Source organism: Miscanthus floridulus, chromosome 3 (genome assembly GCF_019320115.1).
Source record: "Miscanthus floridulus cultivar M001 chromosome 3, ASM1932011v1, whole genome shotgun sequence".
Classification (NCBI taxonomy): domain Eukaryota; kingdom Viridiplantae; phylum Streptophyta; class Magnoliopsida; order Poales; family Poaceae; genus Miscanthus; species Miscanthus floridulus.
In genome coordinates this window covers 20,931,159-21,003,247 of record NC_089582.1, presented here as the reverse complement: position 1 = coordinate 21,003,247, position 72,089 = coordinate 20,931,159, and the positions used below count along the sequence as shown (strand labels likewise).

General features: G+C 44.3%; 2 protein-coding genes and 1 pseudogene across 2 annotated transcripts; 2 read left to right on the top strand and 1 right to left on the bottom strand.

Annotated features, from left to right (window-relative positions):
• Window positions 1-18,927: 18,927 nt before the first annotated feature.
• Window positions 18,928-19,767, bottom strand: LOC136543313 (uncharacterized). Its single transcript, XM_066535795.1, has one exon. It carries the CDS (start codon window positions 19,765-19,767, stop codon window positions 18,928-18,930), a length of 840 nt encoding a protein of 279 aa, XP_066391892.1.
• An 18,749-nt stretch (window positions 19,768-38,516) lies between these two features.
• On the top strand, window positions 38,517-52,406 carry LOC136543312 (uncharacterized; annotated as a pseudogene).
• Window positions 52,407-65,626: 13,220 nt separating this feature from the next.
• Window positions 65,627-66,079, top strand: LOC136543311 (uncharacterized). Its single transcript, XM_066535793.1, has one exon. It carries the CDS (start codon window positions 65,627-65,629, stop codon window positions 66,077-66,079), a length of 453 nt encoding a protein of 150 aa, XP_066391890.1.
• Window positions 66,080-72,089: the final 6,010 nt, after the last annotated feature.

The window sequence follows — 72,089 nt, the reverse complement described above, 5'->3', positions numbered from 1 at the left end:
GCTAGCCTCCGGCATTTCGGCGACACTCGCAGCACCGTGCAAGGAGCGCGCCGGAGCAGCGCTAGCCTCCGGACGCTCCGCACCGCTCACAGCTCACATTGACTTGACTTTGCACAATATTCATCGCATATTTTTTTACCACTACAATTTTCTAGAATATATTCCTAATACCCTTCAAGCTTATGAGATTTTGAAAGTATTTTTCAATACAATTTTACACATAGCACTTATATGTTTTTAAACTAAATAATGGAAAAGCTATTTGTGTTTGTAATTTTAAAGTTTTAGTAATTCTTATTCCAAACGATTGCTTTTATGACTGTAGATGGCAAAAATGGTGATGCTCGCTTTTGTTTATTCCTGGTGATGTTTTGTGTGCTACTCCCAAAAGTATAAAATGTGGTCAAGGAGAATTTACATTTAAGGCAACTGCTACTTATTTCATTAGGCGTCGGTATCCAAGAGTGATGTATAACAGCCTAGTGACATAGTACTCCCTTGGTTTGAAAATAAATTTTTTTTAAGTTTGACCAAATATATATAAATACTAATGTTTATGATGAGTAATAATTATTATATTTATAACATAATATTAATATTGATAATATTTTCTATAAATCTAATCAAAATTAAAAAAAAAAATCAATTTATCAAAAAACGAGATATGCAGTTATTTTCAGACACCGAGTATATAGCAATGGAGAAGTCATAACTGCATCGGTGTGTTGTAGAATACTATGCATTGCTCCAGCAGTGTAGACTTAGAACTGATGCTAACAAATAACCTTTCTCTATCATGTAGCTATCTGTTTCCTCTAGTAGACGTTTTTTAGTACAATGATTGTTGCGAATTGAGACTAGCAATAATACAAGTTGGAAGAAGGCAGTGTCTAACCTACTCTTGAATATTCTCCATGTACCCAGCTTGGTTGCATCGATCAGTTGCACACCACAAGAACAGATGAGAAGTGCCCAAAGATTTGGACCGAATGCTTAATTATGACTTGATACAAGTAATTAAGCTACCCCATGAGACTAATTATGACCTTTTTCAGAGAAGGTAGTATAAATTAACTTTGATTCCTGTCATTGTTGTACCATGTTTAAGTTCGAGGAAATAACAAGGTGGGAAGTGGCGTGTCTTGGGGTTTTTTTTTTACACCGATGCATGTGTGTTTGTCTCTTAAGGGTGGTCATTTTCCAAATAAGCCTAAGATATAATGCGTTGAAGTCAAATACATGTAAGTACAATGCTTGTCTCAAGAAGTGTGGTTATGATGATGTACACGTTTTTGCTAACTAGGGACATGTACATTATATTAGTTTTAACTATACATGATACAAGTTTGGTTTATCCGTTCCTAAATATATGATGCTTAGAATGGGCTAATTAGTTTAAAAATAAACAAATTGCTTGTCATAAACATCATATATATATAACTAATATGTTTGATTATACAATAATAATTTACTCTTGGTTGTTCGTGTTGTCATGCAAAATGCTTGCATTGTCATGTACGTACAGGCCCGCTATAAATCATAGTTTCGTATTCTTTCCGTATCTAAATAAATTAATTAATCTCTAAAGTTGTCTTAGATCAAATTTTTAAATTTTAACCGAATTTATAGAAAAAATGTCAAGTTTTATGAAACCAAATTAGTATAATTAGATACACCATAAAATGTATTCTTATAATGTGCATACTTGTGTCATAAATATTTATGCTCTTTTTTGTAATTCTGTTAAAATAAAAAGTTTCACCTAATAAGACACATCTAAGAACTAATTTATTCAGAGACGGAAGGAGTACTCTAGACTAATTATGGACTTCTCGTGAAATCAAATACTCCCTCTGTCACAAATTAAATCAACTTCTAGAGTGGGTTTTTGCTTACATGGACCCACTCATTCATGGTCTTCCACCTGCACGTCAAAAAACCATCGTATTCCACCGCACCTATTCCTTTTTTTCTTCTCTTCTCTTCTCTTATCTTCTATCTTCTCTCCTCTCACTCCCCTTCTCCCTCCTACTTTTCATTTTCCTATTCTTCCTTCTCTGACGAAGAGTAGAGCAACTCACACGCCGTCTGTCGCAAGCTCCCCTCAGCCTCCCTTGACCTCCATTATATCTTCTTTCAACCATCAATGACGCACCACTGGTGCCTAACATTTGCAGATCGCGTCAATGCACCAATGCTTGCATCAAAGCTCAAATGTCGCTTTCAACATCCACTACCGGAAACAGCATATTTGCCTGAGTGCTAAAATTTTACCGAGTGCATTCTATCGGCCACTCGGCAAACAAGCTCTTTATCGAGTGCTGCAAAAAACACACTCGGCAAAATAATGGCACTTGACAAACAAACTTTTTGCCGAATGATGAACAAAAAAAAACACTCAGCAAACTAAAAAAAACACTCGGCAAACCGAAGACACTCGGCAAAAAACCGTCACGTGGACATCCATCAGTTAGTGTGCCGGCCGTTAGAAGTTAGCCGAGTGTCCGTTAGTGGCACTCGGCAAAGAAATAAGTTTGCCGAGTGTTTTTTGTGCACTCGGCAAATAAATAAGTTTTTTTTTCTCATCTGACCTTGAAACTTTTCTACTCTCTACATACAACATGTGGTACTCCATGTTAAGATTTGGTATATTTCTGGATCTGTTTGCTATATTTAATTAATTTATTGTATTTCAAGGAATTTTTTGGTATAAGTCCAATTTGAACTGCAAGTAATTCAAATAATAGAATAAAATGAGTAGAAAAATGATATTCAAGTTATTGAGTCCAGTGTGAGGCCTTACCCGGGAAATGAAAAGAAATTTCGAACATCTTGTTCAGGAAACACGACCATGAACGTGTGGCCGAATGGTTTTTAAATTCTAAAAAAGCAAATGAAGTCTGAAAATCATGAGATTTGTCAAGATGTGATGATATCATACGTGCAGGTGAAAGCTCTAGTTTGGTTTTGGTGAATTAACGAAACCTTAAGTGCTAGCCTAGTTTATCAAGTGATCATGAGATAGGTAGCACACTTCAAGAAGAGAAGCTAATGGAGATCATAGCATGACAATGGTGATGGCATGGCGATGATCAAGGGCTTAAACTTGAAAAGAAGAAAGAGAAAAACAAAATGCTCAAGGCAAAGGTATAACTTGTAGGAGCTATTTTGTTTTGGTGATCAAGACACTTAGAGAGTGTGATCACATTTAGGTTTGATAGTCGTACTATTAAGAGGGGTGAAACTCGTATCGGAATACGGTTATCAAAATGCCACTAGATGCTCTAACTCATTGCATATGCATTTAGGATCTAGTGAAATGCTAACACCCTTGAAAATGTTTGTGAAAATATGCTAACACATGTGCACAAGGTGATACACTTGGTGGTTGACACATTGGAGCAAGGGTGGAGAAGTTAGAAGTGAAAACAGAGAAGATGTCAGCATCGGTCAAGTGACCGGACGCTGGATCCAAAAGCACCGGACGCTGACTGCCTGCGTCCGGTCGCGTTGACTGGCGGTACAGAGGCTAGGGTTTACCACCGGACGCTGGGCTGTGTCCGGTCGAGGTGGACCGGACGCGTCCGGTCTAGGAAAACCAGGTTTTGACCCTTACTGTACTCGACCGGACGCTGAGGCTCCAACGTCCAGTCAGTTTTGCCGGAGCGTCCGGTCAACTTAGTAGCCGTTGGAATCTGACGAACAATGTTTGAAGCTGATGACGCGTGGCGTTCATCAGTGGACCGGACGCTGAGTCCAGGGTCCGGTCAGTAAGACCGGAGCGTCCGGTCAGAGCGCAGTGTGCCTAGAGAAGAGGTACAACGGCTCTATTTCGTGGGGGCTTCTATTTAAGCCCCATGGCCGGTTGTAGCTCACATTTTTTGGCCATTTTCATTGACATAGCAACCTTGTGAGCTAAGCCAAAGTCCTCCCACTCATCTACATCATTGATTCATCATCATAGTGAGATTGGGAGTGATCCAAGTGCATTGCTTGAGTGATTGCATCTAGAGGCACTTGGTGTTCGTGTTTCGCTGTGGATTTCGCTTGTTACTCTTGGTGGTTGCCGCCACCTAGATGGCTTGGAGCAGCGAGGATCGTCGAGCAAAGGGGGGTGATTGTCTCCGGCTCCGATCATGGTGATTGTGAGGGGTTCTTGACCTTTCTCCAGCGAAGAGCCAAAAGGTACTTTAGTGAATTGCTCGTGGCTTGTGTGATCCTCATCTTGTGTTGGTTGTGCGGCACCCTATTGAGGGTTTGGCGTGTGAAGCCAATTAGCACGTGAACCTCCAAGTGAGTGAATCGCCACAACGAGGACTAGCTTGCCGGCAAGCAAGTGAACCTCGGTAAAAATCATTGTGTTCATCATTGATTCCAAGGTGATTGGTCTTCATTGTTATTCATCTTTGTGATTGATTGGTTCTTCATCTACACGGCGGTATAACTATCTTAATCACTCTCATTACTTTACCGCAAACTAGTTGACAAGCTCTTTAGTGTAGCTAGTTGTGAGAGCTTGCTTGCTTGGTTGGTGTGGCTCTTTAGTTAGACTTTGAGAGCACACTAACATAGGGTAGTGTCATAGCTATTGCGTGAATAGACACTATCTAAACTAGAATTGTGGTAGGTGGCTTGCATCGTGAGTAGGCTAGCGCAACACTTGCTTTACCTCATAATTGTCTAACCTTTCGTTAAGTGTTGTTGTAGAAATTTTTATTAGGCTATTCACCCCCCCTCTAGCCATTAGGACCTTTCAAGTGGTATCAGAGCCGAGGTCACCGTGATTTGAGGCTTAACAACCTTCGGTGTAAAAATGGCTCAAATCAACAACACCAAGAAGCCACCCCAATTTGATGGCACAAATTACCCCTATTGGAAGGCTAAGATGACAATATATATCAAGTCAATCAATAGGAAGATTTGGAAGTTGGTAGAAACAAAAATTGAGATTGAAGATGAAGAGACTCCCACCGCCGCCGAAGAATTGCTACTCCAAAACAATGACATTACTCTTAGTGCCATCCATGATGCTTTGGATGAGAGAACATTTGAGCAAATCAAGAACATTGAGAGAGCTCATGAGGCATGGAAGAAATTGGAAGAATCATTTGAGGGCACCAAGGCAATCAAAGGTGCAAAGGCATACATTCTCAAGGATAAATTTGCTAGTTTCAAGATGAAGGAAGATGAAAGTGTGCCGGACATGTTCCATCGGATGGAAGTGATTGTAAATGATCTCAAGGCACTTGGTGAGAAGATAGAGGACAAGGAGTTCTCAAATAAGTTCTTGAGATGCTTACCCTCAAGATTTGGTACATTGGTCACTATTCTAGTGAGGTCCGGTTTGGATACAATGACACCAAATCAAGTCTTGGGAGATATCATGACCGATGATGCCTATAGATATGATGATGAGAAGGAAGAAAAGAGAGAGAAGAAAGAAGAGAAGAAAGATGACAAGAAGAAGAGCGTGGCATTCAAGGCCACATCATCCAAGGGCAAAGCTAAGCAAGAAACATCAAGTGAAGAAGATGAATCATGGGATGATGATGATGATGAGAAGATGGCTCTATTTGTCAAGAGATTTGACAAGTTCATGGTGAAGAAGGGCTATCGTGCAAGAAGAAAGAAATCTTCATTCAAGAACAAAGAAGAGTCAAGAAGGTGCTTCAAGTGTGGAAGCAAAGATCATCTTGTTGCTCAATGCCCATACAATAGTGAAAATGATGATGACAATAAGAAGAACAAGAAGAAGGACAAGAAGGAAAAGAGAGAGAAGAAGGACAAGATGGCCTTCAAGAAGAAGAAGGGTGGTTCATATGTAGTCACTTGTGATAGTGATGCTTCCTCAAGTGATGATGATGATGATAGTGATGATCACAAGACCACCAAGAAGAAGGTTCTTGCAAGCATTGCCATCAATGAGAAGCATTCTCTCTTCGAATCTTCATCATGCTTCATGGCTAAGGCCACCAAGGTACAATCTTGCGATGATGAAAGTGATGAAGAACATGATGATGATAATGAACATAAAAATGAAAATGATAGTGATAGTGATGATGATGAACCCACTAAGGATGAATTATTTGACATGCTAGAAGATGCTAGAGAACACTTTGATATCAAGAGAAGGGAATGCAAAAGCTTACGTAAGGAACTAAAAGCCCTTAAGCAAGCCTTTGATGAGCTCAATGCATCTCATGGGAGGCTAGAGGAAGCCAATGAGAAGCTTGGCAAAGCTCACAAAAAAGCTTGAAAAGGCTCATTCCTCTTTGCTTGATGAGCAAAATAAAAAGCATGTTGAAACATGCAATGTAGGTTTAACTTGTGACATAATTGATGAACCACTATCTATGCCTATTATTGTCGCTCCTACTAACCCTTCTTGTAGCACTTCCACTTCTACCTCATCTAGTAGTGATGGTCTCACTTGTGATGCCTCACTAGTGGTTGAGAATGAGAACCTCAAGAAGGAGGTCACTAAGCTCACTCACAACCTAGCTAAGGCTTATGGTGGTGAGGACCGCTTACTTATGTGCTTGGGTAGCCAAAGAACATCTCTCTACAAAGAGGGATTGGGCTATACCCCCAAGAAAGGCTAAGCGGCCTTTGCTCCTCACAAGACAAGTTTTGTGAAGAACAATGGTCGGTTTTGCACTAGTTGCAAGCAAGTGGGCCACAAAGAGCAAGAATGCAAAAATAAGAACAAAAATGCTAATGTATCCTTTATTAAGCTTCATTCATGCTATATGCTTACTAAGGGTACAAATGGTGTAAAGGCTAAGTTCATTGGTAAACCATGGATGGGCTCAAAGAAGAAAGCTATTTGGGTACCAAAGAGCCTAGTGACTAACCTTCAAGGACCCAAGCAAGTTTGGGTACCTAAAAAGAATTGATCTTCTTTTGTAGGTCAATTACAAAGCCGGAGGAAGGCATTGGGTTCTTGATAGTGGGTGTACTCAACACATGACCGGTGATGCAAGAATGTTCAACTCAATCAACACCAATGGCAATGATGGTTATGATAGTATCACATTTGGTGATAATGGCAAAGGCAAGGTCAATGGGCTTGGTAAGATTGCAATATCCAATGACATGAGCATATCCAATGTGTTGCTAGTAGAGAGCTTAAACTTCAATTTGCTATCCATAGCTCAATTGTGTGATCTTGGATTCAAATGCATATTTGGAGTAGATGATGTAGAAATCATAAGTGTAGATGGCTCTAACTTGATCTTCAAAGGCTTTAGATATGAGAATCTCTACTTGGTTGATTTCAATGTTAGTGAAGCTAAATTATCTACATGCTTGTTCACTAAGTCTAGCATGAGTTGGTTATGGCATAGAAGGCTTGGTCATGTTGAAATGAAACAATTGAATAGATTGATTAAGTATGACTTAGTTAAAGGCTTGAAAGATGTTGTATTTGAAAAGGATAAGCTTTGTAGCTCTTGTCAAGCCGGCAAACAAGTTGGAAACACCCATCCTAAGAAAAGCATGATGAGCACTAGTAAAGCATTTGAGTTATTACACATAGACTTGTTTGGGCCAACACAATATACTAGTATCGGTGGAAATAAATATGGCTTTGTGATAGTGGATGACTACACTAGATACACATGGGTATTCTTTCTAGTGGACAAAAGTGATGTATTTGCAACATTCAAATCATTTGTCAAAGGCATTCACAATGAGTTTGAAACAACCATCAAGAGAGTTAGAAGTGACAATGGTAGTGAGTTTAAGAACACTAGAATTGATGAGTTATGTGATGAATTTGGAATTAGACATCAATTCTCGGCCAAGTACACTCCACAATCAAATGGCCTTGTTGAGAGGAAGAATAGAACACTCATTGATATGGCAAGGTATATGCTTAGTGAGTACGATGTGAGTCAATCCTTTTGGGCCGAAGCTATCAACACGGCTTGCTATTGTAGCAACCACCTCTATTGTCACCGATTGAAAGAGAAGACACCATACGAGCTCTTGAATGGTAGAAAGCCCAACATTGCATATTTTCAGGTCTTTGGTTGCAAATGCTATATCTTGAAGAAAGGCACAAGATTGGGTAAGTTTGACAAGAAATGTGATGAAGGATTCCTACTTGGTTACTCCACTATAAGCAAAGCATATAGAGTTTGGAATTTGGATAGTGGTACTCTTGAGGAAGTTCATGATGTTGAATTTGATGAAACCAAGGGTTCACAAGAAGAGGATGAAAACTTGGAAGATGTTAGAGGCATTCAACTTTCAAATGCCATGAAGAACATGGATGTTGGTGAATTGAGGCCAAGGCAAGTGAATGATGATGAAGATGATCAAGTGTAAGTGCTTTCCAACTCAAATGTGCAAGATGATACAAATCAAGCTAGTGCAAGTAACACTCATGACATTAATCAAGATCAAGTGGCTAGTACATCATCTCAACCCAATAATCAAGCAAGTGCAAGCAATCAAGTTCCAATCCTCCAACCAACAAGTATTGCAAGAGATTATCCTTTGGATACAATCATTGGTGATATTTCAAGAGGTGTACAAACAAGATCAAGATTGGCATCATTTTGTGAACACTTCTCATTTGTGTCATCCATTGAACCAAAGAAGATAGATGAAGCTTTAAAGGATGTTGATTGGGTCAATGCTATGCATGAAGAGCTAAACAACTTCACAAGAAATCAAGTATGGGAAATGGTAGAAAGACCAAAGGGACACAATGTGATTGGAACCAAATGGGTCTTTAGAAACAAGCAAGCTCAAGATGGGATAGTAGTAAGGAACAAAGCAAGATTAGTAGCACAAGGCTATACACAAGTTGAAGGTCTTGATTTTGGAGAAACATATGCCCCCGTTGCTAGATTGGAAGCAATAAGAATCTTGCTAGCCTATGCTTGTGCTCACAACATCAAGCTCTATCAAATGGATGTCAAGAGTGCATTTCTCAACGGATATATCAATGAAGAAGTATATGTTGAGCAACCTCCCGGTTTTGAAAATGACAAGAAACCCAACCATGTGTACAAGTTGAAGAAGACATTATATGGCTTGAAGCAAGCACCTAGAGCATGGTATGAGAGATTGAGGGACTTCCTCCTCTCTAAAGGGTTCACAATGGGTAAGGTTGACACCACTCTTTTCATCAGGAAAATTGGAAAAGATCTATTTGTATTGCAAATCTATGTTGATGACATCATATTTAGATCAACTAATCAAGAATTTTGTGATGAGTTTGGAAAGATGATGGCTAATGAGTTTGAAATGTCCATGATTGGAGAATTGAGTTACTTCCTTGGTCTTCAAATCAAATAATTGAAGAATGGTACATTTGTGAGTCAAGGCAAGTACATCAAGGACATGATCAAGAAGTTTGGAATGATTGATAGCAAAGTCATTAGCACACCAATGGGAACCAATAGCAACTTGGATAGTGATGCAAGTGGAAATATGGTAGATCAAAAGTTGTATCGGTCTATGATTGGAAGCCTACTCTATGTGACCGCATCAAGGCCAGATGTCATGTTTAGTGTATGCATGTGTGCAAGATTTCAAGCCTCACTAAGGGAAAGTCATTTGAAGGCCACAAAGAGAATTTTGAGGTACTTGAAGCATACACCAAATGTTGGTTTGTGGTATCCCAAAGGAGCAAAGTTTGAGCTAGTTGGTTACTCCGACTCGGATTATGCGGGATGCAAGGTTGAAAGGAAGAGCACCTCGGGCACATGTCAATTGTTGGGAAGATCACTTGTTTTATGGTCATCAAAGAAGCAAAATAGTGTTGCATTATCAACCACCGAAGCCGAATATATATCCGCCGGTAGTTGTTGTGCATAAATACTTTGGATGAAGGCCACTTTGAGTGATTTTGGAATCAAGTTCAAGAAAGTGCCATTGCTATGTGACAATGAGAGTGCAATCAAGTTGACAAACAATCTGGTTCAACATGCAAGAACAAAGCACATTGATGTCCGCCACCATTTCATAAGAGATCAACAAAAAGGGGACATTTGCATTGAGAGTGTAGGCACCGAAGATCAACTTGCCGATATATTCACCAAGCCATTAGATGAGAAAAGGTTTTGCAAGCTAAGGAATGAGTTGAACATATTGGATTTCTCAAATATGTGTTGATGCACCCCACTCATATGACATGCCTCTCCTTCGAGCAATCCAAGGTAAAAGTTAATTGGCATGACATACATCCTTGCTAAGGACATGTTTAGTGCATCTAGTCATATTTTCAATCTTATTAGGACCTTGCAAGTGGTTCTATTTTATTAGGCTCATTCATGAAAATCAAATAAATTTTGATGTCAATATGGTATCACTATTGCTTCTATGCTTGACTTGATCTAGTGATGGCATATGACATAGTTATGGGCTTGTAAACCTAGTGTTTAATCTAGAAAATGAACTATAAGTGTTTAACTCAACATGGTACAAGATAACCCTTATTTGGAGGTGTGACGAAGCTGGTCCTTGGATCAAACCGAGTTAAATATCTTTGGGAAATAATCTAGAATTAAACCAAATTTGGGAAAATGACCCTCACCCCATTGATTGACTTTATAATCTCGACCCTACAAGTAATTCTATCTACATTTAGAACCTTTGTGGTCATTGATGACAAAGGGGGAGAGAAACAAAGATAAGGGGGAAAGAGAAACAAGAGGGAGAGAAACAAACATAAAGAAAGATATCTTTATATACGACATAGGGTTAGAGATATAACAAAGGAAAGGGGTCAACTAAAATTTTGAGCACACAAGTAGGGGGAGCAAGCTCATGAACTTGTATGGTGCATTTGTATGTGCATCTCATATGTTTGCTTGCATAGCACAAGTATTAAATTTACACATCCATGCTTGTGTGATGAATGTTAGTTGTAAGATTGAATGGTGAAATGAAATCACTAGATAACTTTCATTTCCAAGTAAGTCTTTACAAGTGATATCTTTTCAAAGTATGTTTCCAAGTGATATAGAACTAACCATGGTGCTAAGGATGGTATATTGGTACACTCCGATTGGTATCACGCTTCAAAGGTCCATCTTTTATACCTTAGCATCATTTGGTAGACATTGACTCCTACATTTCCTATCTAAGCATATGTGCAAGCTACAATCCAAATTCTTAGCACATATGTAGGGAGAGCAATTGCTACCACTTAGGGTTCATGAAACTTGTTCATATCCTTTTACACATGGTAAATATGCTTGGGCAAGCAACATGGATTCAATTGAATTTAAATTCATATCTTTGTATAAGGGTTGTCATCAATTACCAAAAAGGGGGAGATTGAAAGCTCTAGTTTGGTTTTGGTGAATTGACGAAACCCTAAGTGATAACCTAGTTTATCAAGTGATCATGAGATAGGTAGCACACTTCAAGAAGAGAAGCTAATGGAGATCATAGCATGACAATGGTGATGGCATGGCGATGATCAAGGGCTTAAACTTGAAAAGAAGAAAGAGAAAAACAAAAAGCTCAAGACAAAGGTATAACTTGTAGGAGCTGTTTTGTTTTGGTGATCAAGACACTTAGAGAGTGTGATCACATTTAGGTTTGATAGCCGTACTATTAAGGGGGGTGAAACTCGTATCAGAATACGGTTATCAAAATGCCACTAGATGCTCTAACTCATTGCGTATGCATTTAGGATCTAGTGGAATGCTAACACCATTGAAAATGTTTGTGAAAATATGCTAACACATGTGCACAAGGTGATACACTTGGTGGTTGGCACATTGGAGCAAGGGTGGAGAAGTTAGAAGTGAAAACAGAGGAGATGCCAGCGTCGGTCAAGTGACCGGACGCTGGATCCAAAAGCACCGGACGCTGACTGCCTGCGTCCGGTCGCGTTGACTGGCGGTACAGAGGCTAGGGTTTACCACCGGACGTTGGGCTGTGTCCGGTCGAGGTGGACCGGACGCGTCTGGTCGAGGAAAACTAGGTTTCGACCCTTACTGTACTCGATCAGACGCTGAGGCTCTAGCGTCCGATCAGTTTTGCCGGAGCATTCGGTCAACTTAGTAGCCGTTGGAATCTGACGAACAACGTTTGAAGCTGATGACGCGTGGCGTACATCAGTGGACCGGACGCTGAGTCTAGGGTCCGGTCAGTAAGACCGGAGCGTCCGGTCAGAGCGCAGTGTCCCTAGAGAAGGGGTACAACAACTCTATTTCGCGGGGGCTTCTATTTAAGCCCCATAGCCGGTTGTAGCTCACATTTTTTTGGCCATTTTCATTGACATAGCAACCTTGTGAGCTAAGCCAAAGTCCTCCCACTCATCTACATCATTGATTCATCATCATAGTGAAATTGGGAGTGATCTAAGTGCATTGCTTGAGTGATTGCATCTAGAGGCACTTGGTGTTCGTGTTTCGCTGCGGATTTCGCTTGTTACTCTTGGTGGTTGCCGCCACCTAGACGGCTTGGAGCAGCGAGGATCGTCGAGCGGAGGGTGGTGATTGTCTTCGGCTCCGATCGTGGTGATTGTGAGGGGTTCTTGACCTTTCCCCGGCAGAGAGCCAAAAGGTACTCTAGTGAATTGCTCGTGGCTTGTGTGATCCTCATCTTGTGTTGGTTGTGCGGCACCCTATTGAGGGTTTGGCGTGTGAAGCCAATTAGCGCGTGAACCTCCAAGTGAGTGAATCGCCACAACGAGGACTAGCTTGCCGGCAAGCAAGTGAACCTCGGTAAAAATCATTGTGTTCATCATTGATTCCAAGGTGATTGGTCTTCATTGTTATTCATCTTTGTGATTGATTGGTTCTTCATCTATATGGCGGTATAACTATCTTAATCACTCTCATTACTTTACCGCAAACTAGTTGACAAGCTCTTTAGTGTAGCTAGTTGTGAGAGCTTGCTTGCTTGGTTGATGTGGCTCTTTAGTTAGACTTTGAGAGCACACTAACATAGGGTAGTGTCATAGCTATTGCGTGAATAGACACTATCTAAACTAGAATTGTGGTAGGTGGCTTGCATCGTGAGTAGGCTAGCGCAACACTTGCTTTGCCTCATAATTGTCTAACCTTTCGTTGAGTGTTGTTATAGAAATTTTTATTAGGCTATTCACCCCCCCCCCCCCTCTAGCCATTAGGACCTTTCAGCAGGCTGTGGTAAAAAATTGAGAAGGTTTCGCACAATCTGTCATGTACGATGTTTATAAACCGAAGTATCTAAGAAGAAGAATCGTAGCGTTGAGAATGATTCGGTAAGATTTGGAGTCAAAGTGACGGTCGAAATGGGGTTTGACTTCAAACTTTTTGTATATGCAATAGAGAACATAGATTGATTCATGTGTAATTTTGGTAATTTTTTGATCCATTTGATAATTTTAATTTATTAAGTGCAATTATAGAATTTTAATTGATATAAATTGAATTTGAGTTATAACTGCATAAAATAATAAGTTTTTTTCTCTTCTAACCTTGAAACTCTTCTACTCCCTACATACAAAACGTGGTACTCCATGTTAAGATTTGGTATATTTCTGGATCTGTTTGCTATATTTAATTAATTTATTGTATTTCAAGGATTTTTTTTGTATAAGTCAAATTTGAACCGCAAGTGATTCAAATAATAGAATAAAATGAGCAAAAAAATGATATTCATGTCATTGAATCCAGTGTGAGGCCTTACCCGAGAAATGAAAAGAAATTTCGAACATCTTGTTCAGGAAACACGACCACAAACATGTGGCCGAATGGTTTTTAAATTTTAAAAAAACAAACGAAGTCTAAAAATCATGAGATTTGTCAAGATGTGATGATATCATACATGGAGGTTGTGGTAAAAAATTGAGAAGGTTTCGCACAATCTGTCATGTATGATGTTTACAAACCGAAGCATCTTAGAAGAAGAATCGTAGCGTTGAGAAGGATTTGGTAAGATTTGGAGTCAAAGTGCCGGTCAAATTGGGGTTTGGCTTCAAAGCTTTTTATATAGGCAATAGAGAACATAGATTGTTTCATGTGAAATTTTGGTAATTTTTTTGGATCCGTTTGATAATTTTAATTTATTAAGTGCAATAACAGAATTTTAATTGATATAAATTAAATTTGAGCTATAACTGCATGAAATAATGGAATAATATTCATAGAAAAATCAAATATATATTGTTGAGTGAATTTGACAAGGTATTTTTAAAGTACATCGAAACAAATTTAGAAAAACACGTTATGAAAAAGAATGCTGAGTGTCAAATCTAGGACGCTCGGCAACCCCCCCCCCCCCCCCCCCCCCGGCCTGACACACGCACGGTGACAAATTGAAAAAAAAAATGGGTTTGCCGAGTGCCCGATAAAAAACACTCGGCAAAGAGACATTTGACGGCATTATAGATGTCGTGTGCTGTTTGTCGAGTGTTACACTCGGCAAATTCTTTGTCGGGTGTTTTTTGGGCTTTGTCGTGTGCCTGTGGCACATGGTAAAGCTGTTGTTTCCGGTAGTGATCCTCCCTGACTTAGCTCGTATCCATTCCTACACGCGGTTGCAACGCTCGTGTTCAGTGTAGCCACTCACTTCCTCTAGCTTCCCCTATGCCTGCCACAACTACATCCACCCCAATACCGTCTCCTCCAACACTTCGTTTACCGCCAAGTCCCCTGTGTTGGCCTTAATGTCGTTAGTCACAACGTGGAAGCTAGTGTGTCTAGCGAAATAGGCGCCCAACTCGGTGCTCCACCACCATATGTGTGGCGGCCCATGTACTCTGTTTGGAGCTTGCTATCGACGTGGGCCTAGGGGAGGGAGGAAGGATGGAGGCTATGCTAGAGTAGAGGAGTGAGGAGGCAGCGATGCTGCCCAAGTGAAGGCAGCTACAACGCCAATGTAAAGAGGGATGGCATGGGTGGGGGGAGAGAGAGAGAGCGCTCTGACGAGTGGGCCCCACTATCACTTGTCAAGTCAGCAAAACCACTGTTAAAACTAGAATGGCAAATGTGAATGGTTTTCACAGTACAATGGCCAAAGATTTCTGGTTTTCGAGTTGGATGGTCGAAATCAGATTCAAGCCACAGTTTGATGATCAAAAATAGATTTGTCCTTCTATTGTATTATATGGACTATACAACACCATACATCTCGCCTATCTAGATATATATTATATGGAGGCGCTACTTCATTTTGTCCTACAAAAGTGCTTGTGTGTGTACGGGCAAGTGTACATGCCCATAATAGTCCAGCATAAGCAAGCTATGGATTTGGTGGAAATGATAGATCCAGTTGGCGGGGACTTACAAAAGTCATACATTTGCGCAGAGATTTAAAATAATTAACTGCACAATTATTGACTTAAAAACGCTATGTGCCGTGACGCAGAAGCGGGAGGTCTCTTCTCTTTTCTAAAAAAAAATATTGACTTAAAATATATATGATCCAACTAGTCTAGCGTATACGTGGCCCGGCCGTTGCATCCCATTAGTTAGCCAGTCATCTCAACCAAAACTGGATAACAATGCAGTCTGGATTTCATCATTGATATTTTAATTTCGCCCATTAGATATTAACATTTTGTAAGGATAATGTATAGTAATGATGGGTTTAGTCAGGTAGTACATACTCAGGTTGTACTGGAGGAGCCAGCATCGTATAGGGCTCGATCGTTAGATTGTGTGCTTGCAGTTAGCAGCAGTTCTTGACTTCGCTACCTCTGGTATACCGTCGTCGTGGTCGCCGGCAGCGGCGGCAGCGGCGATCGGCGCTTGCTTGAAGTGGCTGTCCTGCCCATGTCCAACTGAACATGCTATAAATTAGTAGTGGGCTGCTCGACTTCCAGCTTAGTTTCAACTTGTTTCAGTTTATTCTCTCTCACATAACACTATTAAATCATCCAAAATAATCCAAAATCTATCGTGCAACGAATCAGCCGAACACACTGAAATTGACTATGAGACGGAGATCGATGGACGGAGAGCGACTATGAGACGATCGGTGATTGCTTTTTCTTTTCCTTGTCGCCGGTTTAGGGTGACGCATACAGACATGTGCATAAGTGTAAGCGCGACGGTTTCCAGATAACATAACAGACATCAAATAAAACAAGGTACGACTCGTACATTCTGAGTTGACTGAATAATGAAAGGACGGAATCAGCTTGGTCACCAGTTTTTTTTTATTGCCTCAACCTTCTAATCCAAGCTGTTGTATCTGGACTCACGTACTCATTCACACGCACCCCTACTACGCAAGCTAGACTTACAACCTATATCTAGGGCTAAGAGAACACGGCTAAAAGATACGACGGTGGTGGCACATCCATATGAGGCAACGAAGATTATACAGCATGTTCGTTTGGTCGTAAACAATCGTAAATTTCCAATCAGAATAGTATTTTTCTCTCACACCAAACCAGCCAACAATAATAATCCACGATCATATACGATTCTATCAGCACCAGCCGAACAGGCTGATAAAGGGAAATACTGTTCCTGATGAGACACCGGTGCCATGCTGGACATCGATGCCGAGCGGGTGGCCTGCACACCCGCAGTGCACACCAACTGAGCTAGCACTCAGTTCGAGCTTGGTCACCAGATTGATTGATACATTAGCAGCCACTTGTCGGCACAGTGGTTGGTCTAAATTAAGTAACTGAAATAACTAACACTACTGACACAGTGACACGTGCCAGCTCCCAGCAGCAATCTATGAAACCAATACTGACACGTGCCAGTATCATCTTTGTGCATGTATCTAGAAGATGTCTCTTTTTTTTTATGAAAACAATAGACATGTCAATTTCTTGAGACGTACACCTGAATTTGGGTGTGCACTAACACGGCTGTTCACAATTACAGTTATTTATTCTTTTTGTGGTAGGCAGTGGCGCAGCTTAGTTAGTGCCATATAAGATTGATAATGAAAGTCTTAACTTCACCACTTTAAATCATATAATAAAATACTAATCTGTCCCTCTCATTATATTTTATATCATATCGGTCCCTCCTCGTTTCATGTCCAACACTATTACAAAATTGATTGCCAGCAATGGGAGCTTTTTTTATAGGCAAGACGGTCGTCTTTATCCAGTGGCCTCCAAACCGAGCCGTCTATAGAGATACATTTCCAGAATCGGTTGATGTTCCTAGGCGACTCTACAAATGCCCTATTTTTAGAGGCGACACTATTTCCAGCTACCTCTACAAAATGGATTTTTAGGGCGCGGCTCTATTTCCAACCGCCTTTACATCTAAAAATATGACCTGCATATTATAATTTGAATTTTTCAATGGAGAAACAATAAAAACAAAAGTTCTAGATCTCGAAAAGTTATGCAACATTGTAGTTGACAATTTTTCCATTTGAAATCATCTATGCATGAAAAATTATGTTTGAATTTCTCATATTTGAAATTCAAAAATTTCAAATGATCTCTGATCGATAAACGACCAAAACAAAAGTTGTAGACCTCCAAAAGGTATGCAACATTATAGTTAACAACTTTTCTATTTGAAATCATCTACATATGAAAAATCAATGTTTGGATTTCTCGCACTTGAAATTCAAATATTTTAAACGACCTTAGATGGAGAAAAGACAAAAACTAAAGTTGTAGATCTTAAAAAAGTTCTATAATAACTTTTTCATTTTGAATTCATTTAGGGTTCCAAATACTCATTTGAAAATCGAAAGAAGATAAAATGAGGAGGACGGATATCCCAAATGGACATAAGTACGTGTTATGGGTGGAGTGGTTACGGGACGGACGCACGAGGCCTGAGTTAGCGGTTGGCCTATAGAGACATCCTAGCGGCCTCTATAAAGCTTTTTGTAGTGGAAGCTTTACAACTGATGGTAGATGATTTATTCATTGGCACAAATATATCTATGCTAACTCAGTAATCTAGAGCTAAGCATTTTTTGTGGACTTGAACCAACAAAAAAAACCGATTGATTTCTGACCTGAATTATGTGCCTATGAGCAAACTTAGGCCTATTTTTTGGATTGCTTGCTCTTTTTTAGTTCAAAAATAATTGAATAGTATTTTAGGTGAGAATTTTTTTTGACGTGGATATAGATCCTTTCATCTAAAGTCCAGCCACTTAAGTTTACATATAAAAGTCTCCAAAAAAATTGTCTAAAGTTAGATCTAAACTTTAGGTAACCCCAAAAGCACATTATACCATTAGACGACAAAAATTAGCTAAAAGTGATCCAAAATTTTATTGAATTATTAGGGGGTGTTTGGTTCCCATGGACTAAAGCATTTTGGACTAAAATCTACACTTTAGTTAGACTAAACAGCCAAACACTTGGACTAAAAGTGGATTAAAATCCTTTAGTCCTTTAGTATACAAAATTGGACTAAAATGGACTAAAAGGTGTTGTGGACACCCATGCATCCCATTTATTACCCTCTCTCTCCACTTTAGTCTATTTTAGTTCAAGGAACCAAACACCACTTTAGTCTACTTTTAGTTCATGGACTAAAGTGGACTAAAACTTATAGTCCATGGACTAGAGAACCAAACAGGGCCTTAGTTCTAAATTTTAGCCCATGATCTAAAGTTTACTGGCTAAAATTTAGTTGTCTAAAGTTTAGTCTCTAACTTTAATTTAGACCATGGAATCCAAATAGATTCTTAGTTTTTTAAAACATAGTATAAATGCATGATCATCCTTATATTAATGTATAGATCTTAAGGTTAACGCAGACTTTGAGTAAATTCGGTCTGTCCGCATGGGGCTAGCCCAGCTAAAGATGACCATTTGGGCCACCCGGCACGGCCCGGCACGGGCCCGTGCCAGGCATGGCCTGGTAGGGCACGACACGGTAGAGCACGATGGGCCGCCGGGCCGTGCCGCCCCAGTCCACCGTGCCTAGCCGACGGCCTAGGCACGGCCCATCGGGCCATTTTCCGTGCCGGGCTGGTCCGAAAAGCACGACCTTTTTAACAGGCCAGGCCGGCCCGAGGTTCGCATCAGCAGGGGAAGAACGAGAGGACGGAAGAGACGAGGTCCTCAGATCGGCCGCGTGCTCGAACGGCGGCGGCGGCGGCAGTGGGTGGCCAGGAGGGCAGGAGGTCATCGTCGTACCGCAGCGCGGCGGAGGAGGAGGTGGAGGACCGCAGCCTCGGGACCACGTCGAAGATGTCGTCGTCGTACGCGGGGGCGGGGGCAGGCGAAGGCGTGGCGGGCTTGGTGGTGGGGCCCTTGAACGAGTCGAAGGAGGCGGTGGAGGCGGGGGCTGGGGCGGCGGAGCCGAAGAGGTCGCCATAGGATGGCGCCGCGGACGGGGCTAGGGTGGATCTGCCGTAGCTGGCCCACATGGCGGCGCTGGCGCCAGCGGTGGATCCGGTGGAGCGGGAGGAAGCCCCCTCCATGGGGGCGGCCTTGCCCTGCGGCGGCACGCCGAAGTCCATGGTTCTGGTAAATGGGACGGTGGCGGTGGCCAGCGGGCGGTGGGGCAGCCAGGCGAGGAGGCAGGAGGATCCCGATTCGGCGATTCCCGACGCGGTGGGAGATCGGGTCGGGACAGGGAAGGGATAAGGAACGCGGTGCAGTGGGATGGGAGGGGAAGTGAGGTCCGCGGCCGCGCTGGGCGTGCGGCTTATATATGAGGATGAGGGAGAGGCGGGGATGGTGGGCCGGGCGCGCGGGGCCGCGGGGAGAAGAGGAGGAGTGAGGAGGGGGAGGGGGGAGGCCGGGCCACTGCCGGGCCGACCGACGCAGGCCGGGCCGTGCCGTGCCAGCCCACGGGCCTGAGCAGCGGCCCAGGCACGGCCTGCTCCCTCGGGCCGGGCCAGCCCGGGCCTGCACATCACCGGACCGTGCCGTGCCCGTGTCGGGCTAAAAAAGCAGGCTTCGTGCCGTGCCGTCGTGCCTCGGGCTGCATGGACATTTATAAGCCCAACTCGTGCTTTAGTGCTCGTTTGGCGGCTCCCTTACCGGGTCCTCCTAGCTGAGCCACACCAAACGCAAGACGGTTGAGGAGCGCTTCTGGCGTCCAATGGAAGGAGCTGCAGCCCTTCTCAAAGCAGGAGCCAGAGTCTGGTAAAATAGCTTCACCTTAGGGGCTCCGGCTCCGCCTCTAGCACCGGAGCCACGTGTCAGAAGCCCTCCCAAACGGACCTTTGGTAGGGTCAAGCTTACACAGAGGTATTCAGAAATTGTCTAACCCAAAAAAAATTATTCAATTATTTGTAAACTAAAAAAGGGCAAGCAATAACTTATAAGGATAGAGAAGATGATTAATAATACGGAGAGATCGAGAAGAGCACAACCCTCCCATCATGCACACCACACACATGACTTGAACGATGAACGAATAGATTCGGGATTGGCTGGCTCTTATGCATCGAACGCCGGACCTACGTATGCACTCTCGTGTTCAGTCTCGATCGGATGCCAATTTTCTTCATATTGTTCAACTTTCAACAATACTATTCCAAGGCAAATTGACAGCTACTAGATACTACATTTTTCCCCTAATAATTAATTTACTAGCGTTTAGTACATTACGTATGCAAGTACTAGTGGGCGTATCCAGTGCAGAGAGCTCCCACTCTGAGCTGCCAGTAATTAAGCTAGCAGTGTCGTACGGAACTGTTGGATAATTAGCTGCCAGTAATTAAGCTAGCAGTGTCGTACGGAAGTGGGGTGTGACGGTGTCGTATACTGACCAAGTCTTCGCTTTACTACAACTTGTACTCTGAGGCATCAAAAAGTCTTCGCTTGATACCTCTAGAATTTGGATTTTGGAGCCCATAAACAGTCGTCGGGAGCAGTCTGGGAATTGATTGCGGATCAGTCGGAAATTTCTCTGATACCAAAATTTAACTATTCATCAGTGACAAATACAATACAGTACCGAAAGAAATTAGAAAAAAAATCATTTTTATTACCGTAATAATTAGAAACGGAACCAGCTAAACGAAAACCGATACGGAAACGAGAGGTCCGATAAACGAAATTTTCGGTTACGGTACGTTTTCATCAGTGTGGAGGAGGCCCAAAAGACTCGTCGAACTCAGTCGGCATCTCTGCAAGAACGTGCACGTGGCCGTGAAAGCAATCTGCAAAGCGCTAGTATATATACTCTTTAAGCTGTCCAAAGCGCTAGTATATTACCCTGACGAGCAATCTGCTGAGGTTAATTACCCTGCAACTGCAAGGGAACAGCTCTCCAAAGCTCTAGTATATATACTCTTTAAGCTGTCCAACCGTAAAGACAGTAGAAGATCAATTGTTTCAGTATATGAGTCTAAGATTTTAAATATCTAGCTATAATTGTAGTTATACGGTTTAAAGTAGGTCAAACTATTTGTCGCGACTATAACGGGCCGCTATGAGCTGTTTGAGAGGCCGTATGCTAAATGCAATAGACGAAGATCATCTAAAACTAGTTGTTTATAACAAGATTTCGTTGAACCTTAAAAACTACGGTCGTCATTAGTAACTTCTACGTATATACTTCGTTTGTTCTACATTGTAAGATAGTTTTAACGTTTCTAAATTCATAGTTTTTACTATGTATATAGACATAGTGCATATCTAGATTTTAGAGAGACGTGGAGAAGTAGTTTATCAGTTGGAATTGCCTCAGAGTTTGTCAGGTGTACATGATGTATTTCATGTGTCTCAGTTAAAGAAGTGTTTGCGTGTACCAGAGGAGCAGATCCCGTTAGAGAAACTTACAGTTAAGGAAGATCTTAACTATGAGGAGTTTCCAATAAAGACTTTGGAAACGGCAGAAAGGGTTACGAGGAGCCGAGTTATAAAAATGTGTAAGGTTCAGTGCAATCGGTATACAGAAGATGATGCTACTTGGGAAAGAGAAGATGATTTGAGGAAAACATACCTGCAGCTTTTTGAGTAAGCATCGACCGAATCTCGAGGACGAGATTCATTTTAAGGTGAGAAGAATTGTAACACCCTACAATTTGCATGGTTTTAAAATAGGAGAAAATGATTTAATTATGTATTTTGTGAGCATTGAAATTTAGAAAAATAATAACTTTGTTAAGATTAAAATCAAATATAGGTCTACAAACATGCATATGCATTCATGCTGCTGCATATTTTACTTGTGATGCTTTGGTTTGATTGGAATATGCAAAATAATTTGAATTTGAGTTTAAGTTGGATTTGAAAATGTGTTAAGAAAAAGGAAAAGGAAATTTTCTCCCTCCCCTCTATTTCGGCCTGTTGGCCTAGCCGCCCCGCTCCCCCTGCTTCGCCCGCGCGACCTGCTCTCCTCTCCCCCGCGGCCCAGCAAGCGCCGGCCCAGCTTCGCTCTGCCCAGCAGCGTGCCGCGCCATTCCTTCCCCCTCCGTTCTGCTGACAGCCGGGCCCACTCCCTTCTCTCAGCGACACGACGGCCCCAGCGGTCAGTCGTCTTCCTCCTCTAACTCAAGTCTGAGCCGGTCACGACTCCGGCCGAGAATCCACGCTCGCCCCGACTCTGCCTTGATATGTGTGTGCCGCAAACTCCCACCACCCTCATAAGTAGCAACCGCGCCCGCGCCGCCTCCTCATAGAAGCCGAGAGCCAGCCGTACGCCTCCGAGCCCTAGCAGAGCCGCAGTAGATCTGCTGTCGAGGTCGATTCACCGCTCCGTCGCTCCTCTACCACTGCGACCGCATCTCCAAGCTCCGCAAGAAGGTGAGTAACATGCAGGTGTCCCTCATGCTCTCTCTGTTGCCTTCTGTGCTTGTATCTGTGTCGCCGATGTTTCTCCGGTGAGCTCGAGCCGCCCCATCTAGCACCGCGTCATCCCCAGGCCGTCTCCACCGCCCTAGTCCCCTCCATCATGTTCGACTCGTTCTCCTATTGCTCCTTGACCTTCTCCTGAGCCAAATGGTGGCCGGAGTCACCGGTTCGACGAACTCTGGCAAGGTTGAGTCAATTCCGGCCATGGCGCCGCCGCGCACAGCGCCGCTCTGGCGACCCCATCTCCCTCTCTTTTATCTCAGCCGTCCAAGTCAGATCCACCGGCCGACAGAGCCCGATACCCCTTCGTTTGTCATTTTGCAAAAAGGCCCTTACAATTATTTGGATCTTAACCCGTCGTACCTGCATTTATTCTAAAGAGCCCCTGTCTTTTCTTTAAATTGTGTTCGCAGTCCTTAGGCAGATTTAAAATCCAATTTAATTATTTTAAATTCAAAAATTAAGTTTCATCTATTTACAAGACTGCCACTACCTTCTGTAGGCCATAAAATCTTTGTTTTAACTCTGATTTGATCCGTTCAACTTGCGTTAAGATCATAATTCCATAATCTACATGTTCATACTACTGTTAAGATGTTTTCAACTTTTAAAATTCGAGGTTAGATTTAATTTATTATTTTACTAAAGGAAATATTGTTTAATTCATAACTTCTTCGTTTTAGCTCTGATTTTTGTGATCTTCGCGTCTGTGTGTTTGTAGTGACACGTAGATTTGTTTTACAAACTTTTCATCTTGATTTTATGCTTATTGGTGTACTGTTCTAATCTATAGCTTTTGTTTGCTATGCATGATTGCTTCTGGATGTTTGTATGTTGTTGTGATTATTGAGTTTAGATGGTGAGCAATTCGTGGGTGATCAAGAGTTCTACTTTGACGAGCAGGATCAGCAGGAGCACTTTGTCCAAGGCAAGTATACCATGGGATTATTCTTTTTTTCTATCAACTTTAATACATTTAATTCATGTTGCATGTGTCATCTTGATAGGGATTCCCTAGAATTAAACTTATACCTTGTCACCTATGGGATATGCATTGGGTAGCTTTGCTAGTGCTCAATTAAACCATGATCTTGTAACTTGACTAATGGTATATGCAATAAACATTAAAATATAACTTTTAGCAACTTGAAAATAGGGGGCTGGAGTATTTAGCTATTTTCTAAATGCTTCAGATTCCTCTCCCTAAGGACTTATCTGTAAGCGAACATCCGAAACTTACAGTACAGTTGTGAGGGCTACATGGGTCTGGCTTTAGCTCAGTATGAGGACATTTTCTATCTTGTTAGTGGTTACCTTTATTGGCACCAGAATGGCTTGCCGAATCGGGTATAGTGCAACCTCTGTCCCCATGAGTATAGGCTGCGCGTCAATGTGCCATCAGGAAGGGAGGCTCTATATCTGTTTGTTGAGTGAATCTAATGACCATAACTTGTTAGACTAACCTTTGAAATGATTCATAGTGACCCCTGCCTGCTCACCTTGAAAATGTTTTGAGAGTAATTAACCCAGGCATATGGGTACCACGACTCATACTGAAAGTATACAACCTTTGCAGAGTGTAAAACTGGTATATTAGCCGTACTCATGATCATGAGCGGCATTGGACCCTTATAGAATAGATTATCACTAAGAATTATCTGTTTATACTATTCATTATTCATGTTTACATTGATCATGTGTTTTACTTTGGGATTGAAACAACTTGTTACTACTTTTATGCTAAAATTGTGACAATTAAAAGTTGAATGTTGTTAAACCAGCGTCAAGCCTTTTGAGCCTCATGAAACCCATGTTACACTTGTTGAGTACGACACGTACTTACGCTTGGTTATTTTCATTATTTGGATAAAAATCCCGGATGGGTAACTGATGGCTATGGTAATGATGACTTTCCTGAGGAATACTAGACTTGTGGTCAACCAGTTGATGTTCCTGTGATATGAAGTTTCCGCGAGAGATTTTTCTTTATACTTCCGCTACATTTATGTGAAGACTATGTCTTATTATTCGTGATGTAATAAACACTCATGATGACACTATTTATAAATTGTCGGCTTATGTGTGTGACCGATCTCTGGGGCACATAAAATTTTGTATCCTATTTTATCCTTAAAATCGGGTGTGACAGATTGGTATCAGAGCCGTGTTGACTGTAGGACGCAAGCCTAGCTAGCAATGGTCATTTTAGCCTCTTTTGCTTCACTCATTTCATGCTTCCCATCTCACCCTTGTTATTTGCTAAATTTTATGCTTCTTTTGCCTCACTCTGTTATGAAATTTTTTGCTTCTATTCTAACTAAATCTAATTCTGTAGATGTCTCATGCCAATAAGACCGCTCACATCAGCACCGGAGGCTACTACCCGCCTCGTGGGTTGTATGAGTCCATGGAGCCACGTGAGGAGGAGTCTCAGGAGCAAGAAGTTGACTCACCAGCACCTACACCTACGCCTGAGCCATTCCAGGAAGAGCCCGAAGAAGAAGAACCCGAAGAAGTGGAGGTTGTTGCATTGTCTGATGAGGAGGAGGAGGATGTCGTTCAAGAGGATGAGCCGATCCCTCCCTTGGGATGGACTACGAAGGTCTAGTACAAGCCAGGGTGTGAGTCCTCCGCCTCGCATCACCGACTTATGGGGATTCTTTAGATCTACTACGCTGATTGGGACGCAGCTATGGAGTACTTCTGCAATGAGCATATGCATCCTCTGGAGGACACTTATTGGAAGACCAGGGTGTGCATCTCCATCAGGGATGAACAGAAGGAAGCATTTCAGCTAGACTCGAACTATGTGCATCACGCTCACTATGCCACCATGGATGATAGCATAGAAGATATAGCCGTTGTAGCCTGCATGGGTCTCCATGGTCGTCGCTTTGATGATATGAAGGAAGATCAATATCGTTTCCTCCCTCGCCAACACCCTGACATGGGATGGACAATAATGGACCCTGAAGGCATGGATCCCACTACTCAAGTGATGGTGCACTATGCTAGTGAGTTAGTAGAAAAGAATCAACGGCTAGATCAGTTGAAGGCACATGGGGTGACCCTTAAGAGATACCGACAAGTGATAGACGAACAAAGGGTGTATCTCAACCTGCCAAAGATCTACGAGGAGCTTCCTCATAAATTTCGCCCATAGGTGTTGAAGTCATTTCTATGTAATAAGACGTTAGTAGTACGGGTCAAGTTGCGTCAAGTCGAGTCTATTATTGTGGTGTGAACTTTGGTGTGCCTAGTTGATTTATTATTATGTTTATGTATGAGTTGGATTTTTGTAATAAGTGCTAGAACTTTGTGGGCATGTCCGCAAGTTCCATAGTTAGGAATATTAAAGTTTGTGTCAATAAATAAATAGTTGGATTTGGTACATCATGTTCTCTCGGATCTATTTTTCGGAGCAGTCTGCACTTTATATCAATGCCAATCTAAATCTACTAGACCAAAAATTATGAAATTTTTATGGGAGTAACTAGACTTAAGTATCTTTCTAATGCCTCTAGAATCTCCCCTTTATCTGATTTGGTTTAAGAGATATAGCTGTTTTAAGTTAAAGTTTCTGCGCAGTTTGGAATCTAGAATAGTTTTGGTTGTGTCCCATTTTTGAGTAACCTAACGACAAAATCTGAAAATGTGGTTTGAATAAAAGTTGTATATAATTTCTTAAGCTTTCCAACAATGTAAAGAATGCCTCTTTTAGATATCCAGAACTCGATATATGACTGTTTTACCGAGCTGCTGATGTTGGAACTCGTCTAGAAAATTTTCAGAATGTATTCTATATCTCTATAAGTGCATATAACTTGGAAATTTCTAAATTTTGAATATTTGTGTTGAATCGGAAACCACCAACCGATGTGGAAGAGATTCATAGTTTTTTGGGATTGGTTGGATACTACAGATGGTTCATAGAAGGTTTTTCTAAACTTGCCAAGCCTATGACAGCTTTGTTGGAGAAAAATGCTAAGTTTATGTGGTTCGAGAAGTGCCAGGCTAACTTTGAGGAATTGAAAAAAAGATTGACTACCGCCCCCGTGTTGGTTTTTCCAAATTTGAGCAAGAACTTTTCTATCTATTATGATACATCTCATCAAGGTCTCGGATGTGTTCTTATACAAGAAGGAAGGGCAGTGGCCTATGCATCCCGATAATTGAGAAAGCATGAGCTAAACTATCCTACTCATGATTTGGAGTTAGCAGCAGTGGTTCATGCTTTAAAAATATGAAGGCACTATCTTATCGGACATAAGAGTGATATCTATACTAATCACAAGAGTTTGAAGTATATATTCACCCAGACAGATCTGAACTTGAGACAGTGTCAATGGTTAGAGTTGATTAAAGATTATGATATGGAGGTACACTATTATCCTAGAAAGGCAAATATTATTGCCGATGCTCTTAGCAGAAAGAGTTACGCTAAGGAGGTGCAAGTAGCAGCTATGTCAAGTGAGTTGTGTGTAGAATTTGAGCAACTGAACTTGGACTTTGTCACTAATGCAGTGAAGATGGTGATAGAGCCCACACTGGAGCAAGAAATACGTAAGGGTCAGTTACAGGATGCGAAGTTGAAAGAGATAGTGTAAAACATAGTGATTGGTAAGGCACCAGGTTTTCATATGGATGATAATGGAACTCTGTAGTTTGGAAAAAGATTATGTGTACCAGAGGTTAAGGCTATACGAGATGTGATTCTTCGTGAGGCACATGAGTTCGCTTACTCTATTCACCCTAGGAGTACCAAGATGTATTTGGATCTGAAAGAGAAGTATTGGTGGTACGGACTTAAGAGGGATGTGGCTGAATATGTTGCTTTATGCGATGCATGTCAAAGAGTCAAAGAGTCAAAGCTGAACATCAAAGACCTCCAGGATTATTATAACCAGTGAAGATACCTGAGTGGAAGTGGGAAGAAGTTGGTATGGATTTTATTGTTGGGTTACCACGCACTCAGAGAGGTTATGATTCAATATGGGTGATAGTGGATCAGTTAACTAAAGTTGCTCACTTTATACCGGTCAAGACCCATTATAAAAGACCGAAGTTGTCTCAATTGTATATGAATAGGATAGTGTGTCTACATGGAGTTCCAAGAAAATTGTGTCTGATCGAGGTACTCAATTTACATCTCATTTTTGGCAACAAGTATATAGTTTGTTGGGAACAAATTTTAATTTTAGTACAACATATCATCCTCAGACCGATGGGCAACTGAGAGGATTAATCATATATTAGAGGACATGTTGAGAGCTTGTGCATTGCAGTACGGTACAAGTTGGGATAAGAGTTTGCCTTATGCAGAGTTCTCGTATAACAATAGTTATCAGAAGAGTCTCAATATGGCGCCTTTCAAAGCTTTGTATGGACGAAAATGTAGAACTCTGTTGTTTCAGAATCAAACGGGAAAAACTCAAGTGTTCGGACCGAATGTTTTAAGAGACACAGAAGAGCAAGTAAGGATGATTAGAGATAACTTGAGAGTAGCACTGTCTCGACAGAAGAGTTATGCTGACACCCGGAGAAGGGAATTGGTTTTTGAAATAGGAGATTATGTTTACCTAAAAGTATCACCTATGAGGAGTGTGAGAAGATTTAATTTGAAAGAAAAGTTAGCACCAAGGTATATTGGGCCTTTCAAGATTTTAGAGAGACATGGAGAAGTAGCTTATCAGTTGGAATTGCCTGAGAGTTTGTCAGGTGTACATGATATGTTTCATGTGTCTCAGTTAAAGAAATGTTTGCGTGTACCAAAGGAGCAGATACCGTTAGAGGAACTTACAGTTAAGGAAGATCTTACCTATGAGGAGTTTCCAATTAAGATTTTGGAAATGGCAGAAAGGGTTACGAGGAGCCGAGTTATAAAGATGTGTACAGTTCAGTGGAATCGGTATATAGAAGATAAGGCTACTTGGGAAAGAGAAGAGGATTTGAGAAAAACATACCCGCAGCTTTTTGAGTAAGCATCGTCCGAATCTCGAGGACGAGATTCATTTTAAGGGGGGTAGAATTGTAACACCCCAAAATTTGCATGGTTTTTAAATAGGAGAAAATGATTTAATTAAGCATTTTGTGAGCATTGAAATTTAGAAAAATAATAACTATGTTAAAATTAAAATCAAATATAGGTCTACATACATGTCTATGCATTCATGCTGCTGCATATTTTATTTGTGATGCTTTGGTTTGATTGGAATTTGCAAAAGAATTTGAATTTGAGTTTAACTTAGATTTGAAAATGTGTTAAGAAAAAGGAAAAGGAAATTTTCTCCCTCCCCTCTATTTTGGCCTATTGGCCCAGCCGCCCCGCTCCCCCTGCTTCGCTCGCGCGGCTTGCTCTCCTCTCCCCCATGGCCTAGCAAGCGCCGGCCCATCTTCGCTCAGCCCAGCAACCAGCAGCGCGCCATGCCGTTCCTTTCCCCCTCCCTTCCGCTGATAGCCGGGCCCGCTCCCTTCTCTCACCGACACGATGGCCCCAGCGGTCAGTCGTCTTCCTCCTCTAACTCAAGTCCAAGCCGGTCACGACTCTGGATGGGAATCCACGCTCGCCCTGACTCCGCCCTGATATGTGTGCGTCGCAAGCTCCCACCACCCTCATAAGTAGCAACCGCGCCCGCACCGCCTCCTCATAGAAGCCGAGAGGCAGCCGTACGCCTCCAAACCCTAGTAGAGCCACAGTAGATCTGTCGCCGAGGTCGATTCACCGCGCCGCCACTCCTCTGTCGCCACGACCGCATCTCTGAGCTCCGCGAGAAGGTGAGTAACCTGCAGGTGTCCCTCATGCTCTCTCTCCCTTGCATTCTGTGCTTGTATCCACGTCACCGATGTTTCTCCAGTGAGCTCGAGCCGCCCCATCTAGCACCGCGTCACCCCCGGGCTGTCTCCACTGCCCTAGTCCCCTCCATCATGTTCGACTCATTCTCCTATTGCTCCCTGACCTTCTCCCGAGCCAAATGGTGGCTGGAGTCACCGGTTCGATGAACTCCAACGAGGTCGGGCCGATTCCAGCCATGGCGCCGCTGCGCACAGCGCCGCTATGGCGACCCCATCTCCCTCTCTTTTATCTCAGCCGCCCAAGTCAGATCCAACGGCCGATAGAGCCCGATACCCCTTCGCCTGTCATTTTGCAAAAAGGCCCTTACAATTATTTGGATCTTAACCCACTGTCCCTACATTTATTCTAAAGAGCCCTGTCTTTTCTTTAAATTGTGTCCACAGTCCTTAGACAAATTTAAAATCTGATTTAATTAATTTAAATTAAAAAAATTAAATTTCATCTATTTACAAGACTGCCACTACATTCTGTAGGCCATAAAATCTTCGTTTTAACTCCGATTTGATCCGTTCAACTTGCGTTAGGTTCGTAATTCCATAATGTACATGTTCATACTACTGTTAAGTATGTTTTCAACTTTTAAAATTCGAGGTTAGATTTAATTTATTATTTTACTAAAGGAAATCTTGTTTAATTCATAACTTCTTCGTTTTAGCTCCGATTTTTGTGATCTTCGTGTCCGTGTGTTGGTAGTGAGACGTAGATTCGTTTTACAAACTTTTCATCTTGATTTTATGCTTATTGGTGTATTGTTCTAATCTATAGCTTTTATTTGCTATGCATGATTGCTTCTGGATGCTTGTATGTTGCCATGATTATTGAGTTTAGACGGTGAGCAATTCGTGGGTGATCAAGAGTTCTACTTTGATGAGCAGGAGCACTTTGTCTTAGGCAAGTATAGCATGGCATTATCCTTGTTTCCTATCAACTTTAATACATTTAATTCATATTGCATGTGTCATCTTGATAGGGATTCCCTATAATTGAACTTATACCTTGTCATCTATGGGATATGCATTGGGTAGTTTTGCTAGTGCTCAATTAAACCATGATCTTGTAACTTGACTAATGGTATATACAATAAACATTAAAATATGACTTTTAGCAACTTGGAAACAGGGGGCTGGAGTATTTAGCTACTTTCTAAATGCTTCAGATTCCTCTCCCTAAGGACTTATCTGTAAGCGAACATCCGGGACTTACAATACAGCTGTGAGGGCTACATGGCTCTAGCTTTAGCTCAGTATGAGGACATTTTCTACCTTGTTAGTGGTTACCTTTATTAGCGTAAGATTGGTTTGCCGAATCGGGTATAGTGTGGCCTCTGTCCCCATGAGTATATGTTGCGCATCAATGTGCCATCGGGAAAGGAGGCTCTACATCTATTTGTCGAGTGAATCTAATGGCCCTAACTTGTTTGATGAACCATTAAAAGGCTTCATAGTGACCCTTGTCTGCTCACCTTGGAAGTGTTTTGGGAGTAATTAACACGGACATATGGGTATTATGACTCACAGTGAAAGTGTACAACCTCTGCAGAGTGCAAAACTGGTATATCAACCATACTCACGGTCACGAGTGGCCTTGGACCCTTATAGAATAGATGATCACTAAGAATTATTTGTTTATGTTATTCATTATTCATGTTTACATTGATCAAGTGTTTTACTTTGGGATTGAAACAACTTGTTGCTACTTTTATTCTAAAATTGTGAGAATTAAAAGCTGAATGTTGTTAAACCAACATCAAGCCATTTTAGCCTCATGAACCCCATGTTACACTTGTTGAGTACGACACGTACTTACGCTTGTTTATTTTCTTTATTTGAATAAAAATCCTGGATGGGTAACAGATGGCTATGGTAATGACGACTTTCCTGAGGAATACTATACTTGTTGTCAACCATTTGACGTCCCTGTGATATGGAGCTTTCGAGATAGATTTTTCTTTATACTTCCGCTACATTTATGTGAAGACTATGTCTTATTATTCGTTATGTAATAAACACTCGTGATGATACTATTTATAATTTATCAACTTATGTGTGTGACTGATCTCTAGGCGCACATAAGATTTTGCATCCTATTTTATCCTTAAAATTAGGTGTGACACTCGTGATAGTGAGATGAGGTAATTTTCTCCTTGTATGCTAACATACCTCCACCTTATCTTACGAAAAGTAGAAAAATGGAATAATGAATTGTATTATTGCTTATAGAACAAGTGCATGTATCATGAGGCTTTTTGACAAAAGAGCGATGGAGCATATCTAGACGACTAGCCTGCAAATTAATAGTAATAACCCAATCAAATACACATGGACATAGACAAGCACCAATCTATCATATTTGTTTTGTTTGTTTTGGAATACCAACTATACAAAATAATACATGCTAATTAAAATACAAATAAAATACACCAAGCTAAGGACAAAAAACGAACAACAACTATTAATATGTGATGGGCAAGCTAATAATATAATGGACACAATTTATTGGACCCATATGCTTATTTGTCATGAAAAACAGTGGTCCATTTTTTTTTGTTGCTGGCCGTCACTTGTTGCAAAAATAAACAAATACGGGTGATGCACTAATAAGCCATCCCCATGAAAAAAAAATCACACTCATTTTTATAAGCTAGTATTGAGTATGCAAGTTACGACAAACCATGACATATATAACCAATGTCACATGGTCATGCTGAAAAACAAACCACCAACATTGAGTAAAGTGGTACAAGAAAAACAAAATAGAGAAAAGCCTGGCCAAGTCTAGGTTGTCATAGATGTCATTAATATTTCATTTCAAAAAAGGAGACAAGGGTGCATCATCAGACAACTCACAACATAAACCACAAGGACCTATGGAAGAAATCACCGCCTTTTTATGGCTATTTGTATCGCTAAATAAAACAACATTTTTTCTCATAATTTGATATACGGATGATCAACTGAGGTGGAGTGAAAACAAAATGAGAAAATGACACTGTTACACCTAAGCTTTGATGTACCCAAGCCAATCATGATAGCACTAGGCTCCTCCAATTTAAAGTCCAACCTAAACATTACATACTTAGGGAGGCCTGTTAAATTCTGAACAAACTTACCCGTGAGGAATATTGTTTCAAACCATCAATTTTATTAAAATTTACTTTGTTGCCATATTTGTAAATATAATATTTATCTATACTAATAATAGTCTGTTGTCTTAAGAAATACTCATGTCCTAATTTAGTTCACTATATTTTTCCTAAGCAATAACACAATATATGTTATGAATCAAAGTCTCGTAAAAACCATGAGATCCTCCATTGCACTCATGCACAAAAGAACCAAACTTAATTATTTAGTTTGGACTTGGAGCAAATCCAAACTCGAATACGATTGGCATCTTGAATGAGTGCGTGTTGATGTGCAATTCACTAGTTACAAAAAGGAAGAACTCTACAATATGGTACTGGTCCAAAATAAAAAGAAAATCCATGCAATGGGCAACTTCAAATAAATGTGTCCATGGTCCAACAACAATGGCATGACAACAATTGAACTTGTTCACACACTACTTTATATTGTATTGAGTGATGCCTTACAACTTTTACTCTAGTGGTGGGCGTGTCACTTTGATTTCAAAATGGTTTCAAAAACAATTTTCTTTTAGTATTCCAACACATTCTTGTACCTTATTTCTCCTCCAGAAGTAAAAATTCATACAATTAATTGTATCCTTATTAACTGATTGTTAAGGCAAGAGTTTATAAGGGCAGTCCCAATAAAAGAAACTAGTAATTTCTATAACATAGGATACCGCACCAAAAAAGTACTGCTTTCCAACCCATGGTTTCTATGAGTAATAATTATTTTCTCTTTCTCTCTCTCAACTCTATCTTCTTCCTCCAATGAGAGTGTGGCACGAGCCCCCTAGAAACTGGTGGTTTCTCCCCAATGACGATTTCATGGTTTCTTGGTGCATTGGGTCAAGAGAAGACCTGATTTCTTCATGAGGAAACCATTTCTAGGATTTTTGCTCTCTTTCTTCATTAATTGCGTTGCCATGTCAGCGTTTTGCCTACGTGGCAAGTCATTTAATGAGGATAGAAACCATCATCAATACACCATTGGGACTGCCCTAAACACCTTCTGTCGGTGTTTTGGACCGGCAGGCCCTCAACCGACTAGTGAAAGTGTACTGCGTGCCCCTAATCCCGGATGGTGATGTAAAGAGACACAAGGTTTATACTGGTTCAGGCAATAGGTGCCCTACGTCCAGTCTGAGAGAGTGATCTTGTATTTCTTGCACCGAGGTGCTTGTAGTAGGGGGCTTACAAGCTGAGCGAGAGAGGGAGCTAGTCCCAGGTCTCTGCGTAGAGTGGCGTGGGTTGCTTGAGATGTTGATCTCTTGCAATGAGGGAGCGTGTGTGTGTTACAGAGCGTCGTGCGTTGCTTGCCCGTGTGTGTCCGTCTAGAAGCGGCCCTGGTTACTCCCTTTTATAGTCGAAGGGAGGCACGGGGGCGGTACATGTATTTGCTACGTGGCGTTTTGTGAGCAGAGGCGGCATGTCTGAGCCCTGTAGCTCGTCACTGTGGTGGCATGGTCAGTGGAGCAGCCTTGTCCTCGGTGCACTAGAGCGACGCGCCGGTCACGCCTGGTCCTGTGCGACGTGGGAGCTCCTGTGGTGGCAGGCGCGCCTTCTTCTTTTGGAGGCGTGCTAGTTGTTGTATGTTTGACCGGCGCGGAGTGCCGAGGCCGGGTTGATGCGATGGCACGGGTATGCTGATTCCGAGGATACAGGGCTTGGCCCTGTGCACGACGTGGGAGCTCCTGCAGCTTGACGCAGGGTATGGCGCGTACTGCGGATGACGTGCCGGGCCTAGAGTGCTAATAATGTAGAGAGCCGAGCCCTAGTCGGTGCAGAGGCTGAACCATTGTGGGGGGGCTTGGCGGGCTCGAGTCTCGAGGCTACAGGAGCCCGGAAGCAGATAGCCGAGGCTCGGAGGGAGCAGTTGGTCTCGTACGTCGATTCCGAGGCTACAGGGACCCGGACTTGACTCTCACGCCGCGCTGTCCTTAGAGCAGGGGTTAGGCAGCACAGTGCAGCACGGGTGTCAGTCGTGGGCACAGTGCCAAGCATAGCGGCCGGTAACCCCTGCCCCGTCCTGTCCCGGATGGCATGGCGTCGATGTGACTCCCATCTCGTCGGCCACTCCGCCGTATCAAGCCGTTGTTCGGCTGACGTCGCAGGAGTGGTTAGACGCGTCGGTTGGATATGACGTCCTGTCAGAGAAGTCGGTCAAGGCGGAGGTGACGGGGTTGATGCCGAGCCGGCCTCGAGCGAGTCGGAGAATCGGTACCTCGTCCGAGGCCTTACAGTGCGGGGTCTCGGGCGAGGCGGAGAATCGGCACCTCGTCCGAGACCTTGCGGTGCGGGGTTTCGGGCGAGGCGGAGAATCGGTACCTCGTCCGAGGCCTTGCGGTGCGGGGTCTCGGGCGAGGCAGAGAATCGGTACCTCGTCCGAGGCCTTACGGTGCGGGGTCTCGGGCGAGGCGGAGAATCGGTACCTCGTCCGAGGCCTTACGCGCGGGGCCTCGGGCGAGTCGGAGAACCGGTACCTCGTCCGAGGCCTTGCGTTTTCGTTCTGGGCCGAGCCCGCTTCGATATTTGCAAGGTCTAAGCGATTTTTTCGGTTCTCGCTTAGGGAACCCCTTTTTATGGTACCCGACACCTTCTCTCTCTCAAACATTCGACAACACAAGTGCATGAATGGCGAGTCATTTTGATAAAGTAGTGATCATGTATCCAAACGGTAATCACATACCTTAATTAGTAGTCATAAAAGCAAGCACCCATATATTATTTTTGTTTTATTCATTTTTCACATGCTAGTGTAATTGACACAAGCTAAAATGAAAAAGGCATCACACCAAAACCCAAAGAAATAAGTGGCGCATATTATTTCACGATAAACTAAGTGCAACATCGAATATAGCACAATGTACTTATTTTCCTGAGAAGATTGCACAATAACCTAAAAGAAGGATGCATTGCTATTTTGTTGACAGCCATTCGGTGCCAAAAAAAAGAAACAAACACATATGAGACATGGATGACAAGCCATGTACATGTAATTTCTGTCATACCCGATTTTATGAGCTAGCACCGAACATACGCATCGAGACAAGGCGAAAAAACCAATAGACATCACCTGTCACGCCTGAAACAAACTGCTTTCATATAAAACCTAGTGCGCATCATGCTAGCACCAACATTGAACAAAGCCGGATACAGGGCAAGAAAACAAGGTAGAAGAGCCTACCCTAGTCCAGCACCTCTCGTGCATGTCACCAACGTCTCATTTTCAAAGGAACGTGGGAGACACATCATCTATATATCCTAATATTCAACCACTTCTCAATCCTAGAAATTCATTGCCTCAGTATGACCTCCTCCATTCTAGAAGATGGTTTCTTGTTTGTTATTATTACCCTTTGTTTTTTAACTACCGGAGGATCAACCGAGGTCAAGTGAAACCATGGGAGACCATTTGTATTTTTGAGCTTACCATGGGAGACCAAATGAGAAGCTACTGGTTGTCCGAACCCACTAGTAGAGAAACGACATTTGATCCACTTCGAAATTTGGCTGTAGTCCCGATATTTTTCGCGTCCGGAACTAGAGAAACCTTTAGTCCCGGTTGGTAGATCCAACCGGGACTAAAGGTCCCTGCCCAACAGCTACTGCGGCAGGCTTTTGCTGCAGGGGATCTTTAGTTCTGGTTGGAGCTACCAACCGGGACTAAAGGTTAACTTTTACTCCCGGTTGGTCCCTCGAACCGGGAGTAAAAGTCTACTCTCGGCTGGAGGCTCCGTCCGAGACTAGAAAGGGACCTTTAGTCCCGGTTGCTGTCTCCGACCGGGACTAAAGGTCTCCAACCGATCATGTGGATGGGCTGCGTGGGCCTCAACTGCACTTTCCTTTTAGAAATGCATGTTAGCTTTAGTCTCGGTTGTGCTCTTGTACGTGATGTCTCAACTGCACTTTCCTCTACATGCAACTAACAGTACATCTACGTTAGCTTTAGTCCCGGTTGTGCTCTTGTACGTGATGCCTGTCGTCCATCCATCCGGGACTAAAGGCTCTGTTCGCTGTTAGAACCGGGACTAAAGGCTGCATTAGCTTTAGTCCCGGTTGTTGTTAGCTTTAGTACATCTACATGCATGCACTTTTGAGTTTATTCGGCGACAAGCTTTAAACGCCCTGTTCGCTATTAGAACCGGGACTAAAGGCTGCATTAGCTTTAGTCCCGGTTGCTGTCTCGATGGGCCGGCTCGACTAGAATGGAGTGGCCCAGTACGCAATATGCTGGAATTGCTGGCCAGTCCCACCTATTAGCACCACCTCGCTTGCTCAGAAGAGTGAAAGCTAACTTAAAAGCTCAGCTCTGGAGTCATGCACCACGACTTTACTTGAACCGGATCTGTTCTATAGGATCGTACCACTGCATCCTTGATACTTTAGTTTGTATAAAATGTTACGTATATTCTAGCAGCGTAGAATGCGTATTCGAAAGCCAAAACGAATCATCAATTGAAAATAGAAATAAAAAAAGAAAAAGAAAATAGAAAGCCCCGGTAGCAGCGTAGAATGCGAACGAATCATCAAAAGAAAAAGAAACCCGGTAGCAGCGTAGAATGCGAACGAATCATCAAAAGAAACAAAAACAAAAAAAAAGAAAATCTTTAGTCCCGATTGGTATTACCGACCGGGACTAAAGGTCCGGTCCACGTAGCCAGGCCGGGAGGCCTCTTTAGCCCCGGTTGGTCTTACCAACCGGGACCCCGGGCGAGAAACCGGGACTAAAGGAGGGGCCCTTTAGTCCCGGATTCGTGCTCCCGGTTGGAAAACCGGGACTGAAGGGGTTTCCCAACCGAGAGTAAAGCTCGTTTCTCTACTAGTGACCAGAGTTGCCCCGGTGCCCCCAACAATTTGGTCCCTCCGGGCCCACACCGTCACCATCAGCGGATCACGATGCTCCAGACACGCACTCTATTCGCTTGATCGTTTCTGTGGCTTATAAGTCGGCTGATGCTGTTTTGTTGTGAGAGAAAAACACTGTATTATGGCTGATACGATTAAGTGAACATGGTATATATTATGAGTCATAAACAAACTTATCCCCCACTTAAAAGTGTGTTTCTTTTCCAGAGAGTCGAATTACAACAATAATTTATTCTATTTCTACATTTGTGATATTGTGGACAATGAATATATACTTCAGTCCTACATGAACTAATTAAACACATACGTACATTTTTTCTATATATCAAATAAAAAAATAAAATCTATTCCTACAATTTTACCATTAGCATTAACCACGCGGTAACAAGCAAACTAAGAGCAGTCCCAATGAAAAAAAAACAAGTAGTTTCTATAACATAGGATACCGCACTAAAAAAATACTGCTTTCCAACCCATGGTTTCTATGAGTAATAATTATTTTCTTTTTCTCTCTCCCAACTCTATCTTCTTCCTCCAATGGAAGTGCGACACGAGCTCCCTAGAAACTGATGGTTTCTCCCCAATGGCGATTTCATGGTTTTTTGGTGCATTGGGTCAAGAGTAGACCTGATTTCTTCACGAAGAAACCATTTCTATGATTTTTGCTCTATTTCTTCATTAATTACGTTTCCATATCAACGTTTTACCTACGTGGCAAGTCATTTAATGAGGATAGAAACCATCGTCAATGCACCATTAGAACTGTCCTAATTAACCACAAGGACGCGCGCGGTAAACGAGGGGAGTGCAGAGAAGGCTCGCGGAAGGCGCCACGCCACGCCACGCCGCGGCTGCCGTCCGCACGACTCCCCCGTCCGCCCCATCGTTCGTCCCGCGACGCCACCGCGCTTTCCTCCTCTCCCCGATCCTCCCACCCACCCGAGTCCCAACCCCCCTCGGCCCCTCTCCCTTGCCTATAAATACCCAGCTCCCGTCTCCTCCTCGCCTCCGCTACCCGACCCACAACCACCACCACCATCGCCAGGCATCCACCATTACCCTCTCCCCCTGCCTCCGACCGCCACCTGGTCGCCTCGCCACCAGCCGATCGATCCCCTCCCGTCCCATGCCGCAGCGCGCAGCGGCTGCACTGACACACCAGTGAGCGAGCAGAGCGAGGCGAGGCCTGATGCGGCAGCGGCAGCAAGGCGAGGAGCACCAGGAGCTGTTCGTCCAGTGGAGACCCTGCGACAAGAAGAGGTCTTAGGCCCGCCGCCGCCGCCGTCACGCGCACCGGCAGATAAATCCACCTTCTTCGGATCTACTCGCCCGTAAAGGCGCCGCCTTTTTCGCCGATCCTACCGGCCGGAGCCCGGGAAGAAAGAAAGAAAGACAGGAAGATGAGCGTGTCCGTGGGCCGGACCCGGGTGGGTAGGTACGAGCTCGGCCGGACCCTCGGCGAAGGCACCTTCGCCAAGGTCAAGTTCGCCAGGAACGTCGAGACCGGCGAGAATGTCGCCATCAAGATCCTCGACAAGGAGAAGGTCCTCAAGCACAAGATGATCGCCCAGGTAAAGCATGCCATGCCATGCCATCGATCCCCTGTTTCTATTCTCTCTCCTTCACCTTCACCCCGTTCTCTGTTCCTGCTCTGTTACGTGTTTCCTGTTCCATTCAGTTCCTTCTTTTCTCCTCTGATGAAGATTAGAGCCAGGACGAAAAAAATTCTCTCTTTCTCTTTTATATTACGTGCTTCAAGTTCCATTCAGTTCCTTCTTTTCTCCTCTGAAGATTAGAGTAGAGCCAGGACGAAAAATTGTCTCTTTCTCTTCATGCGTTTGCTCCTCCATTCATGAACATGGATCATGACTCCTTCGATGAGTTGTATAGGAGACGTGCGCTCTCGTGTCGTTTTCTTTTCAATCACGTGCTGTTCCTTACCTCCTGTTGATTTTTACGGATCTTCAGGGGAAACACGTTTGGAAGTCTGGTGAAACTTAAATTCACGCTCCTTTCCGTTACTCCACATCCTTCACTTCTCTTCGCAGCTAAGCAAGTTGCGTTGCGTCAGAATTTGTCTTCTGTCAGAAATTTCTCTAGAGCCGCCACCATGCGAAAAATGGAATCGTCTGAAAATTAAATAAAAAAACGTTGGACCACCAGTTAGAATTAATACACCAGCTGGCGAGCTTTGACGGTAGCAGGCAGGCGAGCACGGGCGTCTCGTTTGGTCGTCTCGCCCGACTTCCGTTGGAACGTGTGCGTCGTTGTTTGGCTGGGACGGTCAGCTTTGTCCTCTGACTTCGAGGCCAGTTTCTGACTTTTGACGCGCTCGTGCTGTTGCTGTTTGCAGATAAAGCGAGAGATTTCGACCATGAAGCTCATCAGGCACCCCAACGTCATCCGGATGTACGAGGTATACGTTTTTCCAGGGATTAATCCTCTGTGGAAGACTGATCAATAAATGGATTTTTCACGCTTGTGCAACCTGAAACTATATATGAGAGCAGAGTAAAAATGGCCCCAAACTGAATTCTCTGTTCTTCCTCCCACTAAGAAACAAATATTTTCTTTTGGATCGGCAATGAACTGATGATAAACGTTGGACTTTACTATGCCTTGTTTGATCTTTTCAAAAAGAGAGAACTATGCTTTCTGAGTGCTACTGATTATTTGTTGCTACCTGTTGCTTGATGAGTTTTACCTTTTGTCCCCTCTTTTGCGTCCTTGTCCACTTCTATGTGTGTCTGTCCACTTACGTGGTGTGTCCTCTCATGAAGGTGATGGCCAGCAAGACAAAGATATACATAGTCATGGAGCTTGTCACCGGTGGCGAACTTTTCGACAAAATCGTGGGTGTTCCGGTCTTTTCATCCTTGTCTGAATCATGCACTCAGGGCATGTGATGAATTTGCGCCCATCCTGTGGTATTAGGCTTCGCGTGGAAGGCTGAAAGAGGATGATGCAAGGAAGTATTTCCAGCAGCTGATCAACGCTGTCGATTACTGCCATAGCAGAGGCGTCTACCACCGTGATCTCAAGGTGAGTATTGCTTAACAGTTTATATGGAGAAGTGCGCAGGTTCAGCAGGAAACTGTGTTTGATTGATATGTGCTTGTTTTTTTCCTTCTTTCTTTCAGCCTGAAAATCTTCTGCTTGATGCTAGTGGCACACTCAAGGTTTCAGATTTTGGATTGAGTGCACTATCTCAACAAGTCCGAGTAAGTAAATTGGCCTCTTTTGGATAAACATGTCCATAAAAAAAATACTATCGCCATAAAATAGTTTGTGTTTTAAATGTCGATTCCATGCTTTTTTTTACTCTCACCTGAACCTACCTAACAAATAGAATATTTTCCAATCAGCTGATTATTTTTCAATATCCTTTTGTTAACTTGCAGGAGGATGGTCTGCTGCATACAACCTGTGGAACTCCCAATTATGTTGCTCCCGAGGTACTGACCACAACTATGCTTTTAATTATGTTCTTATTTCCACTCAGTAAAATATTCTGTTCTCATGTCCAGTGCTCTTGCATGTACAGGTTATAAACAATAAAGGGTATGATGGAGCTAAGGCTGATCTATGGTCATGTGGAGTGATTCTCTTTATCCTCATGGCGGGGTACCTCCCATTTGAAGATTCGAACCTAATGTCGCTTTACAAGAAGGTTTGCCAGTCTCTACAATGACAAGAACTCATGAAGCAATTGGCTTTCCTTTTTCTGAATGGTTGCTTGAGACTTAGTCTGATTTTTTATGCAGATCTTCAAAGCAGATTTCAGTTGCCCGTCCTGGTTCTCCACAAGTGCAAAGAAGCTCATCAAGAAAATACTAGATCCTAATGTTAACACTGTAAGTTCTACTGTTCATAGTCATCATTTTAGATTCATTCTGTTCAGCATCTCAGGTTTAATAACTCTGTATCATCTTTTTATGGCCTGTGCAGAGAATAACTATTGCAGAGCTTATTAACAATGAGTGGTTCAAGAAGGGGTATCAGCCTCCCAGATTTGAGACAGCAGATGTTAATCTGGACGATGTCAACTCCATCTTCGATGAATCAGGGGTAAGCTTTTCCACCATACAGTTCAATTGTATTATCTCACAACTCATTGTATGGGCATGTTCAAAAACAGCTGCTTTCATTGCAGGAGCCAGCACAGCTTGTTGTTGAGAGGAGAGAAGAAAGACCATCAGTAATGAATGCTTTCGAGTTAATCTCGACATCTCAGGGCCTCAATCTCGGCACACTCTTTGAGAAGCAAACGGTATGTTCATATTCTTAATTGATGAACCTGAACTTCGGATGTCAGCAACCATAACACCTTTGCCTAACTGAATGCTTTGCAATGCTTGTATTACTAGGGTCCTGTTAAGCGAGAAACAAGGTTTGCATCAAGGCTTCCTGCAAATGAGATACTGTCGAAAATCGAAGCAGCAGCAGGACCCATGGGCTTCAATGTTCAGAAGCGCAACTATAAGGTAGTGGAAGTTACGAATCAGGATGCAGCACCTTGTTTGCATAGTTCCATTTGCCCTGAGCATTACTCTGACCACAATTTCTGAACCATCAGCTGAAGCTGCAAGGGGAGAACCCTGGAAGGAAGGGTCAGCTGGCCATTGCAACAGAGGTACAGCTTCATGATTGTGCCTAGACTTCCTGTATGGTTTGTTGTACTGTTCTTGGTTGGTGCTTAGACTGAAACAAAAACTACCTGATGCCTGAAGGTTTTTGAGGTCACGCCTTCGCTGTACATGGTTGAGCTGCGCAAGTCCAACGGCGACACCCTTGAATTCCACAAGGTATATATGGTGATTAAACTTGTAGTTCATAATGTGATGTTAACACTCGGTTGGAGCCACGCTAGGAATGAACGAAATAAACTGATTCTGTCATTTATTGGATGTGTTGTGCAGTTCTACCACAACATCTCAAATGGACTGAAGGACGTGATGTGGAAACCAGAGAGCGGCATCGTGTAAGGCAACGAGCCGCGGCAACGGAGGTCCCCGTGATGGGTCTGCAACCAAGTTTTAGAAGTAGCGCTGCAGATAACTAGTCAGGGAGTCGGTGGAAACTGACCCAGTTACTGCTTCCTGTTTATTTTTATTATTATTAAATTTTGTCTAGGTGCTTTGAGACTAAAGTATGCTGGATAATGTGAATGAAGAATGTGCATAGTTTTCAGCAAAGTAACGCTGTCGAATTTTCTTTCTTCTGTGCAATATTGCACATGGGTGTGAATTACCCACTGCTGACGAAATTGTTATCCAGCTGCTAGAGCTAATTCCAGACAAAATAAGGCAAATATGAATTCAAAATACTGTAATAATTCATTTTCTCTATCTCTACTATAATGGACCAATCAAAATTGTACTATGTCTCCCTAGAAAAAAAGTCCCCCGCTGAGAGCCTCCAACCATTATGCACCTAGGAAAATGCACATAGTAATTCATTTGCATTAAAATCAAGAGCTAATAAAACACCTAAACCAAATTCGATGACCTCGGTTAGATGTGGAATGTCAGGCTTCTCACCCCAGCGCCCTCCTCGCACGCCGCACGCTGCGACCCGCCGCGACTACGATTTAACGAGCCAAGCCAATCATTACCAAATAAAAAAAAACGCGTTCAAAACGGCGCCGCCGCCAATGGACGCATCGAGGACGCCATGGATCCCTCTTCTCTGGCTTTGAACCAACCGCTCCGCCGCCTCCTCCCGGATCCACCAAACCATCCCGCCAGCCGGCCGCGCCTCCTCCCGGATCTGCCAGACCAAGCAAAGCACACGCTGGTACCACACGAGGAGGCGGCAGCGGCGGTGGCGGTAGGCAGGCAAGCGAGAGCCAACGCCGCAGGGACCTGCTGGCGCACGACGGCCCTCGCGTCCATGCCGTTGGCCGGGGGTCGTAGTCCGCCAGCGTCTTGTCGTCCTCCATCTCCGCCTTGCCGAAGAAGAGGGCCATTCTCGCGGGGACCAGCGCGCTGTCGGTGCACTCCTGGAGGAGCTCCTTTGAGGCGGGCCACGGTGTCGGAGGCGGAGATGTTGTCGAGCCCGATGCTGCACGGCACGATCTGGCAGGGGAGGGCGAGGACGAGGGCAACGCGTCATCGGGGAGGACGAGGAGGACGCGGGAGACCTGGAGGATGCCGTAGTGCTCGGTGTCGCACACGTCGTTGAGCTCCTGGTCGTCCTCCTCCCGACCGGCAATGAAGAGCCACTGCGACGGATTCCCCTCTCCCTGGACGCTCGCGGAGGTTCACCTCTTCCTAAGGCACACGGCGAGGGCCGATCTGGCTCAGCCCCCGTGCACGTAGGAAGAGGTGAGCCTCCGCGAGCGTCCAGGGAGAGGGGAATCCGTCGTATTAGCTCTTCATCGCCGGGCAGGAGGAGGATGACCAGGAGCTAGGGATGAAAACGGTATGGATATTTTCCGACCGTATTCGAAACTGAATCTGTTTAGAGGGGTTGAGATCTGTCCATATCCGAGTCCGGATATCCAACATCCGATACCGTATCCGTATCCGAATACTCAAATCGCATATTTATGATGTCGATATCCAATCGTATTCTATCCGACATAGTTGACACTATCCGTATTCGAATCCGAATTCGGACAGAAATATGAAAACAAATGTAATATCGGTGATATCCGTCCGTATCCGATCCGTTTTCATCCCTACCAGGAGCTCAACGACGCGTGTGACACCGAGCACTACAGCATCCTCCAGGTCTCCCGCGTCCTCCTCGTCCTCCTCAATGACGCGCTGCCCTCGTCCTCGCCCTCCCCTACCAGATCATGCCGTGTAGCATCGGGCTCGACGACATCTCCGCCTCCGACACCGTGGCCCGCCTCAAGGAGCTCCTCCAGGAGCGCACCGACAGCGCGCTGCTATCCACGAGAATGGCCCTCTTCTTCGGCAAGGAGGAGATGGAGAACGACAAGACGTTGGTGGACTACGACCCCTGACCGACGGCATGGATGCAAGCGCCGTCGTGCGCCAGCAGGTCCCCGTGGCATCAGGTCTCGCCTGTCTGCCTGCCGCCACCGCTGCCGCCGCCTCCCCGTGCGGGACCAGCGTGCGCTTTGCTTGGTCTGGCGGATCCGGGAGGAGGCACGGCCGGCCGACGAGATGGTCTGGCGGAGCGGTTGGTTCAAAGCTAGAGAAGAGGGATCCATGGCGTCCTCGACATGTCCATTGGCGGCAGCGGTGTTTTGAACGTGTTTTTTTATTCGGTGATGATCGGCTTCGCTCGTTAAATCGTAGTCGCGGCGGGTCGCGGCGTGTGGCGTGCGAGGAGGGCGCGGGGGTGAGAAGCCTGACATCTCACATCTAACCGTGGTCATCGAATTTGGTTTAGATGTTTTATTGACCCTTGATTTTAATGCAAATGAATTACTGTGTGTATTTTCTTGGGTGCACAATGGTTGGAGGCTCTCAGCGGGAGCCTTTTTTCTGGAGGGACCTAGTACAATTTTGATTGGTGCATTATAGTAGAGATAAGCCATAAGGGTTTACTAGCTAACTAATGATGTTTTCCAAAATCTTGTTTGGCCCAGTTGCCTTCGTCAACGCCGCCGCCGCGTGGAACGGAATGGAACGGGAAATCCGCGGCGCGAGCCCATTGGTAACCAGCCGCCCGCGCCCGGCCGTCGCCGCGCAGTGCAGGCGATGTGAATGCACACGCGGGCCGTCTCATTCTCCATCGAGCTCGAGTCACACGCCACACGGTCCACACCACTCTGCCTGCGCTCGCCCCGCCCGGCCTCGCTCGACCCCTCTCCCTGTCCTTGACCCGACCCGGCACGAGCGCGGCCGCGATGCGCGAGGAGGTGCGGAGCTCGTCGGCGGCGCCCCCCGATCCGCCGCCCGGGAGGTCGGCCTCGCCGCCGCCCACACCCGTCGCCAGGTACGCAGCGCTCTCTCCCAGCCCTTTCCTCGCGTGGCCGCTGGGTGTCCGCGTGGCGGCTGTGTCCGCCGACCCCCTCGGCGCCGCTGGTGCCTGGCCTCCGGATCGGGCTTCACAAGGCTTCCCCAGGCCGTGAGGTGGCGTGTGCTTGGAAAAAAATGAATTTTTGCTCAGGATTCGTGGCCCTAGTAATTTGAGTTAGCTGTGTATGTCAGACCTAGTAGGCCGTCTGTTAAACCCTAGGGTGCTCCAGTTACCTGAAATTACCTTTTGTTCTTGGGGTCTTCACTGCAGAATTTAGGAATTGGATGGGAATGAGCTTAGTATGTGCCACTGTAGCGTGCGAGTGTTGTTATGTCCATGGTCATGTTGAATAAATAAACCTTTTTTTCCCCTTTTTTCCCATGGAAGTATATACTATCCATTTTCCGAGCTAATGGGGTCAAGGCTATTGTTGCAAAGATACATAAGGTCTTGCAACATATAATCTGTTATAAACTAATATGGAATCATATGCTGTGCTGTTTTATGTTTAATATGTACAATTACTTTGCGCTCTTCTGCTTTCTGCCTGGCTGCCTGTACTGAAGCTCCTCTGTTTTGTTCTTTGCAGTTCCGCTGGTGCCTCATCGCCCCCTGCACAAACTAATGTAGCTAGCATAGACTGGCTAGGCAGTGACCAAGTGTCCAAAGCGGGATCCTCTCATATTGCTCCGCCGGCATCTCAGCCTGCACTTAGTACTAATGCTAATGGAGCTGCTGCGGACTGCTTTCAATCATCATGCAGACCGTGGGAACGAGGCGACTTGCTTCGTCGGCTGGCTACGTTTAAGCCTTCGACTTGGGCTTCTAAGCCAAAGGTTGTTTCTTCTCATATTGGGCTCTTGCTGACCTGTGGTGTTATAATTTTTGTGGTTAACTATTCATCAACTGTTGATTTTTCTGGTGAGGTATTTGACCTTGCATCTTTGCAAGCGCATTTGTTTAGAACCACCCTAATCCCTAAATAATGGTTTGGAATAACTGAAGAACTCTGGCAAACTTGCTTATGGCTGGCTGATTGGTTGTCAATCTCAGATCAAGGCATGCCAAATATCAGTTACTCCATCCCAAATTATAAGTTGCTTTGATTTTTTTGGTACATCCATTTTGCTATGTATCTAGATATAATATATGTCTAGATACATAGCAAATTCTATGTATTGAAATAGTCAAAGCGACTTATAATTTGGAACGGAGGAAGTACAATGTTATCCCTTTGCAACCTCATATGATGTTTTAGATTTCTGTACAGCTGCACACTTGCACAATCTGAATGCATACACCTAATCAAAGAGGAATACATACCCCCAATAAAGTTGTTTCTCCTGCTATGATACTAATGTATTCTTTCATCTGCAAAACCAATAAACACAGAGAATGAGTATTTTTGCTTTTAACATATATAATCGGTTAGGGGCACTTCAGGAAGATATGGATATATCTCTTTCTGAAAACCAACAACATCAAATAAAATAACCTTTTGTCCCTCCTAACAAGATTGGAGGGAGTGATTTTTGTGCTGCATATGTTGTGGCTTGGAAAATATTCTATTTTTAAGGCTTAATCTTCATTGTGCTATTATTGAACTTGAACATATTGTCATTCTTAAGCAGTGGACTAGTTAAAATTATGTTTACATTGATATTTTTATATGCTCCCTTTAAAATGCCAACCTGTTTGACCCCATATAGGCCACGTTTAGTTGGCCGAATTCAGCGCCGCCAAATGCACTGTAGCGCACTGTAGCGCACTGTAACATTTCGTTTGTATTTGGTAATAATTGTCCAACCATTGACTAATTAGGCTCAAAACGTTCGTCTCGCAAAGTAGAATCAAACTGTGCAATTAGTTTTTGATTTCGTCTACATTTAGTACTTCATGCATGTACCGCAAGTTTGATGTGACGGGAAATCTTCTTTTTGCATAGTGCCAAATTCAGGAGTTTGAGGGAACTAAACATGGCCATAGCTTATTTGTTGTTGTTGACTTCTATTTAAAAATAGATAAACTAGGAAATTAAATTGACCACAATAGTTTATTGAAAAAGAACACTATTGACTTAATTTTTACAGGCTGCTAGTTCACTGGCTTGTGCTCGAAGAGGCTGGGTGAACATTGACATGGACAAGATTGAATGTGAATCTTGTGGTGCACATCTTATGTTTACTGCATTGACATCCTGGTCCCCTGCTGAAGGTATGCTCGAAGTCAACAAGTTTTTTCTTTTAGTTTTTGACCTTTTTCCAAGCTGGAACTCTCAGGTTTTCCTTACAATGCTAGGTTTTATACCTCATTTAAGTGGCAAAAACTCGTTAACAGATTTGTGCAATGGGTTCTGAGAAACTAAGCTTGTTTACTCGTGACTAGCATTTTGTACAGCTCTTGCTATTTTTTGTTTATCAACGAATGATTTCTTGAAGGGCGGGCCTGGTGCAAGCGGTAGAGTCTTACCGCCTGTGACCGGAAGGTCCCGGGTTCGAGTCGCGGTCTCCTCGCATTGCACAGGCGAGGGTAAGGCTTGCCACTAACACCCTTCCCCAGACCCCGCACAGCGCGGGAGCTCTCTGCACTGGGTACGCCCTTTTTTTTTAATGAATGATGAGTTCTTGGGCCAATTGATCATTTCACAGACTTAAATATGTCATTTTTTTTATTGGCATCATTTGGTAGTTTGTACTGCAATGATGTTATTACCTGCACAGAAAAATCTGAGCCAGTGAATGCTGCAACTAAGGGAACTATTACTTGTTCTATGTCACACATTTACTTTTATTATATCAATATGTTGCAAATTGCTACCTCCTTGCTTTTGTTGACAGCAGGGTTCTCCTCTCTGAAATAAATAAGAAACCGTTAGCTGAATTTACCATTTGCTTGTACCAATTGAGTGAAGGAACAGAGTGTTTGTTTTGTATTCTCAGGCTAACCTTTATATGACAAGAAATGCTATGAGGTGCAAATTGTTATTATCCTCTTGGTACTAAGTTAAAGGCTAAAGCAATCCAACTTGTTTGGAGTTTATGGTTCAATCTGTTTTTGTATGATAAGGCTGGAATTTACGGCAGTTACCTGCTTCTTCTATGTTGTCCTGTACACTTTGTTTCCAATGGAAGATGGCTAAGCTTCCTTTAATCCTAAAAAAGGCAGAAATAAATGCATCAATGCAACTGAAAATATACTGACCACTGACTGCTTAATTTTGATGCTGCTCATGCCCGTTTGCATGGGTTGGGGGTATACTTTGTGAAAATTGTGCAACAGAGGAGGCATATCTATTTTCTTTGTTGTGAATGTTTTCTCGGACAGCAGAACTATATTGAGTTGGTTGGACTTGATATTGGCTGAACTTATGCTTATTACGTCTAAGTGTATTTATAGTGCATTCTCAATCCAGGACATCTATGCCACTTTATCATTGGATGGTAATACAATTTATTTTAGTTTCTCAGTGCTGATGAACTGTTTTAAGTTATTGATGGATCTACAATAGCTAAAACTTTGTCTGGTTTTACTTATGTTTTTGTCACTTAGTTAAGCTGGAATATTGCCAGTATCTTATCACAAAATGTAACATGTTCATTTGGGGGACCTAACTAACTTGTTTGGACCTTTATGTTATGTTGTAGTTGCAAGTGCTGGGGAAGCTTTTGCTGAGCAGCTCGATGCATCACACCAGAATGATTGTCCCTGGAGAGGAAATAGCTGTGCTGATAGTTTGGTCCAGTTCCACCTAACCCCATCAGCTCTTGTTGGTGGTTTTAAAGATCGCTGTGATGGATTGTTGCAGTTCACGTCTCTTCCTGCTATTGCCTTATCTGCAATTGAGAGTATGAAACTCACTAGAAGCGTTCAAATTGATCGAGTCTTATCCCAGTCAGTTACAATTTTGTCTGGGGAGCTGGGCTACAGAACAGACAGTACAACGGGAATTGATATCGGCCAACAAGATGAAACCTGCTGCTACTCTCAAGTATATCTCTTCATCTCTTTCCATTGATGCCTTCTTGTTGCATTTTTCATTGCTGTATTATTTTCAGAACATGGAGCTTTATTTGATCTAGGCCACTCCCATCTGATTGATATAGGCACAGAAGCTTATTAGCGTTTGTGGATGGGAGCCTAGATGGCTTCCTAATGTTCAAGATTGGGAAGAGAATTCAACCCGCTCTGCCAGAAATGCAGGCTCAGCTGAACCAGATGGCCAATTCCATTCCCAATTTCCTGAGCATCATCAAAATTCATACTCTGCGTCAGTTAAGAAAGACAAGGGGAAAGGTAAAATGCGTGTCAAAGATTCTGGATGCAGCATGAGATCACCTTTGCTGGATTGCAGCCTATGTGGAGCGACAGTGAGAATCTGGGACTTCAGATCAGTGCCACGGCCTTCTCATTTTAGTCTGAATAACATCGACATGCCTGATATAGGAAGGAAGCCTGTGTTGATCCGCGGAATTAGTGCTACAAGTGGTATCAATGGACTGGTTGCTGAAGGAGCAGAGAGAGAGAATGTTGAGGGACGTGATGAGGCTGGTATTGATGAGGGTAAGTCTCTGTCGAATGCTCAAGTTGACTTAAATCTGACAATGGCAGGAGGTTTGCCATCAAACTATTCTGCATTGCCCCCAATGCCTGGACATCTCAATTATGGAGGAATGGGAAGAGATCTAATTATTGGGCAACCCACTGGAAGTGAGCTTGGTGGCCATGCAGCCTCATTTGAATCTCGGGGCCCCAGTTCGAGAAAGCGTAACTTGGAGGAAGGTGGGAGCACAGCTGACAAGCCAATAAACAGGCTTCAGCCTGCTGACAGCATTGAGGGAACTGTCATTGACCGTGATTGTGACGAAGTTGATGACGCCGCACAAGATTCTGGTGCTCGGAGCAAAAGGATTCGTGGTTTTAATCTTTTCGATATCAATCGTCCATCTTCTTCAGGAGCTGGTCCCAGCAGAAACTTAAGTTTAGACCTGGATATAGATGTTAATAAGTTTGATACATCCAATGCTGAGGGTCCATCTGTCCTTCGCAACCCATTTCCGAATGACTCTATGCGGGCATCTTCTGTTATTGCGATGGATACAGTTCACGGTGTGGAGGAAAATTCAATGGAAAGTGTTGAATACCATCCATGTGATGTTGATGATGTTAATAAGCCTTCTAGTGCACTCAGGAGTGGTGTAATGAGTGACACATTGGATCTGAATTATAGCAACCAAGCACAGCAAAGCAGTTTTGTACAGCCTGCTGCTGAAACTGAAAGCAATGCAAGAGAGATAGGAGGGAGTAGTATGAATGGAGGGGAAGAAGTCCTCAATGCTGAAACAACTCCTGCATTTGCTAGAGATCAACTTAGCCTGGGAGTTAGTGGAGGGAGTGTCGGGATGGGTGCCAGTCATGAAGCTGAAATTCATGGGACTGATGTTTCTGAGCATAAAACTGGTAGTGTTGTTGGAGACGCTGATCCAGTTCCCGAGCTCATTGAGACTATGGGCCACACTGGTGAGTCAGCCCCTGGACCTGCATTGATGGATGAGTTTGTCCCTGAAGAAGTTGGTCGAGAAGATCCTAATGGTGACAGCCAAGATATGGCATCTCGGTTAGCGGTTCGAGCTGACAGTGGTTCGAAAATTTGTGGTTCAACTAAAGCTGATTCAGTTGAGAGTGGAGAGAAGATGAGTCGTGAGAATAGCGCACATCCTTCTCTTTCTTGCAACGCAAGAGTTTATTCTGGCATTGATGCATCAAAAGAGGAAGTGACTGGTATAATGCTAACTAATGATGACTATGGTCCAGGAAATGGTCTAGGTACATGTTGCATACACTTGCTTCTGTTGAACTACATTCATCTCTTATCATGAAGTTTTATGTTTACCATTGTGGATTACATTCATATAGTCTTCGATTTGCCGTAAAAATTGCATATTTCTCTTATTGCACTCAACTATTGCTTGCATCCTTACTTTTGCCATTCCAGCATAATTCAATCAGTTAGGCCTAGGGCACAAAAACTTCAAGTAAATTGACCATTTGTCCCTCAAAAACTGCATGGCTTCCTTTTTGTTTGTACATGCTATTTATTCTGTTCTTATGCTTGGTTGTCAGGAGCAACAAATGGAGAAAATGATTATGAAACAGATCTTCCGGACTTTGATCCAATAAGGCACCACAACGATTACTGTCCTTGGGTGAATGGAAATGTTGCTGCTGCATGTTGTATTAATACTGGTTCGAGCACAGCTCTTTCTGGCTGGCAGCTCACGGTAGATGCCATCGAGACTTTGCAGTCTCTTGGGCAAGCTCAAAATCAGACCATGCAGTCAGACTCTGCGGCTTCATTATATAAGGTACATGTTGCTTCATCGTTGTAGTTTATCCTATCATCTTGTGGAAATGTTGCTGTCTTGTTGCTTATCATCAATTGGAGATATAAATAGATCACATTGTGTACTTCAGCAAATTCTCGTTTAGTTATACAGCCACCCTCACGTCTGTTGTGTCATATGCTGCAGGATGATCACGTACCACCTAGCCGGAAGCTGCTGAAAAGGGCAAACCACAGCAAGAGCTAACCTTTCGAGCTACACAGCAAGAGCAAAGATTCTTCTCATAGAAAAGTTTTCTTCTCCAGGCCCTAACCTGAGCAGGGGCAATGCTTTGCAGTTTTGTGAAACGTGGTCTTGGTGTGGTCGTGGTGCATTTACCGAAAGAACTCAGAAATCAGGATAACGCATGATAAGAGAGAATTCTTAGGCAGTGATGTGTGCAGATGATTGGGTTTGTCCCCACCGTCTTGCCAAATTGTGTATGTCAGGTTTGTATCTATATATATGTTATGCTATATTTCGTAACATGTAACTTCCCATTTTGTTGATGGTTTGTGCTACTGAATAATATTGGCAGACAACCACCGTTACATATTTTGGTCACGCAAAATATCTTGTTTTTATCGTTGTCAGATTTTGTGCGTTCTACGTACTACTTGTACAGCGTTGCCAACGGCCCACCCCCTCGTGAGTTGTGAGACTGGTGACCGCATCACCTGTCTCCAACGGTGGGTCGTTTGCTGGATCAGATGTACGGAAGACAGAAGTCCGACGGCATCCGAGGTTGTCCATGTGCAAAAACTTAGAAGGCCGTCGAGATGTTAATCTTCCATGTTGTTGGACGTGTATCATATGCTAGGGCTCCCACTAGAGTATTTTCAGGCTTAAAATACAAAGTTTGGGCCCTGGTGGTTTGGTTGAGAATGCCTAGGATTTATTTGTAGCCCTCCTACTCTCTTTTGGTTAAATACAAGTACTACCAAGACAAAAAAAAAAACATCCCCTATAAAAAAGGGAGGGGAAGAATCTTTGTTTTTCTTTTTTTGAATCTAGAATCTTTTTTTTTCAAGAGTGAGCAAAATAGTTTTTTTTATGAGAGTGGGACAAAAAACAGTTTTTTAACTGAGCGAGCGAAAGAGCACACACCTTTGGATACACATTCTTGGCATCCGATGCTCCAAGCCAAGGCCATAATCATTAAATCTGCTGATGTGTCATAGTATCAAATACAAAATGAAACTTAGATGAAACCCCACTAAGACTAACATCAGTTTGCAAAAACTGTGATATTACGCCTTTACTAATCCCGACAGACATATTACATCGAAGTCTCATTTATTCTTAACGTTTCGCAACATTAGCTTCGTGCTACTTCGAAAAGCACCGCACTAGGTTTGTGCTACTTTGGAAAGCAACAAGCATATTGCTGCATCAATCACTTCGCCCAAGCCATCAACTTCGGAGACAGGGGTGGGGTCCACTTGTATTCAAGAGTATTTAGGTCTTGTTTAGTTGCTCCCAACTCCCAACTTTAACACTATGCAAAAAGAAGATTCTTCGTCACATCAAACTTGTGGTACATGCATGGAGTATTAAATGTAGACGAAATAAAAAACTAATTGCACAGTTAGGTTGTACTTTGCGAGACGAACGTTTTGAGCCTAATTAGTCAACGATTGGACAATTATTACCAAATACAAACGAAATGCTACAGTAAATGTACCGGCTTATATGTAGCACCGGCTTATACGTAGCACAGTGCCATGCATGCGCGTAAATGCGCCTCGACGTGTAAATGGAAAAAAGCTAGCAGGTGCCAGTCATGATAAGTATGAAACTGGCTGTAGGACGCGTGCGTACGCCGGTCCATGGTTTGTATATTTCTGCAAAGGTGTACACCAACAGGATGGTGTAGCCTGGCGCGACTCGATCGGTACGTGATCTGGCCGGAATATCCTAGAACCCTCGGTATATACGGCTAGCATGTATGGGATTTCCAGGCGACGTATGTCTATCGGCTGCAAATCGTTGAGTCAGATATATGTGCATATATATCTTGTTCCTTCAGATTATTCAATAGCACTCCATCTTGCTGGCCCGCATGTCAGGGGCTGCATAGGAGAGATACTAGTTGATCCCGGTGTTTGGATGGAATACAATCGATGTACACGTCCACGCAGCCAGCAAATATCTCAACTGGCCTTCTAGAAACTTGATCACGAAGGATAATTATCACGTGGAGATAAGTACGCAAGCTGCCAGCACCGGATATCTCGCTCTGCTAAGGAACTCCGGCGGCGCGTGCGTGTGGCCCAACAGGCCAGCTGCTACCCTAATTGCCTGCCTATATAAAGGAGCCTCAGAACCCCTGGAGAGGCCAATCGCACTTTCCATCCACAAAGCAACTAGCGCCGCCGGGCTCTCCTGCCGCAAGCGTGTATTCGCAATCCGCCAACACCGACGTCCAGACGCGAGGGAGCCCATCGGCTATCAGGCGTCTTCATCCAGAAGGCCGCACGCCCGTTCGTGGAACCAGGGGCTACAAGCAAGGAGATGGTGTTCATCTCCTCCATGGGTAAGAAACTAGTTAGTTAATCTAGTTATTGTTTCTTTCAATCTTTTGCATCAGCATGCACATCGGCCGGCGTCACGGCTGGTCGAGAAGTGGATGACGCGGCAGCTGGATGTTAAGTCGGAGCCGGACTGCGAGAACCATCGCGTCATGAGGAGGCGGAGCATCGCCAGCGGGCTTCGGCTTGCTGGTGTCAGACATGCCCGCGGCGTGGAGCTGGAGGAGGCTGAGATCCGAACGCGGCTGCCAGGACAAGAACCTGAAGATACAAGTACTACACCAAGATGCAAGTACTACTACAAGAGGCATGCGAAGCCTAGATGTACATGTATATACGTGCACGTACAGGCCATGCATGCACATGCCATCTACGTGTGCCGAGAACACGAGCAAGGCGACATACAAGTCTTCATCAACAACTTCAACAACTCCAGATGATCAAGTTCCACGACGTACCACGACGACGTTACCAAGGAAGTCCGAAGCAGTCCGAGCTACACCAACCATGCAAGTGCTACTACCACTACAACACCATGTGCCGTTCGACACCGACGAGGCGAACGACGTAGGCGGGCATGGCTGATGTTCCAGCCATGTTGTACCGGCTCATGGACCGACAAGGCCAGGGACACGCCGACGCCACCCACATCTACACCAACAGCAGAATCGAAGGTACTCCGTGAACTAGCTCACGGGGGTAATTAACTGGGAGCCTTTCGAGGTCCCAGGAACCATGAAGACCACGATCGCCATGTCAGATCGCCACTAGCAGGCCATGTAGCGCGCGCATCATTAGGAACTTGTATTTGTTAACTCGTGATGATTAATAAAATGCATGTTCCCATCTTTTTATTTTGTGTACCTTAGTACACTGGCATGCCCGCACTTTTCCCACATGAGAAGCCGCTTGAGTCGGGTTTTCTGGTGTCCAAACAAATTGGCACGCCCGGTGGGACATGGTTCTCCTCCCATCTCCGCTACAATGTGGTCGTCGGATTCATCTTCGCCTCTCCTCCAACAAACACAACATGCTGCTTGACGGTCCTCGAGGTGGAACTGTCCTAATGAATGGTCCCCTTCTTGCAGGAGGACCATCCGACACTGCAACCACCCAGGAGGTTGGCCTGATTCAGATCGGGCAATTCATGGTCCCAATCGCCGGACAAGCGGGAACACGACCTGAAGCTGCTGACACCAAGACGGTGTTCCCCATCAAGTTCGAGAAGGCTCATCCCATGGTGGTCCATGAAGGAGTTGGAGGAGTACATGACGCTACCGACATCGAGACCCCGTTCTTGATCTCCTTCAGCACACACCCTCCTGTGGCAGTCTTTGAGCATCGCGACAAGACGTACATCCACCAGACGCAAGACCCGGCGCATTTCCAAAAGATCGAGTCCAAGAAGGCGCAGAAGCGGGCCTTCGCTAAGGCCAAGAAGGAGCGTCACGACCTCATGCTGGAAGCTCGTGCCCTCCTAAATAAGTCCGCCATCGCGGAAGTCAAGGGAGACGTCCACGTCGCACAACACCTACGCACTAAGGCGAACATCAGGCACGCAAGCTGTGCAGCCCTGAGGTTCCCTACACCAACTCCTGATCAAGGCGCACCTATCCCAGCTGTGGAACAAACGGAGGTGGAGTTGTTGGAAGCTTTGGAGGCTGTCTCTGGCAACCTACGTCGACAAATGATGCACGCTCGACACGCGCCAAGCCCACATCCATTGCGCAACCTTAGGAGGACGTACCGAAAGGTACAACAGCTTCATCAGCATGTCAGCGCTCGCATTGCGCGAAGCGCTGTTCCGGAGGAGGACCGGTTGTTGGACGTGAGAGACCTTAGTCACAAGGTGTTCATCTACCCCAGCACGGTGGAGCCTCCGTACAACTTGTTCCCTGACGGGTGGGCATACGAACCTGCCAAGATCAAGGAGATTGTGAGGCGCACGGTCGTGCGGGAGTACTGGAAGATGCGTCGCTCAAACAAGCAGCCCTACATCGCTGGGCCAACCACCATCGTCGACAACAGCATCCCAATCCAACCGACTGGATGGGTGTCCTGCCTTCACGTAACGGCAACCAACGACGCGCCATCTTCCAATGCCAATAGGTTTGCACCCTTGCAAACTCAAGAGTCCGCGCCTCGCAACAAAGATGTGCAAGAGGAGCTCCGTCGGCTACAAAATCAGGTGGCCCAACTTGGGAGAAGGTTTTAGAATGCACCAGAGTCTTCTCAGCTTGATTCAGGAGCGGGGCAGAGAGGCGCGCGCCAAGCTACCGTCCCCAGCATGAGTGCCAGACCTTGGTGCCACGTCGCAGCACTCCACCACCCGCGCACCGAGGATACATGGCTCCACCTCCACGACGGAACATGTGGGCAAGGATCACGACTATGTTGTACCCCTTCGAGAAACTCAACAGCGACTCACCGATGGCGCTCCTCTACAAGTTGGAAGACTTCCTCCAGCCCCGGCTTCCCCTAGACGTGAAGTCCCGGCGCTAAGGCGGCATGTGGAGAACGTTCCAATCACAACTCCTCAACCTGTCGGGCCGGTGGTTCCCCCAGCATCGCAGGTGGCACCACAAGCTCGACACATGCCTACAGAGAACCAACGCAAGCGTGAGAGGCGTCGGAGGAACCGCCATGCACTGTATCGTGAGCTTGAAGAGTTAGTGCTTAGGCACACTCAAGTTCGCATCTGTGCTGATGGGGAGGTCAGCCAGGAAAATGGGAGGATCATGTTCCACATCTCCCCCACTCTGGAAAACAACGGGAGGTACCAATGCCTCCTCAAGAGATTGAACCCAAAGCCCCGCAAGGTTCGAGGGGGCGAGGCGACAGGGAAGGAGACCGCTTCTACTCAAGAGCGTCCCCTGACCAGCTTGAAGAGAGAAGGATCGCGTGAGGCTGCCCCAAGCATAGCTTCTTCAGAGAGCCTAAGCGGGTCATCCTCAACATCAGCTACGCCATTGGAGTGGGTTGAGAAGGTGCCGTCTACACAAGATGGCGGAGCCCTTCCCCAAACACAAGCTGACGGCGCAGGTGTGATGGATGAGGAAGTCTCTCCAACAACTGAAGCACCCAAGGAGGACGTAGTCATGTGCGTTGCACTGACGGCACACTCAGAACATAAGTCCGAAGAGACATGGCTCCTGCCTCCGGTCACCCATGAATTCACCTACCCCTCTAACGAAGAGATCCAGGTGAATCCCAAGGCAAGCCTCACTTCAGCTCCCTGCCTTCCCATCACTGAAGGAGGAACACTACGTAGAAAACGATTTTTAGCGACGGTTCGATTTTTTTTTGTAGAGACGGCTGGTGATGGAGCCGCCCCTACAGTGGCGTGTTCGGGTATCCAGACAACAGCCGCCCCTACAAATGGAACAGCAGGGGCAGCTGGTGTTACGAGCCGCCCCTACAAATGGGGTCTTATTTGTAGGGGCGGCTCAATCACCAGCCGCCCCTGAAAATTCTATTTATAGGGGCGGCTGGTGATTGAGCCGCCCCTAAAAATGGTCCCATATTTATAGCTCCGATTTGTAGGGGCGGCTCAATCACCAGCCGCCCCTACAAATGCCCCCTATATAAAACAGAAGCAGCACATTCTTCCTCCTCGGGTCACTCACTCCAACCCGTGAAAGAAAGGTGGGGAGGCCTTGGGCACCTCCCAAAAATTGCTCTACTAAGGGGGGAAGATTTTGGTCTTAAATCCTTTGGTGGAGAGGTTGTAGAAGGTAAAAAAATGCTATTCCACACTTTTTTTTGAAGTTTTAATGCTTGGTTAGTGAGTAATTAGAGTTTTATTTTTCTCTCTCTTCTATGGTGCTTGAGCTATTTATGAGCGAATTAGACCCAACTTTTAAATGTACTAGGATAAATTAGGGAGGGGAACAAGATCATACCCTTATTTGATCCATGTTTCTTGATTTTAGTGAACCATTAGTTAGTTTTATGGATGTTTCATGTGCACGTGATCTAGATCTAGGGTTTGGTTTTTTTTATTAATTTTGTTTTTGTAAATTTATGTTTGATAAAATTGGACTAGGGTTTGTATGAAAGATATTGGGTAAAGTATAATTATTGCTAATTGTTGTCTTTGAAATTGTTTATTGTAATCAATAAATATGTATTTTAATTATTTATGGATAAATGGGGCATTAATTAATTTTCCTCTACCATGGTGTGTTTGTATGCTTCATGTAATTATATTAGATTTATATTCATATATATCTGAGGTATATACAATTATTCTCAAATAATTATTACTTTGATTCATTTTTATATATATCTGAATAAGTAGTCCTTTAATGTTTGTTTTGTTGTTGTTGTAAAAGATGGACTACAGGAACTCTTGGATGTATGGTTCGTTAAGGTTCAAGGCAGGTTTCCGTGAAGAGGTGGATAAATTTATTGAAGCCGCAACGAAGCATGCAACGACATTGAAAGAGAATAAGGATACAATTATTTGCCCCTGTAAAGATTGCAAGAACCGTATGGCATGGACAGATGTGACTATCATCAGATCACATTTGATTATGCGAGGATTTGTTGAGGACTACACAGTGTGGATTCATCATGGTGAAATGGTTATTGTTAACGACGAGGATGAGGAGGAATACGACGACGAAACCATAGAATGCCTGTCCCAATATTCAGCAGAGCTTGATGCACGAATGGATTTCGAGTTTAGCAATGAACAAGGTGGTGATGCTGGTGGTTGGGATGGTAACGACGAAGGTGGTGCCAATAATGATGGTGGAGCACGTGTCGGAGTTGAAGATGATTTAGATGACATGATTCAAACCCTTGGACCAGAGATTTTACTAAATAGCCCGAAAGGTCTAGAAAATTTGGAAAGAGTGACAAAAGCATCGAAGGAGACTGTGTATGGTGTTGAAAAAGGCTGTCCAACACATTGGACATTGCTACGTTTCGTGCTTGAGCTGCTCATCCTGAAGGCTAAGTACGGCTGGTCAGACTGTAGTTTCAATGATCTATTGCATCTCCTATCATGGGTGCTGCCACAACTAAACTCAGTTCCCGCCAACACATACCAAGCGAAGAAGGTCATAAGTCCATTGACAAGGGGGGTTGAAAAAAATACATGCATGCCCCAACTACTATATACTTTTTCGTGACAAAACGTTCAAGTCATTGGATAAATGTCCCCGGTGTGGGGCCAGCCGGTACAAGAACAATGACCTTTACGGTGGGGACGAACCCTCCACGGAGAAAAAGAGGAATAAGAAGGGTACAAAAAAGGTGGTACAAGAATCTTAGCCCCCAGAGGACACTCCATTAGGCAACGATGCAAAGCAGAGAAGAATTCCTGCCCTGGTAATGTGGTACCTGCCAGTGACCGACCGCTTGAGACGTATATTCCTAAACCCTAAAGAAGCCGCACTCATGACATGGTGGAATGATGAGCGCAAGGTGGATGATGATAAGATTGCACACCCGGCTGATTGTAGTCAGTGGCAAAGGTTTGATGAGAAGCACAAAGAATTCAGCGATGACCCAAGGAATGTATGGTTTGGCCTGAGCATCGATGGAATGAATCCCTTCAATGAGAGGATGAGCAACCATAGCACATGGCCAGTGATCTTGACCATGTACAACATCCCAACATGGTTGTGTCAGAAGAGAAAGTACCTTCTCCTCACTATTCTTATTTCTGGCCCTAAACAACCAGGCATTGATATAGACGTGTTCCTCAAGCCTTGGATGCAAGAAATGGAGAGGCTATAGAGGCATGGGGAGCAGATGTACAATGCGTTCCGAAAGGAGGACTTCATATGTAGAGCAATAATATTTGTTACTACCAATGATTACCCCACACTGTTTGCTTTGTCTGGACAGATCAAAGGGAAGACGGGATGCTTGGTTTGCTTGGATGATACTACATGGGTGTACCTAGATGCATCCAAGAAGATAGTTTACCTAAGGAACCGACACTTCTTAAAGACAAGTCACAAGTACCACAGCAAATTGTTCTTTAGATTTTATGACAACGCCCCGGAGATTGAACCCCCTCTGGAGAGACGTCATAACGGAGAACATGTGTACAGAATGGTGAAAAACATACGCGTCATCTATGGAAAGAAGAATCCGGATGGGACGAACAGAGATAGAAGTACACCTCCTGTCGAAGGCGTACCTTTCAAAAAACAATCGATCTTTTTTCAGTATCTGCCTTATTGGCCAGACTTAGAGGTCCCCCATGCCATTGATGCTATGCACGTGCAGAAGAATATCTTTGAGAGTCTCATTGCTACCTTGATGGACACAGGCAAGTCAAAGGATGGTCTGAAAGCATGGAAAGACATGGTGCAGCTAAACGTGATGCCACAGCTTCACCCGGTACCTGAGGCTAATGGAAAATACACTCTGCCCACGGCGTGCTTCAACCTAACACCAGACGAGAAGAGAGCTATATGCACTTTCCTGAGGGGGATCAAAGTCCCGACTGGGTTTTCAGCAAATGTGAAGAAGCTAGTATCGATGAAGGACTTGTCAATAACACACTGCAAGGCTCACGATTGCCATGTGATGCTGATAGTGTTTCTACCTATTGCAATCAGGGCTATAAAGCCAGAGTTCTTGAAAATGTCCATCACCCGCATGTGCTACTTCTTTTTGAAGATCTCACAGAAGACGATTGGCAAGGAAGAGCTGAGTGACCTACATGAATTTGTGGTGGAGACACAAAACCAACTCGAGATGTGTTTACCTCCTGTTTTTTTTATATAATGCCACATCTCATGATTCACATGGTTCATCAGATACAGGCGCTTGGCCCTTGCTACTTGCATGAAATGTGGTCCTATGAGCGGTTTATGTCGGTTTTAAGTCGATACGTGCATAATCGAGCATACCCAGAGGGCTCCATGATAGAGGGTTATAGTACTGAAGAAGTCGTCGAGTGCTGTCAAGAGTACCTAAAAGTACAGAAAGGGATTGGTAAACCCGATTCTCATCACAAGGGTAGGCTGGCTGGGAAGGGCACCAGTGGTAGAAAAGTGTTCATCGACCATGATTACAAAGAGGTGAGTCGGGCGTATTACAGTGTCTTGCAGAGTACACAACTGATGCAACCGTATATTGATGAACACTTGGCTATCATTATGGCGGAGAGAAATGGCCGTTCGGATGATTGGGTCATGAAACAGCACAAGCAACGACTAACTACATGGTTGAAGGACCAAAACATACCGCCTGGAGAAACCATAGACTCTATTACCATCAGTAGGTTGGCGGAGGGGCCATCGAGATAAATGACATCTTGGAATGCTTATGACATCAATGGGTACACGTACTATACCCACACAAAGGATAGTAAATATGTGAACCAAAACAGTGGCGTTCGAATAGAGGCTCTCGATGGATTAGGGCGAAAGATCCAATACTTTGGCATCATTGAAGAGATATGGGAACTTGACTATGGAAGGGATATAACGGTGGTCCTGTTTCGATGCCGCTGGATCAAACAACACCAACTGAACGAGATCAGATTGAGAGTCCTGGACCTTGAGATTCTAGGCTATCACTTTTGGATACTAACAAGTTGTATTTGCTAAAATAATTCGAACAGGGCATTTAGGTTCTATGTCACTAATCATCATGGAAGGCATGATCCAGCAAGGAAGGAAAAGCTGGCTATAAAAACACTATGTGCGGTAAGTGTAACTTACTTCTTTAGTACTCCGTTACATGGCTGTCAAAAGCATTACTTAACATTTTCATATGCAAAATACACAGTGCCCCAAGCAGAAGCCTGGGAGTGTACATTATGGATACTATATATGTTCTATGATGGGTAACACCGGTGCCTACAGGAGACACCCCTTAAGGGTAAGTTTGAACCTCTTCACCCGTAGTATAAAAACTTCATAAATGGTATGAAATACTAAACCGAAACTTGTTTTCTTGTAGTGGAGAGAAGAGAAAGGAATGAAAAGAGACCCATACAAGGATGACCAACTCTTAGAGCTCATCGGCGACCTTTGCAACTTCATATTGGACCAGATTGTACACGTCAGAGGCGCCTACCATGACCGAGAGTGTGAGTTAGGTACAAATCCTCAGTACCAACACATTCGTGAGACTGAAAGGCTAGCTCTAGGACGTTGATAACAATGTGTATGGAATTTGTATATTTAATGATGGATTGTATATATTCATGTGAATTGGACTTGTAATTGTAGTTTATAGAATACTCTTATGCTTGTAGTCGCGGTCGCGGGGTGTTCAGCAACGCGAACGCTAGTCACGGGGCGTTTGGCAACATGAACGTGGTTCGGAACATTGGTCGTGGGGCGTTCGGCAACGCGAACGCAGTTTGGAACGTTGGTTGTGGGACGTTCGGCAATGCGAACGTAGTTCGGAACATTGGTTGTGGGACGTTCGGCAAAGCGATTTTGAATTGAAAATTTGATTTTTTTGCGGGAAAACATACTGTAGGGGCAGTTCTACATTGAACCGCCCCTACAAATACCTGTTTGTTGGGGCGGCTGGTACTACAGCTGCCCCTACAAATCGATTTGTAGGGGCGGCTGGTGTTTCCAGCCGCCCCTACAAATGGATTTGTAGGGGCGGCTGGTAATAAGAGCCGCCCCTACAAATAGATTTGTAGGGGCGGCTGGAAACACCAGCCGCCCCTACAAATTAATTTGTAGGGGCGGCCTGGGAACCGCCCCTACAAATGCATGATTTGTAGAGACCTTTGTGTAGGGGCGGCTGGGCAAACCGCCCCTACAAATAGTCTACAACCGCCCCTAGAAATGCTTTTTGACGTAGTGGAATGCACTATCCGAAGGGGATGACGCGATGGCATTGGACATATCTCCAAGGCATTATGCCGACATCGCGTCTCGACTCCCACACAATCCTAAGGAGGTGCAACATATCGCTGGCCGGGCTGGAGCTAGTACTCGACTCAAGTCAATCGTGGAGCAAAAGGTGAAGGAAGGCGTGAATGATGAAGATGAGTTTTCGGGCCCCTACACCGACGTCTCCGACTCTGAATCCTCTGTGTCCCTAGAGGTGCACTCCACTGTGCCACTCTTCGACAACCTCACTTGTTCCATCCCTTAGATGGGGAGGATATATTATATTGGTGACCTCAATACCGCATCATCTCGCGTGGCGGGAGAAAATAGTGCCCAAAGAGGAAACTTGGAAGAACAAGTACAAGCACAAGGCAAAGTGATCAGGGTGTTGTCGACAAAATTCGACAACCTTGTTGACCTAATAACGACCCTGACACAGAATAGGTCACCTGACGGTGCACACCAAGCTCCTAGAGACCCGCAAGTTCACGAGGTGGAGGGCATAGCAAATGCTTGCCCTCCCCCGTTATGAAATGTCTCTACTTCAGCAAGTGCAGGTCCACAACTGTTGACGCTAAAAGACTATCACGATAGAGTCGAAGACTTGGTGACCAAGAAGATGAGGCAGATCACACTAACGAGCAGGCACCACACTTGCTCGAGGGTGAATTGGAGAAGCCGTACGAAGCGTGGCACGATCTCATGCCCTTCCCGGCTGGATGGCGCCCACCAAAGTTCCGTCAATATGATGGCACTAGAGGCGCGAGGGAGCACCTGGCCTACTTTGCGGCGACATAGCTAGCAACTCATCGCTACTACACCGCCAATTCTCAGGATCTCTGACTGGTGCGACATTCAATTGGTACAGCCGACTGCCGATAGGGAAAGTTAGCAATTGGACTGACATGAAGAGGGACATCTCCATTGTCGAGCTGTCGCAAGTCAGGCAACAACACAATGAAGCCATAGACGACTACATCATCCGGTTCTGAGATATGCAAGAGATATGCACCTTGAAGATGCAATCGGAACATGCATTCATGGGATGCTACATCACTGGTCACTTGAAGTTTCTCAGCGAGAGCCTAAGACATTTAGCGATTTGAGCTCCACGGTGGCTGCTACCAAGATTGAGTTCAAAAAGTCACCTCAAATCATGGAGCTCTACAAGAACATGATCATTTTTTACCCTACTAAACACTTTGGCTCGATAGCAAAGCCCAACAATACTGGGGGCAAAATGAAGGCTCAAGTGGAAGCAAACACAGCGAGGGTCTTTGCCAATGTCCCTCAAGATCAGGTGCCTATCTTAGGCACTAGGAATGATCAAGGAGGAAGGAAGGCACGTCTCGTAGAGTTTCTCAAAAAGCAATACATCTTCAAGTGGGAGTTGGTGAAAGACATGTTCGAGCGGCTGATGGAGCATAAAACGCTCAACCTTCCTAAGCCACTAATTCGGCTGGAGTAGGTAAACATGACTAACAACCCTTTGTACTGTGCATACCACAAGTATATCGGTCACCCGATTGAGGACTGCATCGCCTTTAAGTTCATCCTAGATCCAGATGCTATCAACCCTGACTATCACGCTGTTAACATGGTGACCATGGAGACACGCTCTTCCCCAAGGCAAGGAGGAGAAGAAGACAGAAGATCATGGGTGCCTCTAGAGCAGGTCGAGGGGAACTTGCTCACATGATGCTCAAGGAGCCCCAAACTATATCAATGGAGATGCCAAGGATCGCTCAAGGGGAGACGTGGACCACGGTACAATGTCGACAATGACCAAACGATCACCCCCCTCGACATCCTTGCACTATCGTGTCTCTACATGCGATACCAACAAAAGGCAGCTAGACCCAAGCCAACGGCTCCCACAACCCCGCTTCATTCCCAAGGCGGAAGGAGACACGCCCTTTCCTCGTACAGGTCGCGTGCTACCTACCTTGGCAGAGTTCTGGTCCAAGGACTAGGGGCAGGTCCCGACTAAGGAGACCAAAGAGGCATGGGGAGAACCGAGCTCTTTCTCAACTTTGAATGTGGCAACATACAATGCCACTTCCACTAGTGGCAACGACGGAAGCTCATGCTCTGTGGAAGTGCTCATGACTAGGGAGCAAGAAATGCTCCATGATAGTGTCGAGCAAGGAGATGCCCCAGCCAAAGTCAACATGAACCTATGAAGCGGGAGAGCTCTACAAGAACTACCCAAGCCAAGCAACCAAAGGTGGACAAGCCTACAAATGAAGGTGCCTTGTAGCTGGGAGCACCCAAACCATCAAAGAAGAAGAAGGACCGAATTAAGGATATCGACTACAATGTCGTCGCCCACCTGAAGCAGATTCCTACACTGCTACGTGTCTATGATGCTCTCATGCTTGTGCCTGACCTCTGAGAAGCCCTCGTAAAGGCGCTACTCGAACCAGAGCTCTATGAGGTGGTCATGGCCAAACACCACCTCATCAACAACCCATTGTTCGTGAATGAGATCACCTTCGACGAAGAAGATGAGGTGATAGAAGATGGTGACCACAACCGTCCACTCTACATCGAGGGGAACATAGGAGTCGCGCACCTTCGCCGAATCCTCATCGACCCTAGGTCCGCCGTGAACATCCTACCCCTGCAGAGTCTAACGTGGGCTGGCTTCACAGTGAGTGACTTGGAGCCTACGGACGTTGTCATTTGTGGCTTCGACAACTCAAGGAAAGCTACTTTGGGAGCTCTCACCGTGAAGATCCAGATGTCTACATTGAGCTTCAAGGTGCGGTTCTATGTCATCGACGCCAACACATCATACTCTGCGCTTCTGGGAAGACCGTGGATTCACAAGTACCACGTGGTGCCATCTATGCTACATCAATGCTTGAAGTTCCTCGATGGAAACAAGATCTAACAGCGTATCATCGGCAACTGGTGGCGAGGGCAGATCCAATAAAGTACCTACTCTATCAGCCTACGCTCATCGGGCGGCTAGCAAAGTGGGTTCTTCTCATGACAGAGTTCGACCTCACCTTTGTGCCACAAAAAGCCATCAAAGGACAAGCTCTGGCAGAGTTCCTTGCGTTGCATCCTGTGCCCGATGACTCCCCACTCGTCATCGAGCTACCCGACGAGAACGTCTTCACCACCGAGATTGAGGCTCCATGGGAGCTCTACTTTGACGGCGCCTCGTGAGCTAAAGTTGTTAGAATCGATGATTAGTACCTTTCTGTGTATGTAACCCATAGATCCGAGGAAGACCCTTCTCGCCTTCACTATTGCGGCACAGCAGCAGCGTAGACGCCGGTGTAGGGGCAGCTCTGGCTCGGTGGTGAGACGGCGGTCCGGTGTAGACCTGCAGGGGAACGACGGAGGTTGTTGGGGGGCACATCCTGTCGCTGGCAGCAGCTCTTTGGATCAGTTTAGGGTTTCTCTGTAGGTGGGTGGTGGCTCTGTTGAACCTCGTAGTCCGAGCCCTCACCCCCACCTTCCTTTTATGTGTGCTATGCGACAGGGGCCCACCAACCGAATTAGGGTTGGGCTCCCCCGATCAGGGAGCAGAGATAAGGGCCTAATAGGCCGTTGGGCCTATTGGTGGAGATCAACTAACATTCTCCCCCTTGATCTCATTCCATCTTTCACTTTCATATCATTTGCTTTTGTTCATTCCATTACAGATTAGCTCATAGAGCATGTCTCATCGTCATGGTCCATTGCCGATAGACTTAACAGCTACAACTCACTACTCTGTTCTGAAATAGATACTTATCTTTGAGCCTTCTTTTGTCTAGGAATATTTTAGGCTTTCCCTTAAACCCAAGCTAGCTACATGTTCTCTGAACACCATGTCCTCTGAACATGTTGGGTGGTAAGCCTTTTGTAAGCGGATCCGCGAGCATCCTTTCTGTTCTTATATGCTCAAGACTTATGACTTGATCCCGGACTTTATCTTTCACAACATAATACTCTATGTCAATGTGTTTGGCAGCACCACTTGACTTATGTTGTGAGCATCCTGTACTGCCAGATTATAATCACAGTATTACTTTAGTGGTCTATAGATGTCGTCAACCACCTTCAAACTGGGTATGAACTTCGTTAGTTAGTTCGCCTGCCCATTGCCTCATAACACGCTACAAACTGTCATACATTGTGGACGATGTAGTGACAATTTGCTTTGAGCTTTTCCATGAAATAGCTCCCCTTTACGAGATGATAGAAAATCCACGTCTAGATATGCATTTACTCTCGCATAATCAGAATCTGAATATCCCACCATGTGGAGTGAATCAGATCTTCTATATGTCATCATGAGGCCTTTCGTTCCTTGCAAATAATGCAAGACTTTCTTTACTAATTTCAGTGTTCTATTCCAGAATTGCTCTGGAATCTGCCAAGTAAAACCCGGTAACAAATGCCAAGTCAGGGTGCGTACATACTTGAGCATGTTGCAAGCTTCCGACAGCTGAAGCATATGGAACCACTTTCACTTTATCGATTGAGCTCATATTGGTTCTTGGGGCATTTAAAATCCCCATATCTGTCGCCCTTGACTATAGGAGCAGGTGAGGGACTACATTTGTGCATACTGAATTTCTTTAAGATCTTTTCCATGTATGCCTTTTGTGACAGTCCTTATACCCTTTTTCTTCTATCTCGGTGAATCTCGATCCCTAGAACGAACGAGGCTTCGTCAAGATCTTTCATATCAAGTTTTGAGGACAAAACTTCTTTGTCTCCTATAGTAGACTGACATCACTACTAGCAAGTAAGATATCATTTGCATACAGGATAAGGAAGATAAACTTCCCATTCTTAAACTTTGCATAGACACAATTGTCCTCTACATTCTCTTTTAAAATCCAAAATTCTTTATTGTCTGATCAAACTTCAAGTACCACTGTCTTGAAGCTTGTTTTAATCCATAAATGGATTTCTTTAGGCGGCATCACATTCGTTCTTTTCCTTCCATGACAAAACCTTTCGGTTGTGCCATGTAAACATTTTTCTCCAAGTCTCTGTTGAGAAATGCCGTCTTTACATCCATTTGATGTAATTCTCAATCGTAATGTGCCACTAATGCCATTATGATTCTGAAGGAAACTTTATATGAGACTGGAGAAAAGGTCTCATTGTAATCAATCCTTTCTCTTTGCATATAGCCTTTTGCCACAAGTCGCGTTTTATATTTCTCTATATTTCTCTATATTCCCTTGAGAGCCAAGTTTTGTTTTATAGACCCATTTACAGCCTACTATTTTCGCTCCTTTAGGAATTATTTCCAAGTCCCAAACTTTATTGGCATTCATTGATTTCATTTCATCTTCCATGGCCTCAAGCCACTTTAATGAATGATCACTTCTCATGGCTTCTTCAAATGAGGTGGGATCATCCTCCATTTGAAATTCCTTAGTGTTGTACACTTCATAATCAGCAGGAATAGCTGATTTTCTAACTCTTTGAGACCTTCTAGGGGCCTCCACATTTGGCACATCTATTGTTTGAGGCTGTTGTCGCTCCCCCTTATATGTGGCAATAGGTTCTATAGAATCATGTAGAACAGGTTCCTCATCGTCATTCATTGTTGCCACAGGTGGGATAACAACAGGTGCTGGCACCATAGTATCTAGCACTGTCGGTGCAGATACTGCAGGTAGTGAGAAAAATGGCTCATGAATCATTGGAGTGGGCGCATACACCCGCTTCACTTCAAGGACAATTTCTCGAGCTACCATGCTCCCCCTCATCTTTTCATCCTCTAGGAAAACAGCGTGTCTCGTTTCCACAAACTTTGTATGTCTCTCTGGACAGTAGAAACGAAAAACTTTTGACTTTTTTGTGTTGCCAAACAAATGGCAACTTACTATTTTGGGATATAACTTTCCAATGTTTGGGTTAAACACTTTAGCCTCAGCAGGGCTCCCCACATTCACGGAAGTGGTTTAGCGAGGGTACTCTTTCTGTCCACAACTCATACGGTGTTTTGGGCACCGACTTTCTTGATACTCTATTGAGAATATGAGTGGCAGTTTTAACGCCTCCATTCACAGGCTCAACTGTAAGGTGGAGTAACTTATCATACTGCCCACCATATCCATCAGGGTGCGATTGATTCTTTTAGCTACTCTATTCTACTGAGGTTCGCCCGGTGTAGAATACTGGGCTACTTTGCCATTCTTTTAGGGTATGCCGACCGTAGTACTCCCCCACGGTCAGACCTGACTATCTTAATCTTTAATATCTTAAATTTATCCAATACATCTTTTCTTTCTTTGATTGGATAAATATAGCCATAATGGGAGTAATCATCTGTGAATGTTATGAACGGATCATAACCATCCACACTCTTTACAAGAAAGTTGACCACAGATATCTGTGTGAATAATCTATAAAATTCCTACGCTTCGTTTGTCATCTTTCTTAATCTTCTTTACATACTTTTCTTTTATGCATTCCCTGCATTGAACTTAATCTGAGAGCTCTAATGGAGGAAGAATATCATTCTTAACTTGTCTTTCTATTCTCCCCCTCGAAATATGGCCTAAACGACAGTGCCATAATTTCGACAACACATCATGAGCTCTCTTATGCCACCTTTTCCAGATTAACACTCTGTGACCAGCTGCTTTATCAGCTAAGTGGCATATGTCTTTGAAGAGCTAGTGAACTGACTCTTTATTCTATCGAGGTACTCGGTGACCGTGTCACATTCTGGGATTGAGCCCACAATTGCAGGTTGAATCATGTTCTTTATCACAGCCAAACATTTCTTGTTTGCAGTGACCCACTTCCTATGCTCAAAAGCCATAGAATATCTTTTGGGATTCAAAATCCCTTTCTTTAGTTGCCTAAGTGGCATCATTCTCTTTTTGTCTCCCTCACCGGTGCCACAATCTCAGTGGAACACGGTGAGGTGACTACCCAGTCCACCTTAGACAAGATGAAAACTAGGTCAAAACTTTTCTTAACATAAAAATAACACCATATGCATGCCTTGATTCCAACGTTGGTCAAAATTAAAACATACAACTATTCTTATACACTAATTCTACATCACCGTTGGGCAGAAATAGAATTAATGCATAAATCATTAACTTTCACAATTGTTCTTACACACTAATTCTACATCACCGTTGGGCAGAAATAGAATTAATGCATAAATCATTAACTTTTATAACTGTTCTCATACACTAATTCTACATCACCGTTAGGCAGAAGTAGAATTAATGCATAAATCATTACAATTATGATATAGTTATTAACAACGTTGGTCAGAAAATAACAACATCATAATCATATCAAAACTCTTTTTCTCCAATTAAATACCACATTGGTTCAAAATAACTGGAGAATCAATAATTTCTTTAGCAGCGGAAAAACTTTCTTTTTCTCCAATTAAATACCGCATTGGTTCAAAATAACTGGAGAATAAACAACTTTTCTTTAGCCGTGGAAAAATTCTCTTTTCCTTGAATTTTACCCACAGGGAAAATTGTATTTTCGATTTCCTTTAATCCATTAATCAATTTCCAGGAAATAAAGATTTACTGGAAAAACTTTTCTTTTCTCTAGTTAAATATCATAATCAACTCATATTTGTTTCTTGGCTCTTTAAATCAAATTCTCCCGTTGGTTCAAATTTAATAATGAAAGCATCAATCTTTAAGTACGCAGCGGAAACTTTAATAAATCATTTAATTCTATTTTCCATAAACTGTTACAACACTTTACTATTCTCTGAACAAAATTGACGTTGGATCAAAATTGTACAGATTTCAACATCAAAATTCAATTCGAATTGTTCAAATACATCAAAACTATTTCTGGCAAATTAAAAGACAAAAGACTGTGTCACTATGTCTATGTCCATTTCGGCCTAGTAGCTCGCGCCCTGGCCCACGTGCGCAACGCGCGTCTACTCAGCCCAGCGGCCAAACTGGCCTGGCCCAGCTGGCGCCGCCGTCTCTCCACCGCGCCCAGGCCGCAACGTGGGCCTGGGCCGGGAATCCGGCCGAGCATCATCGCCCACCAGGGCCAAAAGAAGCCCGAGCCGCGACGCGGTAAATCTTGATCGTCCAACGCGATCGGACGGTCGGCCTTCATTTTTGCTGGATCAAAACCAGCAGCCGCCGTCGCTCCCTGAACCCTAACCCTCAAGCTCTTTTCTCCCTCCCGCCTTTCTCGCTCAGCTCAGCACGCAGCGACGACGGTGGCCGCGGCCGCGGTGGCCATCGACCGGCGGCGACGAGGGGTGGGTGGAGTTCGCACCTGCGGCTCCCCTAGCCTCTCTCTTTCTCTTTCTCCTCTTCCTACTCTCACGCGCTGCGGCGGACGAGCGGCGGCCACCTACGGTGACCGAAGGAGGAAGACGAGATGGCGCCGCCGTGGAGCTCCTCGCCGGCGTGCGTGCTCACCTAGTTGCGGAGCATGCTACCGTCGACTAGTCTCGCGACGGTGCCCTGTTGTTCGCGTGCGCCAGGCTACCCAGCCTGGCGGCTCTGTCTCTCTCTCGTCGGCCATAGATTTGGTCGACGGCAGTGACAGGACGGCTAGGCTCTAGGTAGGTAGCCTCATGACCGTCCTCTTTCTCTTGTAGGGTTAGGGTTCGAGTACCGTCCCAATCCGATCTGGATCGGGCATTTTCTTTGTTTTTCAATCTGAAACCCTAGATCTACACCCTAGGCTGACGAACTGCTAGGGTTCTTTGTTGAAACCGTGTCCACTTTTCCCATACCCGATCTAGGGTTAGGGTTACATAGAGTGAACCTCGCTCTGGTACCATTGTTAGAATCGATGATTTGTACCTTTCTGTGTATGTAACCCGTAGATCCGGAGAAGACCCTTCTCGCCTTCACTGTTGCGGCACAGCAGCAGCGTAGACGCCGGTGTAGGGGCAGCTCTGGCTCGGTGGCGAGACGGCGGTC

Coding starts and splice junctions, on each gene's coding strand:
- LOC136543313 (XM_066535795.1), bottom strand. CDS start 19,767: ATGTGCAGGCCCGGGCTGGCCCGGCCCGAGGGAGCAGGCCGTGCCTGG.
- LOC136543311 (XM_066535793.1), top strand. CDS start 65,627: ATGGCCAAACACCACCTCATCAACAACCCATTGTTCGTGAATGAGATC.